Raw genomic sequence first — 68602 nt, forward strand, 5'->3', positions numbered from 1 at the left:
CACAGAAAGCAATCCTCGCTCCCTGGAAGAGTGTATTAAAGTTGACGAAGAGTCATAAGGTTAGCTCCAACGATCAAAGACAAGACAAATTGCTCGACAAAGTCTACCCCGCTAAGTAGCCGACCTACATAGTCGCCAGTGTGTTTAACTAAGTTACGAAGGACTTACTTGCTCCGCTCACAGCTAAGTTTAGGTTGTCTACGCATGCCCCTCACAGAGAAGAATGTTAGAAATAGATAAATTAGCGCACAGAACATGCGCAAGCAACGAGAGACGGAAAACGCATCTCTCTTGTCAACGGTTCATCAAGTTGCCTAATTAATGTAGATAATAGGGTTGTTTTAAACCAAAACAAAGAAAAGTTCAATTAAATTAAAAAGAGTGCTTCAAACCTGAGAAGGAAATTATTTTCAATAAGTTTCTGTTAAAGCAATAAAAAATAGTAGATTAGTCAATAGCATTCTTGTATACGATATCATAGCACTTTACTGCATACTGGAAGTAGAAAAGCATTATTATCTTTATTTCAATTAACTTTAAGCCAACTCTCCTTGACTTTAAGCTAATTTACTTTTGACAATTTCAGTTAATTTTGGCCAACTTGAGCTAGCTTTCGCTAATTTCAGTTGACTTTAGTTAACTTCCTTTAATTAGAATATCGACCTTCAGCATATGTTTACCACTAGGATCTGTAGAGAGCTTCATTTAATTCTTCCTACTCGCAAAGAAGCGTTAGATTACTACAAGTCAGTAGAATAGCCAAGTCAGAAGGACAGTTGTTCATCTATCAATAAAAATCTATTTATTCAATTAATTAAGAACCAAAACCAAATTAGTTCCATTTATCATATTTTTGTTCATTAACTTTACTACGATGAGCTGTTTTTTAAAAGTTCAAAACCCTCACATTTAATTGTAAAAATCAGCTGTTTGCCTTGCGGTATAAGAGTTAGCAAAGATTAAGCTCCTGTTCCCAAAATAGATGTTTCACTATCTCATTGGGAAAGTATTGCCCAAGTAGACCAGGAAATTAACTTGTTCAATTCTAGGCCGACTATCAAAGCCAAAGTAGAGGTGCTACCAAAAGCCTCAGCATTTGGTTGCATGCTCTATTTCACTTCCATAGGGTTTAATTGCACATTTTCTTTCATAGTACTTTGGCATATTCGTGTTCTTTACTGAATTAGCCTAACCTTTACTAAGGTCAACTGTTGTTAGCTAAAATTCACCTAATACTCGATTACCAAGATTACTTCCTAGTATAAAAGATCATGACTAGTTTCTACAGGTTTGTATATTTCACTTTGGTTTCTCAACCTAACACAGGGAACTTGAAGCCAAATAGAGAGATAAAAAAATTGTTACAAAAATTGCTTATCAATATACAAGACTTTTTTTAAACTAAGACTTCGGTGTACTAGCTTATAACGAGATAGAAAGCTTCACTTAGAGACAAAGTCAATAAGTCATTCAAGGGAGTAGCAAAGGTTCAAATTTAAGCACTCTTGTCCCCTAGGCGGCTTATGCTTAAGAATGGAATCAAACCACTGACGTTACTGTGAAGGAGTCAACTACTTAAGCAATTTTATAATAAAATTCCACTCTAGTAGAACGAAAAATAAACAAATCTAATTAATCCTTTAAACGCCTCGGTCCCAGTTATGCAGGTTTTTTGACTCTAGGATGGACAGAATGGGGTCACCCGGTAGGCCTAACAGCTTAAATAGTATTTAATCTTACTTAACTAGCTTTGGGTTTAAAGATTATAGTTTTAGAGTAAAATCTACTAAAGCTTCAAACTTAAAGTGGTTGGTTCAATTCCAATTAATCTTGAAATGAAACTAATTAAAACGAACAACAAGGATTGTTCTTCAACGGGTTATTATTGGATTAGCTGTTCCTGCCAATCAAGTTACTCTGGAGATCTCGGTTCTTCCTTGGCCTTATGCTTGGGGGTCCAGCTAACAACTGGTGTATTTTAGCAGAAAGTTATGTAGTAGACATAGAACTCGCTTTTAGTACTATCGATCATATTGTGAGAGATGTCTTTTTTTTCGATACTGTTGAGCATTAGGAAATACTATTAATAAAACAAAAAATTAAAAAAAAAAAAAAAAAGACATAGGAATGAATCTGTTGAAAGATCTATTCAAACGCCTAAAAGCCATTAAGTACTTCTCAAAAAAAAAAAAAAATTAAAATACATTAAGTTATATAATTTTAATCCTTGCGAAATGAAATTTAGATCTCACGAAACCTTATAGTGTAGTAACCAAAAAATACGGAAAGTATAATTTCGATAGAACATTCTAGTGTAATGTATGCTTCGAAGAAAATTCAAAAGCAAAACAAGGAAACCCCCTTCGAGTACTTCCCAGAGTTTTATGGTAGTAACTCAACCCCTTGCATAGATCGCAAGGAAATGAATATTGCGTATAACGAAGTTGTCAGTGTAATTTTATGAGGACTACCCCTGTATTATATAAACTACGTCTTAATAGTTAGCTATTAAAAATTTACACCATTTTTTTATTTTACACAAGCTTGAGTTGTTAAAGCATATGCTCGCATTGCGCTTAAGCTTGGCGCATATAAATTTTAAAGTCGCCTTTATTAATGATAGATATACTAACGCTTCATTGCCATGAACTTTATGTGTAATTATAATACAATCGCTTTGCTTATTCGATGTATTATATTATAAAACTTTGCCGTATTCGTTAGTCGAATATAATGGAGAAAATGACTGCAGTTAGGAAATATTTTATAGATAATTTTAGTCAGTGGTAAAACAAAGTTTACCCTATTTACTTAAATATTTTTTAAAAGTTGGTCAAGTAATAAAACAAAGCAAAATTGAGAGAAAGAAAACAACTATAAAATACTGCATGGCTGTTGGATTTTTTTTAGTTCCTTGTTTAACTGTAGGCGAAAGAGTTTAGTAGTCGCACCTTCTCTTCCATATCTACCTCTTACCTATACTAAATCGTAATACTAAGCAATTAATTATTATAATTAAAGGTGTTCAGTTGCTTAAGTAGGGTTTATAACAATTATAGTTCACAACTCGCTATTATATAAGTAACGGTGCATTTCTTTTGTTTTATAGTAATTGTTTGCCGTTTACCTTTTTTATTTCGACTAAATATGTTTATTTTAACGCAGGTCTTTATGTAGGGCACTACTTTAGCACAAACTGATCTGTAGTTAATTAATTGCTTATAGATTTATAGCTTTATATCTTTAGTCATCTTATTATTACATACTATTTATCCTAAAAGATTACCTATAATTATAACCATTGGGGACCTAAAATTTTTTCTTAATTATGAAAAAGCTTTAAACAATGACGCTTTAATTAATAAATAAAGCAGTGGTTATCTATTTGTTAGCATTAGCCATCATGAAGTCCATAGCCTCCCCCCCCTGGCGTGTGTATAACAAGTCTATCTCGACTGTGGACTTCAAATGTTGCTCTGCCTCCTACATTTACTGGTTTCCTATTATATTTTTCCTGATACTATGCAACAAGCAAAGAGTGTACGGTTGCACAACACCAAAAGTATCAATATACGTACGAGTATATTCAGGCCTCGAGATCCTGGGTTAACAAATAAATCTAGGTAAACCATAAGCAAAAAAAAAGAACTGAAACCTGGACACCCCCCATTCATGCCGGAAGGGGCAAAAGAACGACGTTCACTGAGAATTGATACAGTTTGTTTCTTCCTAAATTCAATTTCTCGGATGACCCCGTCACCACTATATGCCCCAATTAATACCAAGTTGGTGACATAACAGAAAAGCGTTACTATACCCTTTGAACTTTCCTAAGCCTCCAGAACCCTTCCTCAATGAGAACTGCCTTAGAATAACCTATAATATAATTCCATTTAGTCTGTAGAACGTAATGTTCTTTGAGCTACACAAGTCTATACACACCGGGTAGCGGTTTTCTAGTACTTCTGGATCCGTTATACCTTGAAGTATAAAGTGTACAAGCGGTAGAATAAAAATATTAACAGAAGCCAATAACGCTTGTACGTGTATTGGTCATGTGCGTATGTACGCCGGCTGTCCCGTGCCAAGAGGGCCCTGCGCCTGCACCACCAGCTATAGTCTCGTAATAACCTGGAGTGCCCATAGTGCAAGTTATTACTGGGGAAGGAGGGATATGAGGTAACAGCTGCCACAGAATAACCGTATTGATTATCGCCAAAAGTTAAGTTATTCATACAGCCCTGCGAGTCGGCACATGCACCCAAGACCTTCAATATGACATCCGCCACGCGCTGGGAAGTCAATACATTCCCACCGACCACTGCAACATCTGGCCTGGAACAGGGAAGGAAGCAGCTAAACCAGACCCCCAAAGCAGGCAGTAGCTTACCCCGGATCAATTATGGAGTTTGGGGGGATCACAAACCTTACAGGAGTCAGGCAGCCCTGAGCACGTGTGCAAAAGATAAGACAATACGCACATCACATAGAAGACAAAAAAGGGCAATAACCTGGTTTAATGGAATTTCATAAGGGATCAAACACCGCAAGCAATATATAACTGCAGACAAAGTCACAGCCTTCGGCATGTTCCAGTTGCCAAGTACCTTCACTAATATGTCAGAAAATTCCAGGAAAGGAAAGCTTACAACAACACCTGGTGACCAGTGTTGGTGAAGTCAAAACTAGCGCTCCCATCCTTGAAAATCGTCAAGTGGACGCAGATGGGGCTACCGTCATCCATGCGATCCTCGGCATAAAGCACGACCTTTTCTTTTCCACGAAAAATAGACTTCGGGTAAAAATTGTCATTTGGTGAGTGGTCAGATGGGCTGGACAGGTCGCGGTGGACCCTTTCAAAAATTTCTTGAAGGCTTTTTCTAACGCGGTCTGATGCATTTTCCTTTATTGATTTTGTTAGTTTGTAGAAAAAATTCAAAATTTTGTCAATTCTACCTGAATATGATGCATATACGCCTGCACCACTTTTATGCCGTATTGCTCAATTAGTTCATTAACTAATCGTATACCTAGGTAGTGTATCAGAAAGACGATTGAAGACCACGTGAGTAGAATAAAAGCACCATGGTGGTTGGCAGCAATCTGTGCCTTCAAATCCGATATATTGTCACCTGGAGGCATAAATAGCAGCAACACTTAAACGCGTTGTTAAAATGAGCACAACTTATGCGTCGAGCTCCCGCCTTTTTTAGCAGTGCGACTAACTCATTTTCACGGAACTTACCGCCTCTGACAATGTAAAAAGACTTTACAGCTAGTCCCTCCTAATAAACGGAATAAGAAGGAAACCAAAGAAAGCAAATAGCAAAGGTTGTTCACTTGTTCCAGAAAGCGTGATGTTGGTGGCATGGAACCAGGTGTAATGCCGCCTACATCCGCGTGGTGTCCCCGCGCAGCCACAAAGAAAACGGGCGCACTGCTCTCTAAGGTACCAGGATTAAGGCACTCGGATTGAGGCTGTTTTTTGCGCATAATCTAAAACCTTCATAGAAAACGGGTGTTATGCACGTAATATCCGGAAGGTGTGACCCTCCGGCTTCAGGGTGGTTGGAAATTATCACGTCGCCCTTTTTCATGGCGTCATCCCCTTGAAATAGTTATTATTATAAAAGTGGTGGAGGAGAAAAACAGCGGGTTGCAAGAAACCTTTTAACAAAGTTATCTGGTACTTAACAGCTTCCTGCATTGCGCCGAGGTGGACAGGAATGTGCGGTGCATTAGCAACCAATCCGCCGTCCGGGCCTATTAGGTCACCTTTAGGGGCCACTAGCACTATATTAGTAGGAAACAAGTATTACCAAATAAGGCGCACGAAAAATCAAGCCTTTCTTTAATATTAGTAGATATAGAAGTTCCTGCAAACTCCAAATTAGATATTTACTAAGGTATCAAGCAAGTCTTACTCTGTAAAGTGCAACCCATTTGCTCTGCAACGCTCATAAAACGGTGGGACAAGATGGCCAATAGTACAGGATCTGATTCAAGCCCTAATGAAAACCCAAGTAACTGAAGGCAGGGGACGGTTTACCCTCATAGATACGATGTTACCAATGTTGTTAACTTTTTTGTCCTCCTTCCCCCCTACTCGAATGAATAAGGACTTTTGTTTGTAGGTGGCTGAACAACCAGGTTCGACCTTATAAAGTTGCAAAATAAGTTAAGGTTCATTAGAAAACAAAGCCCCATAAGAAGCACCAAAACGGTACTAGTGGAGTCCATAATGATGCAAGGACCAGAGTAGACAACAGCCTCGCTAGGAAAAAGATCAAATTTGGTAGCATACACCGGCGTTTCTTTAAATCCGCCTTTAAAGTAACACCGGGTGGTTGCTATTGGCTCGACTACTGGCCTTAAATCTTTTTCCGTTGTCTGGTCTCCGGGTTCGCACACTTCTTCTAGTGTACTTCCCGTGCCAATGCCTCTAACATGGATGTCATCAATGATAATATCTCTTGCAGGAATGGTAAAGCCAAACTCCCGTTCATACTGCGACAACTAATTATGTTTTGTTAAAAATATTATAAATAAGCAAAGACACATTTTGAAGAAAGTAATAGCCAAAGTCGTTAAACTCATCGCCTTCGATCATTAAGGAACAGTCGGTTTTGTCGTACCGCATGTTCAGCAGTTTTCGGATTTTTATATAACTTTTAGCAAATCCTTGCTCCTATTGTAGCGAGGTCCTTCAGTAAGAAAAAATTATTCATTAAAAATGGAAACCTCCAAGGCCTTCGTGGTTTTTTCTGAGAGCTCAAAGAAGTTGTATTTAATGTTCTTCACAACTTCTTCATCCTCGGGATCGTAGATTTTCGAGCAGGGGCGCTGGTTTTCCACAATGACATCAGCGAGCGCTATGCCATAAGCAGATAGAATACCAGAATATCTGAGTGGGTAGTAATTAATAATATGCCTCTCCATCAATATATAAGCACGACTTATTAATATAAATTTCTTTCATCCCCAACGACTTAGCGATGGCAACGGCATGTTGCCCTCCTGCGCCGCCAAAACTACATAAAGCATGGGAGGAAGTGTCGAAGCCCTACTGTCAGTTGTGGGCACAGATAACATAATTAGTCATTAGCATCAGCAAACTTTCGACTGGGTCAAAGAGCGGATAGACCGGCACATGGCCTCATTGGCCACCTCGAGAAAACCTGGCGAAGTAGGCAGAGGTCAGGCGTTACATACAAGTGAGTAGCGAGGGAAGAAGGCAGATACCATAGGCCACTTCTTCACAGGTCATGTCCACGTAGTTGGGAGAGTGCTAACGGGCATGTCAGAATGCTAGTTTTGATACCCAACAAACTTCTATATGAAAGCAGTACTTTTTTTTTGTAGGCGTTTATTTCCTTCGTCAGCTCTTTAAAAGCCCTTCTGGTCGCTTCAAGGTCCAAGCCCTCGTTCTCATCAGGCCCGAAAATTTTAGGAAAGTTGTCAGGGTAGATTCTTCCTGAGCAAACGTATAAAGTATTGTTATGCACAACACAGCGAACTTAACAATACCTAGTAGTAGATTTGCGTCTGTGATGGCCAAGTGGCCGCCTTTCCTGTAGCAAACAGGGCCAGGATTAGCGCCAACGCTCTCTGGCCCCACAATAAAAATGCCTTCTTGAAAATATAGTCTACTTCCGCCTCCTGAGGTAGAGCACAGGGACACCAAATGTTCAAGTTGCAAAAAAAATTGCATGGTAAGAAAAAGGAAACCAGCCGCAATAGTATGAACGTCCAGCTGAGGTGCTTGAATAGTGATGCCGGCGGTTTCTGTTTCAAAAACGTGTTCCTTAGAATAAAAAGCTATTAGGGACCAAAAAAGGACGTTTTTCAGGATTATTTAAACCAACTTCCCAGAAAAGCGCGAAACATCCGTGGAAGTGCCGCCCATGTCAAAGCCTTGATATTACCAGAAAATCGGTGTTGAAAAAATTTAAGATCACCACATAACAAGTAGTAAACCAATCAGAGGTGAATTTGTTAGACGTCGATAAGTCGTTTTACTGTAACCAACCACACCCCCTGCAGGGCCGGAGAGGATTGCTCGAAAGCCTGATGCGACGGCAAGAGGCAGACATGGCAGAGCAGGTAGCACGTGCAGATTACCATTGAAATCCTGCACGGAAGCAAGTCCGCCATCAGACTGCATAAAGCTTATGCTCACTTTGGTGATGCCATTATCAAACCCTACAAACAGCGCTGTTAAGTGCGAAGATAGGATCCTTTGCAAATGTCAAACCTTGCTGAAAGCTGTGAACATACTCGGTGATGACTGGAGTCAGGTAGGCGTCCGCGCACGTAGTATAACCCCGAGACACAATTTTAATCATGGGCATGACCTGCCAAGGACAATCAGTGAAGTGCCTTAAAAGCAAAAACAGAAGTACTTGTGAAGAAAGAGAAATGTGGCGGAAGCCGACTTCTTCTGCTAAACGAGCCACTTTTTTTTCGTGCTTATCATTTAAATATGAGTGCATAAACACAACCGCTAAGCAACTAAAGCGGGGAATACACTAAAAATATGTTAAAATTAATGACAAAAAAAAAGAACTGACTTAATGCCGGAGTTGTAAATATCCCTTAGCTCTGACAGAACAGTTTTTTCATTTAATTCCTGTCCAATTAAATAAACTTTTTTGCTGTTCAAATCGAGACACAACCAGAGAAATAACCTTTTCAACTATAATTTCCTGCCCAGTCAAGCTTGAGATGGTCGGTCCATAATCGTTATCAACATACTTCTCTTGTTTTTTTAAAACAAATCTGACAAAAACATAATAAGCATGACTTTTTCTGAATGTCCACCCGACAAAAGCTAAAAAACCTTTCGTCAATCTCCACAACGCGTTTATAGAGCACCTCCTATAATAAAGAAGATTTAACATATGTTACAATGTTGTGTTACTATATTAAAAAAGCTGCTATATCAATAGAAGTAATGTAACACGAATAAATAATTAATATGTTATTATTTATAACGAAAAGACTGTGTTCCAAAGACTACAACAAATATATATATAAGAACCAATTTTTCAATTTTTAAATCAAATATTTTGGGCCTCGCCTGAGTCCCAATGACGAGAAGGTCAGCAAAACCTACAAGATTAGTTAAAAGAGCTAAAAATTTATACGTAACTTTTTTAAAATATTATTAAAAACCCTTTGTAGTTAACAAAGCAACATCAGAACCCTTCCTCTCTAGAAGAGCATTAGTAGCGACTGTAGTCCCCAACCGAATGCTTTCAATAAGTTGGGTCTCAACTATAAATATTACGAAATATACACACTACCCGCTTATAACAAAAATTGGTACCTGGTTTGGCTTTAGGGAAGCTCTTGCCAGTAACTTCTTCTAAAATACGGCGTATACCTTAAAAAAAGTTTTGCCTAAGTTAGAAATAAAAATAGATAATGGGTCACCTTCCCTTGCAGGGTCAGAATAATTAGATGGGTCCTCAGATAACAACTTTATTACCTTTAATTTTACAAAGGTTAAGAAGGGTTTTCAGCTATATAGTTTTAAAAAAAAATATACTTTAGGACCAGAGGGAGTATCACTGTATACGTCTGTGAATGTTCCTCCTCGATCAATGGCAAAACTAAATTTTTTATTACCCATATTTCTCTTACCCTTTCTTAAGACAAAAGTTCCTTATGATCTATGGTCATTCACTGTGCTAACTATTATCGTACTGCATAAACTTTTTTTTAAGTAATGGAAAGTTACCTATTATATATAATTTCTGTTTTCGGTCTTTAACTTTACCACCCACCAGTTGTATTCGCATAGCTCCCAGTGGCTAATAATTACTACCCCTGTCAGTTATGGTTTTTTAACTAGTGCCATGCCAGTTTTAGACTCACAGCGCTTGCATTGTAGGTGGCTAAAAATCTGGTATATTTTTTGAAAGGAAAGTACCACTGGATGCCTATTTGCCAGCTATTTATATATTTATTTTTTAGTGATTAGTTAACTTTTTCTGTTACTGGGTGAACATAATTAATGTGATTTTAAAAACTTCACTTTAAACTTGTCATATAAAATTAACGTTTCATTTAAATCTGTATCTTCAATCAGAGTAATGGATATTGGGTTTTTTTTAAAATTTATGTAAAAAATGCATGAAGTAAAAATCTACTTCCAAATACCACTTTAATTAGGGTAAGCCAAAGTTCTAGTTATTTAATTCATTCTACATTCCTTGCCTAAGTAAGAAGACGACTGATCCAATTTAAATAACTTTATACCTTGTTCTCCACGGTTTACGGATATTACGTTAAAGAAAGAATGATAACAATGAAGGAAACTAAAAGAGCCAAAAGTTAAGGTTATTTTACTATATCACGGCGCAATGATGTAAATAGATATTTTAGAAACCAAAGCTGTAAGTATTTCCCCAAGCTGGGTGCAGCATGTTAGCATATTTGTTTGATAATAAAAAAGAGTGAACATTCAAAGGACAATTTGAATTGTTTGAAGAGATATATTATTATAACTTATAACACCCAAGGCCTCAAGCATCTTTATGAAAGAAGAAGATAAGATATAAAAATAATCTTTTTAAAGTAAAAACACTCTAGATTCAAGAAAACTACAGAATATTCAACTAACCAGCTACTTACGCGTGATTCGCATATATTGACGTGGACTATCACTCATATTTAAGATCGTGCAATAACCTAACTTAGAAAGGCGCTGACGCCTCCTTATAGACGCTTAAAAGATATGTAGCGTAAAGTCAAGGTTTCACTGAAAAGAGTCACACCGATGTAATATTGTTTTTTTAAACAATTAAAGTCGCTAAGGTGTTGCTATAACCTTTTCTTTGGAGGACCGTTGTATAATAGTGCGTCGACTCGAGTTACCATGAAGACTGGCTAGCTAGCTACACAACCAAAGCGTGCCTTTAAAAATTCTCCCATGGGAAGTTCAATAATGCCTGGCTCCGTATTCTTGTTACGACTCAAAAGTCGTGAGTGTTCTATGAAGATAATAAAGCGCGCCAAAATTACAAGTGAAAAAAATAAAAGAATAATAAAAGTATTAAATAGGTTATTAAGTACAGTATATAAAAAACGAAATAATAACATATAAAAAAAGAGAAGGAATTAGCCAATAAAACTGAGAAAGAAACTTAGAAAATAAGGTTAAAACCAGAATCAAGATCATAAAAAAGGGACGCAAAACGCTCTTCACTTCGTTGAATATAACAAGCATTAACAAACTCTCTCGAGCGCAAGCCCTTTACCTAAGAGTAGACCTCAGGGTACAAAAAATTAGGTGTTCGAGGTAATAACATGAGCTCAGTCGTAACAATTCTACTTATTTTTTTTCATTTTGGATTCATACTTGGTTATTAGATTCGAAATGAAGTAACTATGTATTACTTAAAAAGGAGGACTAGTTCACTGGTATTTAAATTCATGTTTTTGAGTAACTCGTTACTTGGGACGAGCATTCACGTCAATCAACTGATAGACATTTATATACCCATAGGAAAGTTAAAAATGGTATGCACATAATAATTTACAAAAGTAAACTAAAAATAATATAATTATTTTCAAAAAAAAGTACATATACCTTAAATAATTTTTGGCCTTACTTTATTAAAAAGTCAATTTAAAAGCTAGGGTTAAGCGTTTTGACACCGTTATTTATGTAGGTTAAGTGTCACTTAAGTGGCTATAAAATAAAAACTTAAATTTAAAAAGATGCTAGTACTCTACTTTCTGGCTGCTGGACTATAGTTAAAATAACAATTGCTTGGTAACTTACAAGTAAGACGGCTTCATAAAAAGTTTTATAGCGCAGATAGAACAAAAATTCAAATGTACTGGATTACCTCACTATCTTAATATCCTATTCTCTTCTTGGACACTGCAGAGTCTTATCTAAACTGGATATCAAGCAAGCATTATATAATCATAGAGGGTTACTAAACACCACAAATGTCTTATCAAATGTACACCAAATACACCTGGATACTACTGAGCTAAAGTGCTTTTTAATGTTTAGCATAATTACTTTTAATTTATGTACATTCTTCCATTACTACAGACACTAAAAGGTTAATAAGCTCTTTTAATATAGTTGCTTTACCAAATTTTTACCGTAACATATTAACTCATTAAGTGATCACCCTTAACATATGGTTTAATATACGTCTTACAATATCGCGGATAAGCACAAATATTTAGAATCTTAAAATAGTCTCTTTATATCGTATGAATAATTACTAAGTTCAAAAATTAAAGGTAGTATCCTCTAACAGCATTGAGTTAAAGCAAATATTCTTTACAGTATTTTATTAAAAAATAAATTTATTCTCATATTTCTCGAACTAAAATTGTTTGCGGGCACTGAATATTTTTAATAAGTAGTATCTTCTACTCTAAATACTCTTGCGTTTTCTTATTTATTTTTTTTTTTGGTACATTTATCTCTTTGTTTTACATATAAAAACATTTTAATCTTAGAGTTCAGTATTGAGGTCTAGAGTGAAGCAATAATAGATCTAGACATTAACTAAAGTTTGCCTCATTGTAGGGGTTCAAATATAAAGTTAGAATGCAAAGAAGTGTTATAGCCTTAAGTGTTGTAAGTACAAAAATACCTTAATTGTATTATTTAAAACACGGAGGCCCGCGAGAATAAATCGTGCAAGTGGTGGTTGCTTGCTTCGGCTCTTCATATATAAAGAAGACCTTTACTCGTACTCGGTTGTTTCCTATTATTCTCAAAACTTAGATGAGCCATGTTCGGAGTAATAGTACCCGGCCTTCCGGTTATCCTTACTTTATGAGATCTTTTTCGTAAAGTTATGAAGTTTTTAGTTAACTTTGCTTAATATTCGGAGCAGGTCCTAGTTAACGGAATGGTTATTGATGCAAACAAAATATTGTTTAACCTTCCAGATCTTTTTACTGGGAAAAAAAGTAGCCATCTCGTTGTCTTTTTAACAGGAGCGCAGTCTCTCTTTGAAAGTTTAGGTAGTTTTTTAGTTTATAAAGTTTTTTTATAAAGATTTTGTTATTTTTAAAGGAGCTGCGATATATTTGTGTACCGACAAGGATAATTGGCAATACTTGGGCTATATCTCCAACAATAAACCTTCGGCTATATTCAAAATTTCTGCCAATTCAATAAATGTATTATTTTTTTTTGTAGATATTTCGTACTTTATCCTTTTATATATTTCTTACACACTTAATTTAAGACTTTTTACTGCGATTAAAAGGCTCTGTTATTTTAACATGTAGACTATGCGCCATTCCGAAAACACCTTTGGTTCTTCGTCTGAAAGTTTTCAGTTGGCGCTCAAGTCTAACGAAATTTTGGGTTTTCAATACTTTTTACTTATCACGTTAAATATGAAAATCTTTTTTACTTTACCGGATAACAGGTATTTCAGTTGAGCCTTTAGAGACTATTGAGCAACTTACTGTTTCCCTTCCTGAAACCTCTAATCCAACTACTTTAATCGCTTTTTGCCATAAGATGTTGGAAAATTTTTATAACTACGCCTCTTCTTTTGCACAATCATATAATCAGGTTTTTTTTAAAAAAATAAATACTTTTAAACTTTACTTTACTCACGAATTTATTCAAGATAGGAGACTTAAACACAGAGGTCATCCCCATAAAAGTTCTTCAGCTTTGGTTTGATTCCATTCAAAAAAAAATTACAACAGACATTAATTTTTGGAAGTAACACTACATTTGTTTGTACTTTAAAATATATTAATAAAGTATAATCCATTTTTTAATATTTTAAATAAACAAATTCTACGCAACAATTATTTATTTTTTCTGTAATTTGTTTTCTGTGTGTTGAAATTTTAAACTTACCATTACTTTGAAGGGTTTTTAAGGATCTTTATACCTCAATTAATCGCCTGTAATAAAGTAATATGCTCGTCATATATATATATATACTAGTAGATAACGCTATCCTAATTCTATCCTTTACCAGTATTGCACTACAGCGCTACTATACATGAGAAGAGAGCGCTAATTAGCTAGTTACACAAATAACAAATTCTAACAATTTCGCTAGAAACCTTCTCACTGTAGTACTAATGCGTATTATATAAGCTTGTAAAGGGGCAATTGTGCGCAATGTGACCGTAATTTTGTGACGAAGCAGTTTTTTAAAAAGTAATTAACTTTTTTTGAATTATTATTTTTTGGCTCGTGTTACTAAGAAGCCCACTATGAATAGTAATTTAAATAGTTTTAAACGTCTTACTTGAAAAGTTATTTCTATTTTACTAAAATGCTGCACAATAAAGAAGTTGTTTAGTAAGTTTTATAACAGACAGACAATAGATATAATCCCACGGAACTTAAAAAATATTACATGGCAAGGTTATTTACCTTTTATTAATTTCTTTCTTTAAAAAAGTTCCTACTTATTAACCTCTAAAAATTAGCGTCAAAAATTAAAAGTAAAATACTCTTCATTGTAAACGTAATTAAAATTCTTTATTAACCAACTATAAAAAAGGCACCTTTTTAAAGGTGTACAAACTTTAATTTTAACGTGTCTCCCCACTAATGTCGATTACTTGTAAAATGACTTAAGACTCTTTTGAAAAGAATTCTCCATTATATCCCTTCCTTGCGGAGATAAGTAAGGGTTTTCGAGTAAACTAAAAAGTCGTGTAAAAGGATCCAGCAATATTAGTATTTGTTTCATTTTAGCTGAAAAATACTTTTCATTTACAAAAGTGGTACTTAACAATACACCTTTTTATATACACCATGGTCAATATGTATAAATCCATAATACGTGCACTTTAGGTTAAGTTTAAACCTCTCACTTTTTGTAATTTCGCTCGCAAAACCTGGAAAATTAAAAACTTGTAAATTTTAGATAAGAGTATAAAATATGTACAGATAAAAACTGGGGTCAGACGGCTGAAAACATTTAAAGACTAGTAGTGCAACGGTAAGCACTAAGTGCGTGCCAAGACATAAATTCGAGCTAAGCTATTTGTACTTTTACTTTTAGGTTTACCCCCCCCCCCCAAGGGCACCTTTTCGCCTCTTAGAAGAAGGACTTATAAGGCGACTTGTGGACTTCAAAGGAGCTAACTTATCTACACCCATAAATCTCATGCAGACTACTTTTAGTAATGATGACCATAAGAACAACCGCGCATATTTTTTCCCTTGCTGTTTAGTATGGACTCCACTACCTTTTATAAGGTTCCGTTGCACTAATTTAAATTTTACTGCCTTTACTTAGAAGCTTATTTGTAGTTATATACTTCCTTTCATAAACCATATGGGAGTAGTTGATAGCATTGGTACTATTAGAGATTTCGCCGGCTCCTACGAAGTCAACGTGTGCATATATGGTTTAAAAAAATTTAACCATACGACAAATGCTTGTTAGTGTTTTTAGGAGGGAAAGTTGGCTTTTGGAAGAGTCACTCGTTATTATCAGCTCGACTGCGCACTTAGTCAATCCAAATATTATTCTTTCGACGATGCAATAATTTATGCCTCAAAAGAATACTGCAAACGAGAGGTTTTACTAAATAATAAATATTAGTATTACTGCACAAAAGAGTTATCAAAAGAAGCACAGGATTTGGAAGGACAACTGTCACTCTTACGTTGCTTACTGCTTAAATTTGATGGAGTACTGCGGGAAAACTGACTGGAACATGCTAACCTTAGCTTCCCTAATGTTTTTTAAAGGGCGCTATTACGGGTATACCTTGAACGCTAAAGAATATTTATAATACTTATCTATTTCTTTATCACAGAAAAAAAGGCTTTTTATACACGTGGGGGCCATTTTCTCTAATACTTTGCATACTTTTTTACTTTCTGCTGTTATAATAAAGTATGACTCTTAACCACTTGTTAGCTCATATACTCTGAAGTGTACTCGAATGAATAAACTGCAGATCGTTTACTATAGACCGGCAAAACTTGGACCTTTAAGGGTTAAAGAAAAAAAGTTGCAATAACTACTTATATGTTTTATGCATCTAAGCGCCTTAATAAGTTAGTGGCTTTATTTTAAATTAAACTCATAAGCATACTTTCTAACTCTCCTTTTCCGTAATAGCATTAGAAAAATTTATACATTAAGTTTACAGTGAGATAACGTCTAAAATTTTACACAAAGCACAGCTGACAATAAAGATTATTACGTAAAAAGTTATATTTAACTTGATACAACCCACTTTATAAAATACATTATGTTATCTTATTTTGCCTCTTCTTTTTTTCCTCTAATTTTTCGTCTATAATTTTTTGCATGCCTTCTTTGTCAAAAGGAATTTTCTTTAAAAAAAAGCGTTAGAAACGTTTTATAGTGCATAATAAATATGTAGCTTATACGTAAGTGTTTTCTGTAGAAAGAACTTCCTGAAATAAAAGTATGTTAGAATAAAAGTTGAAATAACGTTAAAAATTTATCAAAATATATAACCTTTGCCCACAATTTCGCTTTATTTGCAAAGCTTGGCGAGCCAGCATAGTATAAACTAAATATCGGAAATGCACAGAGAAGAGCAAACTTAAGGTAACGGTAATATCATTAGAAGGTAATTAATAGCATATCATAGTATGCAACCTTAAAAAGCTCAAGGTTGATTCTTTTATAAAAGTTCATTGCTTAAGGGACAAAGTACCACTACGGTACTTAGCAATAACCCTCATCAAAATTTGAATTCCACTGTCGCATATCCTTCTTTAGCTAAACCTTTTTTGGGCAAAGCTACAAGAATTTTTTAGCGATGATTACGTAAAACTACCTTCATTATACAATTCACTTGCTTCATCTTAACTTTTCCTTGATTATTTTTTTTTAATCAATTTTATTATTTGCCAACTAATAAATATTTTTCACTTCAAGGGTTAAAATTTATATTTTATCTGTATTAGGGTAGGGTGGAGTACGACTTATTCTAGTTTTCTTATATATACATGAGCTATTTTTTTAATATGGCACATAAACATATAGTGAAATTTAAACGGTTTTTGCAACTTGACTGTATGCTTTTAGAGACTTTATTATTGAAAATTCTGCAATTAGAGCATTAGAAATAGTAAATTTAGTAAGTTACAGCAACACTTTAAATTTTTGGGTGCAGTGGAAGTATTAAACTTAATTAAATGGAAATATTTATTTATAATGATAGTGTTTGAGGAACGTACCGCTCATATATAGTATATACCAGTAACAATACTCTTCTAACAGTACTACTACCAAACCACTACCGCTAGCACATCCTACCATCCTAGCAATAAGTACTATAGCCAACTTTCACCAACCACAGAGTTCCTACTACTAGTATATAGAGCAGCACTAGCAGCCTAAAAAATACAACCGCACTACATATTGACTAGAAGAACCTTCTTTAGTCAACTTAAATCAATTTTTGTTAATCAAAGAGCACTTCTAATTTATACATAGTACAATTCGATCATACTAGTACAGAAGTAGTATTGTTACTACTATATACTTTGTACGGAAGTACACACTACTTCAATGTCATGGTCCTTAATCTTTTAACTTTTCTGTAGCAGGTATCTATGAAACGATGCAAAGAGTATTACCTAATAATACTCAAACTAGCAACTCTCAAAATGGTTTCACCCACATCGCTTCGTAACATTAGGTGTCAAGTTTAATTATAGAGCCAAACTTTATTCAAACATTCACAATCTACGTCAGATGCTTTCGTCCACAACTAATCGCTTAGGAACGCAGGTATTACTAGTACTTAACCTTCAATTTGTCAGATCGAAGACTCAACCCACCTTAAGTAGAAAAGCGCATGAAGCAATAGGTAGACAGTACAGCTAGTATAGCAACGCCGTGTGCTTTTACTTGACTACCAAAAATCTAACTATCAGCTCAGGTGTCGAACTTTAACTTTATCTCTAGCTAGCATGATTGTACAAGCTACTGAACAGCTCACAGGGTATAAAGTACCTGCCAAAGATCTTTTGTGGTTCAAATGTTTCACCAATTTTAAAAACAAATCTTTCCATTCGCAGGTCTTACTTAGCGCTCTTCTTGGTCAAGTTGTGTTCTTGTTACTATTTTCCCTAGCTAGGCAACCATATTCCGAAGTGAATAGATCATTAATCCAGAGCGAATACCTTAGGTTTACTTTGTATAATTTCAACTAAAGTCAATTAATCCATCAAATCCCAGAAGATTACTAAACATAACAAGGACATTTCGTAACTACATCATACACTAAATTTAACCTAAGGGTGGATTTGCTAAGTGAACCTAGATTATGTTCGAAATTTTAATAGAGCACCAATCTTTTTGGACGCTTTACGGATTATCCTGGGGACTTACCATGAATTCTTACTTAATCAAGAGCGTACAGCATTGCCGGAAAGCTGCAAAATATAGCTAACAGTCAGGTCTCTCACTACGAGCCTAGCTACCAATGTTTAAGTACTACGATAATTACCTAACTTCAAATCATGACCGCATAATAGCATAGATCGCAATAACCGCACAGGCAATGGAGGTTTTCGCGAAAGAAACCGCGAGGCGGTTTAGCATCTCCTATACGAGTTTTTGTGGAGCTTAATACTTCATAAATGTCAAAAAATATGTAGAAAGAGTATTAATAGCCAGTTAAAGTTAGTACTTTTCTGTGGCTTTTTCTTCTGGCTCGCAGCACTACCGAGAAATTAACGGAGGAATATTTGCCTAAAACCTCAACATTATGTGACCTTCTGGAAAAATAGAGCTCCAAAGCACTAATCCTTAGAAGCTAATTACTATAGTATAATCATGCAAAGGAACAAGTCGATCGTGATTACGGTACTCAGTCATTGCAGCCGTACCCTTAACAGTCAAACTCAAATTCAAATTAGATTAGTAAGTTTTTTCGGTACGTTTTCAAGATGTCTGGTTCGAGTTTATAAGGAATAATACCCTTTCAGTAGTTTTCGGTTGTTCTCTACTCCCCTAGATAAATGTATAAGTTATCACTAAAAAGACAAGGTTAGTGATGCACTTTGAGTTCGTGCCAAAGTATTTTCTCGTATCACTCATGATTTGAATAGAGGTTAACCGGAGCTTACATTCGCAACTTTACTGAAGCCAACTTGTTTTCGTCTTAGCCCTCTCAAAGTGAAAATGTAACCTTACATCCAGCCTGTGAAGTCAATAGGATTATAACAACTTAGCAATAGATTTCACCAAGTACGATTGATAAGATTAATAAATGATGGCTCCTGATTAAGTTGACTAGTTGCTGCTGAAGACATACAGGTAAGCATTAAAAATAAGATTGATACAACGATTCCATGTACTGAGTGGTCCCAAGATAATACTATTATAATTCTACACCAATTTTACCATAGAATGTGAGGTAAGCGCTATTTTATTAGTCAATTCAGGAATAATTAGCAAGTTAGCCAACTGAATGGTACACAACCAAAGTTGTTCAAGTATACAAGTATAGAACATAAACCGTTCCCAACTAGGTTAAACGAAGTCACATCTAGGTAATAATTGATGTTTTGCGAAGCTTAATTATTAAAAAAAGAACCCCTTTAGAGGTGTAAACACTGTTATCTTACCAGTAACCTTGATTATTTATAGTGTGGTTACCCAGTTATCAGAATCATAATTCTTTCGTTTTAGTTTTGCTTCAGTAGTGAAAATTCACCCGATTTGTTAATTATTTAGGCCGAGAAAATTAGACCGTGCTAATGGTGTCTCTGTGGTTATTACTCCGTGCCCTTGAGAATATAATAAAAGTTCAGTCAATTAGACAAACTTTAGTACAATGTACGCCAGAACCCCAGAGCCAAAGAACTATTATTTAGATGCTATATTTATCTCGTGCTAAGACACCTCTTATTTATAAGTTGGACACAATAAAGGCAAAACCCAAGCTCAGCCATACAAGTGTTCAGACATTTTTTTTAGCTGGAAAGCGAAAGGTAAGGTGAACAAGTAAAAGTATTGTTTGTTTATGTTGCTTTACTTTTTGTGTAATTTATACGTAGAACTTAACTTCTTAGTCTAGCAAGCTTCTTGTACAGGTGGTTTAGTTGCTCTTTTTATTGCATTCCAAGCCTTTCTCCAGATTCAGGCTTATCTTTGGTTACCAAGTATTTTTCACTACTTTCTTCATTACATCATTTTCTAAGCTATGTTAAATTTGACGGAGTAGGTTAGAAGACCAGTAGTTTTCCAGCTACAAGTACTAATGACAGGTGGGCCCCTTTGCTCGTTCACCTCATTGGTTAGTTAATTTACCAAGCTTTCTCGGGTAACCTCATAACAAGCTAAACCAGTGCAAAGTACTTACTCAAGCCCGGTTTAAAATAATTCATCAAGTTTCCTAAGGCTTTTACTAAGGCTATGAAATAATGTCGGTCTTTGTAAAAGCAGGAAACCTAAGTCCTCGATATAAAAATTCAAGAGTAGGCCCCTATTACAAAAATGCGTGTAGGGTTAGTAAAGTTAATTCCCGAATCCACGTTAAAAACCCAAAAAGAACCTCAGGCTTGACAAGGATGTATAACTGCTTACGCACGGTCCAATAATAAACCCTTTTCTGTAGCTAGTAAGATTAATTGTTTACCTAGGATTATGCATAACTTTGTTACCGTAGACAATACCGGTGATAAATCACTACCCGATAAGGTGTTAAATTTTTCATTCTTAAGCTAAATTTAAGAGATAACTCAGTCTCATGCTTCTTTTTTCAACCTTTGTTACCTTTTTAGATAGAAACGTAGTACTCAAGGCGCTCAACTTAGATAATTCATTGTTAGTGAAAAGAGTTGTTCACTAATTTAAGGTTTTATTTAGGTTACATGGTTGGTTCTGCTAAACTAGAATTGTTGATAAATCAAAACTTAGGTCGGACTTTGGTCAGTTATCTATTTGACTGGGTTAAAGTATTTGGATTTAAAGTTAGTTTGTAACCTTCCTATCGCTATGTACTAAAAAATCAAGCGGGATTCAATGCTAGACCTCGATCTCTCTGTTTATATTGTAAAGGCAGATGATGCTATTCCAGCCCTACCATTTGTGAAATCGTAAGAGACCGAGAACGGGAAAGTTTCTATCTCAAGGCTAAAAGTTCTACTTTGGTAGAACAAAACAAACACTCTAGGATTGCTAAGTAGCTTGTTCTACCATAATGGAACGAAAGGTTTTTTTTTACAGTAAAGCTCGCCTTTGTTTATTACATTGAAAATTAAAGGAATGGACTAAAATTTTGTTTTGTTTTTGCTCCTAATCTTATAATAACCACATACACTTTACATACAGATCCTAATAAAGAGATTCGAGGTGCTATTAGTGTTGATTTTAGTGCACTGATGCTATCTACTCTAGTGACCGAAGTATAATGTAGATTTTTCAGTACAAAAATTTGTACAAAAATTATACGTAATGTTAATCTCACTATCCCAGCGACGCTACTCAACGCGCAACCACGCGATAGAAGAAAAAGATTTCTTTTTACCGCGCCACTGACTAGCTTATATATATAATTTTACAGCATAGCCCTCACTAAGTTATATACCCTTACTAACTACCGAAAAAATTAAATCGAGTATTGCCAGACACCTCTCCTCTCGAGTCCTTAACTACTAGTAACTGCAACTTTGCCCGGACATTGCCACCGCTAACTTGGTGAGACGTGCATGCCTCTCCATGTATTCTTAAAGGCTCAGTAAACCAGTGATGACGCCCTCGTAAAGTTCCAATTTAGATTCCAGCAATGACGTTAAACGGCCAGCTTAGTCTTAGTTCGTCCAATGAACATTCAAGGTCTCAACTTCATAACAATAACTGGGGGGCGCCTCCTGAGTGTTTCTTAGACTTTAATATTCGGCATACCTGCTTAACAGGCTGCACTTCTAGCCGCCCGCGTGACTTTGAAGACAAACAGGTCATACCGGAACGGTCACGCGCTACCGCTATCTCATCACCACCCTTTTCTTGCATGCAAGTTGCACTATTACTAGACCATATACATTGGCGACTGCAGCTTTATCCCAATGCGCTTACTGACTAACGCCATCAGCAGTACCTACTATCAAGTTGGCTATTTTAATTCTTTAAAACCAACGTGCTACCACCGTCATTGCCTATTAACTACGAGGAAATGCTGATGTACCTAGGAGTTATCGATTTTAAGCTGTCGAGTGGCCGTCCGCGATTTACGTGGTGGCGGAAAGGTTGAGTATCATTTTATTCATGGTTTGGGCGTATGAATTCGTTGTTGCTAGTAATGATACGAGCGGAACGACGCTTTGCACTGCTACCTCGGGAAAGAACCGCTGTTAACTTTCTTTAAATGCAAAGTTATTTTCTTCACTAGCAAGTCATGAGTACGAGAATTGTCTTTTAGGAGAGGACCTAATTTATGGGCGATATGAGCCGTGGAGCAGCGTGTGATACTGCGTCTGTAAGACGCTTTGCGTGCGATCGTTGTTCATTCACTGCACGTCTGCAATTCTAGTTTAAGGGTGGTGATTATCGGGGGGTGGGGCAGAAAGCAAGAATTCTAAATAATTACTTGTAAGCGGCTAATCAAAAGGGAGTTAACAACCGTACAAGAGATTAAGACACCCAGACTTCAAAAATACTATAGTATGCAAAATAAGCGTGGAGGGTAAAAAGTGGCATCGAGATCAACAAAAATAAATAGCAATTCAGAGAAAACTAAGATAATTAAACAACCATGTCCTAAAAAACCGTGTAAGCAAAAATTTACCTTAATTAAAGTTGGTTTTATACCGACCTATTTTCTTTCAAAGCCAAAATCCTAGTGCAAACCCCTAGAACAAGTTTTATATCCGTTTGTTGCTAGTATTTCAAATCGCTTGGTGAGGAACTAATTAACTAGTTAATATACCATTTAGTTAAAGCTTCTAAACTTTGATTTAGTACTAGTAAAGAACTTAACTAGAACTCCTGAAAGAACGCATATATTAAGTGTTTTTAAAGAAGAGAGGGTCCATTGAAAGTTTTTAATTGTCTGTAGCTATAGGTGACAAATCAGGTGGTAGGACTTATCCGATAGCACTTATAGTTCCAAACCTTTTCCACTTTCATAAATAAATCTATAGGAGGTAGTGCTATCCAAGTACAACTTACAAAGTATATTATAAAACAGACTATTCCTTTTTTAAAAAAACTAATATAGAACAAGGAGCAGCATACAAAAACGATTGTGATAATGTAAATGAATAAAAAGTAAAATTTTTGTAAAAAAAAAAGATCAACTCCTCCATGGACTAAAAGCTAGGCCTCAGTTAGGACTCTATAAACCGTAGCATCCGCAAAAGTGAATTATTTAAATGCTAGAGCAGGTATTTAATTTTTTTTGCAACCGTGCTATCTACGTATAATGAAATTGTTATAATTGTAAAAACTTTACAGAAAAAAGGTACGGCTTAAGTGGAGTGTATGCGTGTCCAAAGCAATAGAACTCACCAAATACAAATTACGTCCACTCACTGGGCTTGTAGAATACGGTTAACAAGTGCTTTTAAATTGATAATAGGTTTTATGTATTAAAGCTACCAAAAAACTCATGTTGCACTAGACGTAGATTTAATAAGATTTTTATTAATAATATTCAATTCTTACTTATTCTTGTAAAGTTGTTAAATAAGTTTCTTACAAATTTTTTTTTTTTAGATAATTAACAGCAGTATTACCTTATTAACTAAAATTCCGTGTTTATTACATATCTACCCAGCAGAAGACTTTTTTACTATTAATAAAACGGTTCAAACAGTCTTTTCTGTCCGTAAATGTTCGATAAACAGTTCCTAAAGTTTTCAGGTTAGATTTAATCGCTTCAGCGTACATATTTTTAAAACTAACATAGTAACTTAACATAAACTCAAAGATTTCTAGCGTCTATTATATAAATATTTTCCTAAATTCAACTCGATCTTAACTTCAAAAAATAATCAATTTACTTACCGCCAATAAACAAGCCCCCAAAAGTGCAGAACCCTACAATAATAAAGGGTTATTAAACACGATTTCATTTCCTTTAGCCTACACACGAAGGGACAATCCATCTGTGGATGGCACCGTAGTAAAAATTCTCTGTATGCTAGGTACCAGAAGACATCGAGAATAATCAACGCAGCAGTCGCTTACGGAAAATCAGTCCGTCAGTCAAGACAAGCAATTATACTCAATTTTCGTACGTTCTTTGTTGATAAAGTCTAAAGGCATAAACTCACTTTCTATAAATAAATTCAAAAAGAACTTAAATATACCGATATCTATATAGACAATTAAATTTTGAGTATGTTAAAGTTTAATTAAATATAATATTTTACTCTAAAGACGGTCCCCACGAGTTGTGCTTAGATAAAAACCTAGTTCTTTAGACAAGTAAAACACCTAGAGTAAAACAAAAAATTAGGAAATAATATAAACAATAATAATATATTAACAACAAATTTATTATTAAATAGGCTTCATTTTAGAGTATAATCAATTCAAGCAAAGAATATATACAAAAAGTGAACACCACTAATTATATTATTTAACTTGAATCATACAAATGCCTCGTTACTTAAATCACAAGCCAACATTACAAATATGCATCTACCGACAAACGAACAAAATAGATACCATAAACAAAAGCGGAGTAGAACAAATTTAACACGCAAGCATAGATCCGAAAAAAATTGAAGTTGCGTATAAAAAAACTTAGAAAACACGTGCGCGTTAAACTTCACATGTTACAACTTTAGTTTATAACGCACAGAATCACGGAGGGGCCCACGTTCAGCCAAGAATACCAGCCAGTGCTTAGAGTTCCGGCACCTTTTTTTTTAACGTGACACGCCAAGAGGAACTTTTATAATGAGGCTACACCTTTGCATAGCAGCTAAGGAATAGGTTTTTAGAAAAGTTTAGTATTATAGGTGAAGGGGTCGAACAGCCATAGTTTATCAAATTTTTTGGTCTTAGTGGGAAGTGTTATAGTGGAGAGCGCCATAATAATATAAACGTCTAAGGAATAGGCTATTTAGTATTGCTTTAAAAAAGCTTTTTTAGTTAAACAATTAAGTGCTTTTAGCTGTCAATCTTAAATATTGTGAACAACGTAGGTATATAGTAAACTCTAACTTAATATGAGCGCTTAACTTTCGTTACGTCCTAGGAGGGGAGTGTAGCTGTTACATTTTATAAAGGTTTGGAAGGCTTATTAGATAAAAAGCTGGTAATTAGGAACTTGACAACTTTTTTTAAATTATTTAGGAAGGGAACATGGCGACCCTAGTTAAGTTCTTAATCATATATGTAACTGTTTGTCCGCAAGGTTAAAACTGTTTTTAAAAATAATTTTTCTGCGTCTTTTTCTGCTTTGCGAAGAATAATATTGTGTTAATATTTATTAATATTTTCAAGTTATAATTTGTCTAGATGCAAGTATGACCAGTTTAGTGGTTTTATAGAGTTAGTATCTAAATTTTATAAACTCTAAACAAGTAATATTTACGATTATTGATCAAATTAATTATCTTTTGTATATATTTTATACTAATATAATACTTTAAAGCGGGGTAAAATAACAAAGCCCTATAAGCAGGAAACCTCTTTTATATGTTACATACACTAAACTTTTGTTAAACTTACTCGATCTGTAAAATATTTAAGTTGGTATTCATGCTGTCAAAGAGCTACAAAACCATGGCTAATGATAAAATTGAAAAAAACCTTCAATCCCCAATCTTATGATTTTGTTACATAAGGGTTAACGCACTTTTTAAGGCAGTCGGGATAGAGCTATTTAAACTCGGTGGCTTACTGGAGGAAATTTCTCCCCTTTTACTGGGCCTTCACTTTTCTAGCAAGAATTGACTAAGACTAACAGAAATTACGCCTTAACCTTCACACTCAAAAGGTCTTATATTTAACTGAAATCAGTGTTGTCTTTTTACTTGCTATTAGCGAGAATGAACCAATTAAGAAAAATTTTTAAACCCAAGGGATTTTCACGGACATACATTAAAGGCGCAGCAAGTGCAATAGGTGGTGAAGGAAGAAATAAATAAAAGTTTTAGTATATAAACTTTGCGAAGTATATGCATAATCCATGACACAGTCCCGTCGTTAAACCTTATCGACAAAAATAATTTAAAGGGCCTTTCACTAAGAGCGGCCGAGCGTAAAAAGTTAAAAAGCTTAGAGACTGTTTTAAAGTCTTAAAAAAAAAGTTAAAAGAAATAAAATGGAAACAAAAAAAACCTTTTATTGTAATACAGATAACTTTTGCTATAATTAAATTTCTTAATATTTACTTAGTAAAAATTATCTTTAATCCTTCTAATATAACCTATAAATAAAATCTCAACAACTAAGATCTAGAAATGTTACTTATACCATCGTTCTACAGTAAAATAAAATCAAAGGTGCCCCCTGATAACTGCGCTCATATACTCCCAACTAAAAACTGTATAAAAATTTTGAGTGAACACTTTATTAACTTAAAAGTTTATAAAAACGCTTCACAGCAGTTTTAAAGCTACACAATCACAGATAAAAAACATGTAACCAAATGTTAAAGATAACTAAGCGCAGAGCGCACCTTCAGCTTGAAGGAGTGTACCAGATTTTTCAATCCTCGTGGAGATAAGAGGGGTATATGGTCATATGAAAATTTCGCATGGCAAATGTCAATGTGTGGTTTGGGCCTGTGCTTATGCCCAGCGGCTGTTGCTTCGTCTTGGTTTAAGTTTTATTTAGATGAAAAGCTGGAAGCCGAAAGTCACTTAAATTTTAAAAACAGGGGTCTTCTATAATTTATTATATGTTTTAAATAAAGGCTTAACGCTTTACGTTATTAATAGGACCGGATTACTACTCTGTAAAAACAGTAGAGTTGACTCAGCAAAATTTGTCCCTTTTATTACAAAGTAGTGTTTTAAATCTTCGAGGCAACTTGACCTATCAGCCTACAAGTGATGAGAGAGGAGGTTTTTTATTGTGGAATGGAGAAGTTTTCGACGGTTTGGAGGTAAGTATGCCAGATATTTATTTTTAAAACTTTTGCCTTTCATATGAATACTAGATCTTAAACGAAAATGATACTTCAATTATTTCAAGAAATCTTGCGGCTTGTACTGATATCCAAGAAATCTTGAATGTTTTGGCCTCTATAAGAGGCCCTTGGGCCTTTATATATTATTCTAAAATTCTTAATACTATATATTTTGGGAGAGACGTTTTAGGTAGACGTAGCCTTCTTTGGCATATCCCTAAAAGCGGTATTTATAACTCTATATTGCATTATTTTTTATGATATTTAATTCTACTTACAAAGAAACGGATGCCTTTGTTTTAACATCCGTTACAGAGAAGCCTGTTGTTTTTAACGAGACTTGTGTATGGCAGGAAGTTCCGGCGAATGGAGTGTATTATATAAATTTTACAAACGTTACTTGGGATCCTGGTTAAATTTTTATAAGACTAAACTAAGTCGTCACTATTTAATTTAAGTATTACCAGTGCAGACCATATTTAAATACCCTCTTAACCTGGTAAAATGGCAAAAACCAGGAAAAGTATCTTTTGAAATCATGTCTTTCCTCCCCTCTTGGCACGCCCTTCAACACCCAAGTGGACTTTTGCTTTACACCAAAGCCTATTTCCGACTTTCACGATTGTCAAATCGCGATTGTTAATAATTCTCAAATGGAACCTTTTGAAAATTTAGTTGAAAGTTTTCTTCGTTATCTTTCCCAGTCTGGTTGCCGTTTGCGTTTCTAGCTTGTTTAATTACTTCCATATATCTTTGCTATCCTTTAGTTAAACGGAGAGTGTTTCCGTTACCTGCGAAATTTTCCCGAGTTGCCATCCTTTTTTCTGGTGGCGTTGACTCCATGATGATAGCAGCCCACGCAACGGCCCACATCCCCTCCAACGAGCCCATTGACTTAATAAACGTGGCTTTTACGTTAGACTCAGAAAGTTTTCATTATATAAACATTTATTGCTCCGGTGTAATACTTTTATTAGTAGATATAAATAACTCCAACGTTCCGGATCGGGTTACTGGGCGAAAGGGAGTTCAGGAGCTGGCTGCTTTGTACCCTGAGCGCACTTGGAATTTTATAGAAGTAGACGTTACCTTAACGGAGCTTTATCTTCATAAGGAGCACATAAAAACTTTGTGTACGCCGCTCTCCTCTGTTATGGATTTAAGTATAGGTAGTAGAGTAAAGTGTTTAAGTAAGTTGTCCTAGAAGTTTTCTCCAAGCAAGCGCGCTCTGGTTCGCGTCTCGGGGTATTGGCAAACTCCGTCGATACACCAGTGACATACTCTCTACAAGCGAAAATTACGAGACGCCCGCTCGCATTCTTCTGGTAGGAATCGGTATCTTTTATGAGTACATCTATAAAAAAAGGATACTATTTCATCCTAACAGGCGCCGACGAACAGCTCGGAGGTTATAGAAAACACAGGATGGTCTTCCATAAGGGGGGATGGGAAGCCCTTGCGGAAGAGCTTCAACGTGGCATCCAGGCCATCTCCTACAGAAACCTCGGGCGGGACGACCGAGTGATCGGAGACCACGGAAGAGAAGCGCGCTTTCCTTTTTTAGACGAGGACCTTGTCAATTTCCTTTCTTCCGTGCCTGTGTGGCTCAAGGCGGATTTGCGCTACCCCCGCGGGCTAGGTCAAAAAGCAATACACACACGACTATACTTTACTAGGAACGTCTTTTTGTAAAGGGGAAAAGTACTTGCTTCGGAAGGCTGCTTGGAAAGTTGGTATGAAAAACTCTGCTTTTATGGAAAAAAGGGCTATTCAATTTGGCTCGCGGGTTGCGCATTTAGAGAAGTTTATGGGAAAAAAGCTCAAAAATTTACTCTAATACTATGCACCACTTTTACTTGCAAAAAACATACGCAATAAAAAGTGTAACGTGATTTTATTCGCACTAAAGCGCACTTAATAAATATGCTATTAACAAGTAAATCCTTAAGTAGTCTGTAACAGTAAGTCGACTCTTTACTGTTGCTTGCACTCGGTTGACTAAAAAGTTAGTTTAGTCATTATTGTATTTCATATTGAAGATTAAAAAAAATACAGATTTTTCTGAATTATTTTCATGGCCGTCGGTTTCATAGTTCTCCTCTTCCTCCTCCTCCTCCTCTTCCTCTTCCTCTTCCTCTCCTTCCTCATCTTCATAGTCGTCATCATCATCGTCATCATCCTCTTCGGAACTAACGTCTTCACACTGCAAAATAAAACTTAGATAAAATGTTTCAATATAACCCTTTTAACAAACTAAGTCATGCCTCTGAATTTTCTCCAGTAAAAAAAGTAATGGAGTAAGGGATTATTTTATCTTTTAGTAGTAGGCCAACTTCATAGTCGTACGAGAGCATTTCTAAAAAATATTTGTCAATTGCGTTGACACTGCTGCTGCTGGAGACTACGAAATAATTATAATAATAATAATAATAATATAAGATTGTATACTTTGAAAAAATTCAAAGAAGGATGGGAGAGTCTCCTTCACCAGTCGGCCCTGTTTCAAGGCAACGGATCTGTTCTTAACTATAGTCCCCGAGCTTTTTACCGGAATTCGAACATTCTTTCCAGGTTTCCAGTTAATTTTGCAACTGAATTCAGAAAAAATCTAAAAATTAATAAAAATATAAACTTATTAAACTTGCCCTTCAGTGGAATCGTAAAGGGGCTCGCCCGTCTCATGAAATCCATCTGCCCAGAAATATGTTTTCACCAAAACCGTGTTCGTAAAGAAATTATTTTCATTAAAATAAAACTCAATCACAAATCCTTTATTCAAAACAGAAATATTAGAATTTTTCTAAAGAGGTCAGGGTCAAGTAAAATTTTACGCTACAACACTATGCAATCTATGCAAAAATATAAATTAATTAAGCAAGACCACGTCCTTCAACCAAAAGTTTACACCGAATATCGTAGCATTCCCCCAAAATTGGTTCGTCGTACGTCTCAATAAGAAACGCATTAGAATTTTTAAGAACTGTTAACCAGTAATTCGGGATCCCCTTGATTACATTACCATCTTGAAGTGGAAAATGCAAATTTTTTAATAAATATTAATAATTAATTATTATAAATAAGTTAATTAAAACCAAAGCCAAAACTTGAAAATTTTGTAAGTAAATCAGCGTGCTCGCCTTTAACTACGTTATTCGGACTCTCTTCTTTATTATTATTACCAGAATCGTTCAACACAACTTCAGCACCTTGAGGTTCATATTTTCCTGTAACAATGTCTGAAATCTTGATTTTATACTGATATTATCTATAAACTTATAACACACGAATATAAAAATCACTTTATCCCAAAAAGGCTGATAAAGTTCGTAATACTTAGCAGCAATAGACATGGTCTCTTTAAAAAACTGTTTCCGAAGCTTACTAGTCTCATGCTAAAATTAGGAGAGTAGTATTTAAGAGCAAACTTATTTTAATAAAAACTATAAAAAAATTACGTTTAACTTTTTTAAAGCTGCTATCCTTCTTTGAATATCAAGATATGTATTCTGGCCACTATTTAACTCTCCATTAGATGTTTGATGCATACTTTACTTTATTCTAAAAAAACAATTAAGATAAATACTAAATAGTGAAATAGTAGCACCGACTAAAAACTTCTAGTGTTGATAAATAATTCAGATAAAATTAAAAAAAACCAATATTAATAATAGTGCAAGTTAAATTAAGACTAATTTCATTTTTGTTTAACTAAAACTAAATACATTAAAATTCATAAATTTGTAATTATAAAAATATTTCTTCATATACTTACTTTAAAGTATTAAGAAATGGGCAATAATAAAATAGAAAACAGTTCTAAAATCACCCACCTTGCAACCAACCACTTGTAAAAACTTTAAACAGCACGTGCTCAATGAGGCACGTGCATTCAGTGAACTGCACTTTTTTCACCACATTTTTTTTAAAAAGCAATTCAACCCGTTCGATCTGAAAGGCAAATCTCTAGGTACTTGCTTGTACTATGGCGGGTAACCCTGAGGCTAACTACGTACTTCCTCCAGGAAACGGGACAGTGGTGCCCCTCCTGGAGATGTACAGACTAATCGGTCTGCGCTCGGCTTACTGAGCATCCGCGAAAGTTAAAAAAATAGTTGTTGGGATGTGGCCTGGGCACTTTTACTTTTACTAGGATTTGCTATAAATTTTCGTTTATTCGCATAGTTATCAATACCTCTACTTTTTACCAAGGGACTGCTATATATACTAGTTATTTATTTTTAAAACTCTGGCCAACAGAAGCAGAACATCTCTAGGACAGATTCCTTAAATCGGAACTTTTTGTAACCGGGACGTGCACCTCCGAGTTTGTGAAAAAACTAATTACCTCGGTCGAGGAATTAAAGAAACAACTTAAAAGTTCACAAACAAAAATAGATAGGCTTTTCAGGAAATAGACACCTATGAAAGTTTTTAGTTAATACTTTTGGGAGAAGAAAAACCATTAAATCTCCCAATAAGCCGGTACGCTAGTACTTGCCTACGATTACCCATGAAATACTGGAAGACGGCGTAAATATGGGCTGCAATACCATGAGACCAATGTTAACAGGTACCAATAGTGACCGAAAAAATAGCACGTATAATAAGAAAAACACAAGCACTGACGACAGTAATATTAGTTATTATAATAACATCAATAACATTGTTAATAATCAGTTTTATAACTCCGAAACATTCTTAGAATTTGCAGATTTTTTATCCGTACTTAAAAAAATTCCAAGGGGATGCCGGGCCCGAAACCACTGGTTTAGAGTAACTACTTACTTTTTTTTTACTCTCTTAATAAAAAAAAGAAACAAAGCGCACAAAGGTGGGTTCGAAGTTTAATTAACAAAAGTGTGAATTTATTTGGCATAATAGGCTATTATTAATAACAAGTGTCAGACGATACTGAACAGAACACGTTGGTGTTATGAGTCATAAGCATGTCATAGGGAAAAAAACATTTATAATCACGAATGAAAAGATCTTAACTCCTTTTGTGGGAATTTCTGCAAAATTCATGAATAAAATAATAAAAGATTACAACTTTATTTTCAATACCCCAAAGTGCGGAGCTTGTTTGCCTTTTCTATAACTTCATCTTTGTTAGAAATTTGCAGCTAAGACTTACCTTAAAAGAGACCCACATATATAAATGATAGACTCAAGCTACATTTTATACATTCTATGGATATTGTGACACTATTTAAAAACCAAGTCTGTATTAGTTTTAATCAATAGATACTTTTGTCAAATCTGGGCTAAAGATTTGGTAAGAGCGGCAACAGGCGAGATACCAGAACTACCAGAAACCATCTGTAAAATGCAAAAACCCATAGAAGTGATAAGGGGTGTAAACTCTGTATTTTTTTGTACTAAAATGAAGAAATTTAATAAGGATTATACTGTTAAGATCATGCATTTACAATAGACCGCCATTAAAGTAATGGGATGGCGGAAGCTGCTATTTAAACCATAGAAAAAGCCTTAGCAAAAAGGATGCTTTGAAGGGCACATCGAATGGGATAAAATATTAGATAATTATGTCTACTGTTACAACAGATTGCCCATCGTTTGGGAGCCTCGCTCACTTTTGGGCTCTTTAATACTTCATTTGACTACTCCAGTTTTACCAGAGATAGTAGTACTTATACAAAGAGCAGTACTAAAAGCACCATTTTGAATAAAATACTGGCTCGTGATATTAACTACGGCGCTACGATAGTTAGAGGGTATGCGAACTAAGAATGAAAGAGCACTATGATAGGTAGTGAAGGCTTTATTATTCATAAAGGTAGGTGATGTAATTTATTTTATAAATAAATTTAAAGGCTGAAGAGAAAATTGGCTAAACACCGGCTCCTCGTTTAGGGAGTTCTAAAAACTGATGGGCTTGAGTTAAAATTTACGGTAACTTAATAAAGCCGCATCAAGCTCATCTAATGAGAGCAACAATCAGCAAATACAGTTCGTTAAATAAGAACTTAGGGAAATAGGGTAATAAAATTTATTTGAGCTAATTATTTCGCATATCAGATATTACTTTTTTGACAAAGAAAGTGTGTTTCAACAAATATTGGTAAGCATGGACGATTATGGCTAGATAGGGTAGTAGTATGCCTCAATTGATTGGCGGTTAAAATTCAAAAGGACTTTAGGCTCAAATCCTTATGAACTGCCTACTGATAATGAACTGTTAGAACATCAAATGTTTTTAAAGAACCACCCTAAAACTTTTAAACTATAAAATCTAATATACTATCCATATGTAAACTTTAAGTAACCATGCTTATCGGAAACAGATACTTTTTAAATTTAGCAGGATTTTTGTTACAAGATATAAGTTCTCGAGGACTCCGGGCCTGTAAAATCAGCAAAAGAGAGACGAAGATAAAAGTACTGTTAACTAGTAAGTACTACTATAAAGACGGTTCCCCCTCTAAGTCAAAGAGTGACAGTTTCTATCAGGTCAGTGGGTTCTTAAATTTTCAACAATACTAACCAAAAAAAATTATTTATTGAGTATACTTCTACGATTTTCAAACAGTACACAAAAAGAGAGTCCCGCTTCAAGAGACCTAAATATTTTCTAGCTCTCCTTTTTCTAATACGGACTTTTAGTGTAAGAGGGGTAAGCTAATGACTGTGACTATTTAAATACATAATTTTACTTACTTGTTCTACTCATAGCCACTGCCTACGAGGGTGCCACATTAGAGATAACATTGCCAAAAAGTTAACGCCCTTCTTCTGGGGAGCAAATATCGTTATTTAAGGCACTGAGTTCTATGCTTTGTACCCATAAAGGTTTATGCGGGACAAAGGCATATACTAAGTGTAACACGTGTCTTTTTCTGGCGGTTTGTTAAGCGATAATAAAAATTGCGTACATCTGCCTTTACCTTCTCTGCTTGGCGGCATTATTGCGACCGAGCTTAAACTTTTTGTCAAGTAGCTCGCTTCCCTCTGTGTAATAAGAACTTCGAGAGTTCATCATAAAAACTTTTTATGCTAGTACTACCATTTATTTATGTAAACTGCTGCAAGGCTTTTTTTAACAGCTGAAACTTAACTAATAAAAATATCAAATATTTTTTGCTGCTTTAACTTTACCTTTTTTAATGTGTCTTTGTAAAAAAAAATTTACTACGAATGTCTCATAAAATTTCTAAGAAAACAGGAGCTATTAAAAGATATTACATTTTTTATTGGAGAAAAAATATTTTGAAAACACATCTTACACAATAGATTTACATAACAAAGAAAGTAGCTTGCTTTATATAAATGCCATTTTTAAACTTTATTATAAGTAAACTTTAATTTAACTCGGGGTTGATTTAGCAGCTGCATCGTCAAGTATTCTTTCTTGTGATTCGAGTTCCCTAATATGACTGAGCATGGTCATCGCGCCCAAGTCTAGATAAAAAAATTCTATAAGAAACTCAATCAAGAAGAAGACTTGGCCTAAACAGCGTACAGAGGTTAACACCATACACACACACATATATATATATATATATAACTTATAAAAAAAGTAGTCACATACACTCGTATTGCCTGCCGAGGGAATTAAGCGATACAGACAAGAGCTCATATATTAGCGGATCCTACAATATTATATATAAAAGTAGCACGCGCCGGTGGCTTCTGGGGAATTAGTCACGTGCCAATGGAGTGTACGCTTCCAAGCTCCCGGCGATATAAATAACGTCTTCATGCAGACGCAGTTGGTACAAAGCCAGTGCCAACTATCGAGTTGCATTTATTATTGCTATTATTGTTATCACTTTAGTCGGTTAAATCTACATGTCTAAGCAGCCAGGGATGCCCAGGATACTCTTGCAAGTGCTCTATGCAACTATATTATTGGGCTTAAAAGTTTATTTAATTTTTCTTAATAAATTAGAATAACCGATTCCTCACTTTTTCAATGGTTAACGTCGAGAACTCTTCAGAAAGTTGAGAAAGAGACGGCCCCCTTTTAACTGGAAAGCACAAGGAAACTATATAACACGCACTTACAAACGCCATTACTTACGTGCAAGCACTGTATTGGCGTTTTGCTTGACAAGGGCGGAATACTTTGAGCAATATTTGATAATAAAAAAAGTATCATAGGAAAAGCACTAAAGTTGCCTTCTCGTGCACCGGCGACGACATAAAAAACTCTTCACCAAAGAAATCTTCTGCAATTTTCCAGCGGCACGATTGGCGGAAGTAATGCTTAGACTAGAAAAGTGAAAACCGGCTTTTAGACAAAAAAGAACCAAGAAAGAAACAAGAATAGTTCCTTTTCAAAGTCGCCTTTGTTGAGACTATACACAGCAAGTCCACGATACAAATCCTTTTTAATATTTTAAAAATATCAGTAAAAGATAACAGGCAGAATTAGACGTGCTTTGCTTACGCTTTTTCCTGATTCTCTTTTGTTTCTTATTACTAGGCAGTGGTTCAGCCCTTCCTTAAAAAGCACACGTGCTTCCTCGGAGCGGTTGAGATGCATAAGCGCCACACTTACATGTGCAAAAGCCAATGATAGGATGCAAAGACTAGGAAAAAAAGGCCAGATACCCCCAGTTATAATAAACGCTAGAGAGAGGAAAGATCTCAACGGAGCGTTTAAAGTACTTAAGAGCCTCCTAAATAAGCGCGTGGCATCAGTTAAGGTGTGCTAATGGCTACAATATGTAGTTCAATAGGACCTGCATCCCTTCATAGTCATCAAGGCTCTGTGCCTTTTTAAATAACTCGTTACCAAAATTAAAGTTGGCTGCAAAACAAACAAACTATTCAATAGTAAGAAAACCGCAACAGATAATAATGAAACCCAAAGCGTTAGTGGGGAGCGTCTGAACAGTCGAGTTCCAAAGATCGATTTCTATTCGTTTACATTATCAGCAAGTTAACGAAAATATTGAAAAAACTCCACCAACAAACCGCTCTTCCAATCATTGTTCCGAACAACCGTCCGCGCGGCAAAAAGCAAAAAGATTGTCGCAACCACGAATTTGTAGAAAAAGTTGGAAGCATTCGGAGCAATTGAGTGTGCATTTCCCTTATTTCGGGGGAGAATTCCGTAAAAGGAAACAAGCATGTGCGCAGAGATATAAGAAAAGCCAATCGAGGGGAGGTACATTATCCGCTCTGTCATAATGATATTACAATTTTATTATAGTATAACATATAAATACTAAAAAATTTATATAACGAACCAGCAATTTCATAGCCGTTCCAAAAAAAAAGATTAGAACATAACGAAAAAGGAACTAGCATCTTTGTTTCAAAAGATATAGATATAAAAAAAATTTTTGAGACAGTATGCACAAGTACAACTTACGATAAAAAGAGAAAAAATAATCCCAACAAAATGTTTGGCTGGTTGATAGCGAGCGTAGAGAGGAATAAGTATAAAAAAGGTAGCATATAAAGCTATAGCTCGTAAGTTTCGAATATCACTCCATCGCGCCACCAGCGGAAACTGTGCGTTGATATTCATATTAACCAATAATACTAGAAGAACCTTGTAAAAAGTTTATACGGAGTTATAACTTCCGCTGCAAACAAGAGTTTTCGGGTATACCAACGAGAAAAAGTGAATTGTATGGAAATAAGGGATGGACAAGGCTGGCAATAATATTTAAATTAATTATAATTATAATTATTAATATTTATTAATAACATTCACCTCTCGTTAGTCTGCTCTCATTCTTTGATATATAATTGTTGTAAAAGTGCGTCTATAATTTTTTTATTTAATAATACATAAAAATAACAATATAAACAATGAACATTCTGGTCCAAACTTCTTCCTGCCAACAGATAGCGTGCATACATAACAGAACAAAATATTGCAAAATTAAGCGACTGATAAGAATAAAATTTGATAATTAAATGAACATGAGAACGAGCAAAGGAAGACCTGGCGAGTCAAAAATGATTTGAAAACCGTCAATTTCGGAATATGAAGGACAACAGAAAGAGAGCCTTTATAACTTCCTATCTTCCTAAACAAATATAAATTTTTTTTTGGCAAACTAACACAATATAATATAAAGTAAAAAGGCTTTAAGATTAAAATCATTAAAATTTCAAAAAAAGTTAAAAGAAACTTTTTTAAAGCGGCCTCCGAAGTAGCAAAAAGGCACGCTAACTCATAAAGGCCAAAAAGAACACAAGATGTGTAGGCGGGTTCCTTTGATAATAGACCACCGATGCTTAACGCCACAGAAATAACTATAAAAGAAAAAAGTAAAAAAGGCGCGTAAAAATGTTGGGTACAAAAAATAGTGAAATAAATGTATAAAAATACCAAACAGTGACCACTGCGTTTTCGCTTTACAATACAATTCAAAACGACCTAAATTTTTGATTTACTTGCTGTAGACTGCTTACGACTAAATTTAGGAAGATACCGACAGCTTTTATAAAGGAAAGTAAAGCCAAGCAGAAAAAGATGCAACCGAGAATCTCTGCTCGACCAACCACGCTAATAAAAAAAAAACTATGAAGTATTCCTTTCTCTATATAAATTTATATTAAAACACCTCGCTACGGCATCACAATGAATTGGATGTGAGGCAAAAATAAGTCCAGAGATTAATGCTATTTCCTGTTGAAAATTATATTTATAATCTCTAATTCCACACTTCAATATTAACTAACTTTTTAAAGTTTATTAAAAAAAATTTACAAGAAAGCAAATATACTCGTTTCTTGAACAATTAATAAGTCTGACTACTCAAGGAAAAAACTTCGAACTAAAATAAACTGTTTTTGTTGGTACTAAGTAAAATTCCAACGCAAGAAAACTTTAAAATGTCATGGCAACTGTAACTTTATTATTAAAAAGTTTCCAACACAAGTGAGCAACAAGGACCGACGAAATCGGGTGAAGAAGAACGTTACCTAAGTAAAAAGGTATATATTTAGAAAATTAAAATAAAAACTCTACATATGCAAACCCATATGAAAACCAGGAGCCCAAACTCCAAATATTAAAACATTCACCCAGTAAGTAAGAATGACTAAAGGCCTATAAGACCTGCCAAAATTTTATAGATTCTCGTTTCACTTATTATTTAAATATACGTACTTATTAGAGTTGAAGTAGTATAAAGGGCGACCCCAAAAATCGTCACTAAAAATTTTTTTTAAAGAAAAGGACTTAAGATCTTGGTTATTGACAACGGCAGCCTAAAATAAAAAAAAATACCTTAATCAATGTTAACTAATATTTTTGTTATATATAAAAAATATTTAAGGTTTAAAATAATAATTAATTGTAGGAATACCACATCGTCGAAAGTAAATTCGTGGAAGGAAGTATTTATAAAGCAGAGAAGGGCAACCAAAAATATGAATATATACTTCTTCCAAAGCCCTTCTAAAACAGTAAAGTTTAAACTAAAAATGAGAAAAAGATTATTTTAACAATTACCAAGTACTTTTATCGATTTGCGGGAACAACAGCTCTTTGTCTTTAATCATATGTAAGAAAATAAAAAAAAGGGAATCACATCGTAAAAACTTACTTTCTTACCAACGGAAAGTTTCAAAGTTTTATTAGCAGTCATGGCCAACAAAAAACCTTGTGTCACTCAGTTTAAGTTTAAACTTGTACTAGCTACGTGCGTGGTGCTTTCTAGGGTACGTCAAAATTATTTTTTACCATCGAGAAACACCATTGGTTGTGAGATGGGAAAAAAAAATTATAAAAAATTTAAAAGCTTGTTGGCCGATTACTACAATTATACTAAATGTTCCCCTACTGCTATCTCTCCGTTATAAACAATTTTTTTTTCAAATTAATTAGATAAAATTATAAGCTTATGGTCTACAGGTGTCATAGTGCCAGTAAAGTAAAATGAAAATAAAGAAAACCAAGACGAGATCCTAAATAAACAGAATCAATAGTTGTCAGAATTAACATATCTAGTTCCTATAGATTATTAATTATAAAAAGATAATTACTAATAAACTGCTATAAAGCTAAAATAAGAAAAAAATAATAATTAAAACCCATTCAATTATTGTAGCCATTTGCTTTTGATTTTTAAACCATGTGGTAAATGGGCTCGTACAGCAGAATAATTTTTTATACTCCTCTCCCTGCTAATACCGTCCAAGTTGTTCGCTAACCCCTTATAGGTTGCTGGTTACTATGTTTACCACGTGTCGTCTACGTTCACTTTGTAAGAGTAGGTTTATGAAAATTGACCCTAAACGACAGGCTCGGTGTCTGAAACAATCCCTGGTAAGTTTGATGCCCTAACGAATTAGGCAGCAACCAACAAAACATTAAAAAGTGGTAAAGAATTTAGTTATCAGTGACGTTAAGTTGAGCATTAGTTGCGCTATCTTTTATGGACAAAAAAGTCCTCCTTCTGGATGTAATAAGTTTATTTTTGGTTAAATGGGTAAGTAGGCACTTGTTTTACTGTTTTGTTTTTAAATATTAATTGAAATTTTTAGAATGAAATTTTGAAAACAAATATTGGACATAAAAGTATAGTTTCAACATAGGAAGTGGTTTCGCAGGAAAAAACAAATTTATTTTAAACTCCAGTTTTGCCAGTTACAGGGTTAAATAAGGACGAAATAAAGCGTTAAAATAACCACCAAATGGTGTCTCGTTAGTCAAGAAAAACTACACTCCCCCTATACTAGTGTATTCTTTAATTGCGTGAGTATAAGCCCAACGGCATTATTAATAAGAAACTGGTAGTTTAACACAAAACTATCATGAAAGAAAATAACCCAACAATTGAATGAAAATTATTATTGTCGATACTCTTTATTATTATCCTCGCTTTATGTAGTAATATACAAACAGGGCTCTGAACAGCTCTGTCAAACCGTTATATATCCACCGTAGGTAGCTTCCCTTTAAAGTTTACATGTAGCATTTAGATAAAATAAATTCTTCAATGAGATCGCCCTACCAACAAACGATTGAATGGGTTATTCGGTATCTTAGTATGCACAAGCATTACAGTAAAAATCATTAAATTGGTATTAATAATTTGGAAGGATAGTGTTGTCAACTGTATTATAGTGGCTAGTAGAAGCAAAGGCTATTATTCAAAAACTTTGTATGGGCCTATGTAACCTAAAATGAATAATTGACTTTATAAATTCCTTCGAATTCTGTTTTAGTGTTGAGCAATTAAATAATTTTTTCTCATTTAAGGGCTCGGTTACACTTTCCCAGGTTGACTTGTTAAATTTTATTTTAATTTGTGAGTTTAAATACCGTTGACGCTTACAGGGTGTCTACGACTATACATTAGCCTTATCTGTTTATAGTGAGTTCGCAAGTAATTATTTTATCTTCTTTTGCCGGTGGATAAGTTAAACTCCTGCTCGGACAAAACAAATTTTGCTATAGTTTTTATAGTATAGTGCTAACGTTGCTTATTTTAAGTTTTGCAGTTCTCAATTATTATTCTAGCTCTTAAGTTCCTTGTTTCCGTCTCCATCTCTACGATCTAGGTCTACATTGGTTTTTACTTTGCTTTAGCTATAATCTTTCTATTTCGTTATCCCAGTTCACACATTTTTTCGCGCTTTCCAATTTCACATAACATTTTAGTCGACTAGGTTATAACATATTGTGTTGCCTTTTAAGGATATAATATCTATAGTATAATGAACTAAACAGAAGTGGTTTTTCAATTAAAAAAAAATTGAGAATCTATAAGAAAGTGAGAATTACATCTTTTTTATTTAAAAAGGATATAGTAATAGATAAGTTCCTCCCCTCAGATTGAGCGTTTGCTTTTATAGTGATGAAAAATCTCACAGGCTGAAATTCCACCGCACCCGGTTCTAATCCGCCACCCTTTAAAAGTAGTTACCTCTTTAAATTAGTAATAATAAATTATAAAATAAATATAATATAATATAGTTAATTTATATAAGGGGTGCCTTAGGGATTGATACCTTAATGGATAATACCTACGCACCCCTTTCTTCTCCCCTTATAATGGGCGTTCACAAAAGTTATGTGAAAAAGTTAAAAAGAGCACCGAAAAAAAAAGGATTGCTTCACAGAATTTTCTAAGTAATTAAAGTTTTTTTAAAGATGAGAAAAAATAAAAGGATATACAAACCATCTAGATTGTGAAAGATCCGGAAAGGCCCAACTCCAAAGGCCTTCTTCTTGCAGATGATTTTTAAAGGTAAGCTGTAGCCCTTTTCCTTACAAAAATAGTCTATACGTGGGTATCAGGTCAAAACGACGCTTTTTCAATCCTATGAAAACGGGCATAAAAACACGCTAAGAGCTCTCTTTCTTCATTTTTTACGATTATGGCTTAGTTAAGCATAAACTATTATTTTATTAACGTAACACTTTTCTTTTCATGAAAAAAGCAGGAGGTGGCAACTCCTCTAGCATTAACAATGAAGAAGGCGAATACAAAAGGACAAGGGTTAATTTATTATAAGTATTTTAGCTGTTTATATAACATTGCAAAAAAGAACAAAGCATTTTCATTTATGTGTATTTGTTTAGATTATGTTATATTTTCCGCTAAACATATTCAATAATTACCATATTTGTAGGAAGTAACCTAACCCCTGCCGAACTTTTTAAGATTGCGTTTAATTAAAAAATATTAGTTTATGATATTTTAAAATGTTAATCATCTAATTAATATTTTTGTGTTGTTAATGTTATCTAGTTGCAATTTTTAATACACTTTTATGAAAATAGTAAGAATACAAGATAAGATAAGTTTAGAGAATTGTTATTCACATATTTATATGAAGTAATGTAGACACAATGGTCAAGCCTCACTATCTTTCCTCGGTGTGCATGCTTGCTACTAAGAGGAGTTCATAAAGTAATGTACTTGCAATGTTCATTAAGTCATGCGTTAGCCTTGCAGCCGGTACGTAAAGAACACTTTTAGGTAAAACAGAAACTTGGCAATCTTTACTGTAGTTTTTACTTTTATATTGGGGCGCGTATTTTAGAGCAGATTTCCCTAACCTTTTCAAACCTGCGGTAAGGCGAAATCAGAAACATAGTTTGTGAACCGGTGCCAGCCAAAAATAAAAAGCAAAATTTAAAACAATTTTTTTTTTATCTTAAAGTTAATAAAATAAAATTTTAATGGGACATCTGACTGTTACTCCTTGAAAGCAGCGTTGTTTCTGAGGGAGGATGGACTACAGTGAAATCCATTTCAGTACTCTGCTTAATATTTAGTAAAGACAGCAAAATAAGTCTTCTCACACATAAAAGAAGTCGAAACACAACCACTATATAAAGCTTTATGTTCCCTATTAAATATTGACCAAAAAAGTAGATAAGATTGCAGTTTATCTCTAAACACCAAAGTGACATCAAAAACAACCCAATGTTGTATATAATTTGAAATTAATAATAGCATGAATTAAAATTTTTATAAAGCGTAAGTATTCCTGTGTCTTTCTCTAGTACGCAATTATGCCCAAGAGCTCGCTTCTTTTTTAATGGCAAATATTTTATTTCTTATAGTAAAAATGTAGGCACAAGACCCCGGAAAAAAAATAAGTCCGTTTAGAAGGTTAAATGTGCCCGCCCCATATACGCAAGCTTAGCCAACCATTCCTCAATTTACAAAGGCTCTACTAGGTCAGATTTTTCATTCGCAAGAATAATAAATTACTTATTTCCTCTGTTCAAACAGGCGTGAAAGAACTCTTCTTCTCAATAACCCTCACCTCTGTGCATGGAGCAGGAAAAGTTATAAGTTTTAGTCCATACTGTGGAGTGAATCATTTTAAGTTTATAGCTTAACTATGAATTTCGTTATTAATCAACACTGGGTCTTCATCACAAAACTCAGTTCAGGAAAGAGCATCCTGGTAGCTAGACTCTTCTAGTTGATCATACAGCGTGTATACAAAACTTCTTGGCGAGCAGCTTCCTTTAATTTCGCAACTACTACTAAGCGTCGACCAGTCATGCTCACAACCCCACCCGTGTACGCCCACGCATTTACCCCATTCTAAGAATAAGCTCTGTGCTTGATAATAGTTCTCAAGAGTATTAAAAATATTAGAATTGTGGCCTTCAAAATAATTGAAGGTAACATAGAAGTTCTTCACCTAAGTCTTCATCTTCACTCTACCTCAAGAGCAAAATAAAAAAGTATTGTTGCTCACATTAGTTGATTTTCAAGTTTAATTGCAAAACATAATTTTTTTTTTTCCTTTACAACTTACCTTTCATATAGATGGCAATGTCAACAATTCTCTAAACAATGTCGGAAACCGGTATAGCCTCTAGTACTTTAGTAGGGACTTCTAAGATGTAAGGCTCTACTAACTCCCAAACAAGACTAAACGGTTTTATCTTTTTAGCTATTCGAAGCAGCTAAATAAGACGCTTGTAGCAGCGACTTGTAACTAGTTGTCGTTGTTATCAATTGACTTGGTTGTATTCTCTACTAGTCACGTAATCTTTATAAAAGATTTTAGTGGTTTATCAGTAAGAACTATACTACCTCGCATGCAAGCAAAGAGCTAGTCTGGACAATTTCATAGCGTTTTATAAGATCGGTATATATTACAAATAGAGGCGTGGCAATAGTTCACTGCCAGTCACTAGTACAAAACCCAGTTTTAAAAAACCCTTGTGTAACCTAAGTTTTTAATCCTCTTTTTGGTTTGTATTACACCGAAGTATTAAGATATTTCATTTTTTTGTTTATTCTAGACTTGGGGAGAAAGTACTTGACATAAGTGCGGTATATTTTCTTAGAAGTTTTTCATGCCTCTGCTAAAATAGGTTAAAAGGCTTTGCAACTTAATCTTTTTCTTTTCACCTAGTAGTTTTAAATGTTACGGAAAAAATGTTGTTTTCCTTAAATCTGCAACGTATTAATAAAAACAATTCGCAAGAGCGCGTTACTATAAGAGCTCTTGCAAAATCCTAACATGATCATGATCCTCATCCAATATACTGGCGCATGCAGCGTACTTTGCCCCCCTCCTCTCCCATGCTCGCACCTAAATAGCACGTGTAATGGTACAGTCTGATAAAAGCATGGTGAAAGTTGAAAACAGTGTGGGGTCTCCTGAAGAGAAAAGTAAATAGTTTTAGATCGTGAGTTAATTTGTTATTTGCAAACTCTTTAATCTTATGCTGCAAGCTTAGGAAACACATATTATCGAAATAAAACTCTTTAAATGGCGCATACGGTTAATTTTCTACCGTTTATAAACACTTTTAAAAACCCTCCATGTACGTTATAGGAAAAAGACGGCTATTTTTTTAATTTTTTAAGCTGGTAGAACTATAGAATTAAATCAGTTTTTCTAGTTTTACGTTTTTTACATGCCACACGCAAGGGATAACAAAGATACCGCCTCCCACTGTAACAAAAGTTACTGCAACTATTTATTCGTATACTAACTTAAAACCCTTTCAGTAAAGTCATGCGCTCAGCAAAAAAAAAGAGATTAGAATGTAAATATTTCTTCGTAACGAGGTTTAAGCAAAAAAAATAACATATTTATAGCGCTCTTGTAAAACGTATAGAACAATTCCATATGAAGTCAAAAACTTTTGTTACTATACTTTTTTAATTTAACAGAAAACTTAGTTTCTTGTAAAATGATACAAATTCGAGCCTCTAGGCTTCTCTGCTAAAAAAACTTTAGACTACTTGAAGCAATTCGGTGAAGCTAATTGATAACTCGAAAATTAAAAATAAGCCGTTTATCAGTCTAATAAAGACTTTTGATGGAAAATGCAGATTTTTAAAGAAAATATTAAATAAAAAAGATGTTTATTTCACTTTATAAAATTTAAAATTTCATTAAGTGGGGATGCTGGCCATTCTTCAAGGTAAACGAGGACCGTAAATATCTTTCCAAGTACATAGTTTTTAGTATAAGCGGCATAATAGCAAGATCCACAGCATTTTGATCCTGCTTACTTACCAGACTAACTTTTTGTTTATTCTTCTTTTTTCCTTTAAAAAAATGTTCTATACAAATATTATCTTATAAATTACTAAATTAAAAAAAAAATAATGGCACCTTCAGACTTCTCTTTTTTAATTTTTCGAGGTGCCGCAAAATAACTATCGCAAAACTTTTCTAAATTAACAGAAGAGATGTCAACACGTGTGGAAGTCGCAATGACATAAGCGGGATTGATGCGCCGTAAAGGAATGCCGTTGAGTTGGAACGGGCCAGTCACGAGTAACAGCCCCGAAGGCAAAGTTTTAAGGAGAATGGCTCGCTTAATAAAGAATAATAAAATATAATAAAAACATAAAAAAATCACAAAAATATTAATATACTTTAGACTTATGTCGGCCGGAGAGTATTATAACAACCGTCCCGGGCTTTAAGGAAGCGCGAAATTTAGGTGGTCTCGCTTTTTTGCGATTTTTTAAGGGACGCTTAATATCTTCAGAAGGGTAAAAGCGACACTTCTTTTGTGCAGAAATGACACGTAGGCCTCCACTTTTTTCACTGCCCAGAGGCTTAAATCTCGGCTTTCTCGAGCACCTTCAACAGCGCAATTGAATATATATATATAAATTTTCAAAAGAAATAAAACCTTTTTAATCAGAGCAGTTTTAGGCTTCTGTTTTTTGTATAATGCCCGCTTCCTGTACATAGCAGAGCGCCCAAAGCGAGAAACTAAACCTAAGGGCCTATTCCTGGAAGTGTGTGGCTTACTCATTTCGGTTCACTAAAAGTTCTAAAGCAAATACTGAAGCAAGTTAAATAATTATTAAGGTATATAACCTAAAAAAGGGAATGAAGCCCTAGAACAAAAAATATAACAACGCTAAATAAGTACAAATTAGAGCTAAGTTACAAAGAACAAACCCAAGGAGTACACCAGGAAGGAGTCAAGGAGGCCATCAAAGAGGAAGCGGTAGGACAAAAAAAAATTATATATACAATTTTTTCATTCAGGTGGAAAGCCTGAGGTTCGCCCTACGAGGGGTTTTTTTTTTACCTGTTCCAAACATGTATGACTTTGCGGACCATTTTTAGTCTTTGTATTATAATGTCATGACTACATTTTCCAATTTATATTTTTTAACTCACTAAATTAAATTTAAAACTATCATATAAACATAACCGAAAAAATAGTAGGGCTTTATTATTAATTTGTAAAAATGAGTGCCTCTCTTTGGTTTACATAAAAATCTTAGATAGTAGCCTAAGCATAGCATTATATTATAATCAATTATGTACTTAACACGAAAAGTTGTTAAACAAAAGAAATAAAAAAAAGTTCCTTTTTTTATAATAAATCGTTTTAAATTTTTTTAAACTTTCTAAATTTACAAAAAGGAAGAGCAACACCCATTGGGAGACACGTGCCTCCGCATTGTGACTTGTAGCTTTTAACAAATAAATTCATCTTCGGCTTGAGCGTTTCTCAGCAATTTTTTATAATAATTTTTTATCACTTCGTCTGGATTATAAGATTTTTGTATTAACATTACCTTATTTCGTGCTCGAGTTATACAATTTTTCTGATTTTGAGTTGCTATTATAGTCCATGCCAAAGATAGTTTCTAAAAGCATAATTTGTACCGGTGAGCTTGAATCTTATGAAAAGCCTTTATACCTTTATTATTGCTTGTGCGGAGCTCTAGTATTAGCTTTAGGTATGACTCCTTTTAATAATTATTTTGATATTTAGAGTTTATTATAAAAAGTTAGATACGTTAGTGAGTAAGCTTCCTGTTAGAAAATTTGACCGAGCCGCTGTTTGTGATACCACTCTTCATTTTAATAAATTTACTTGTGATAGAAGTAATAAAATACTAAAGATTCGCAGGTATTTTTTAAACTGTTTTATAGTATGAACATTTACTATTCTACTCTCAGAAATAACGCTCACGAACATAGATATTTGCTAATTTGCAAAAATTGTCAGCTTCCTTTATTTTATAGACCAATTTTAGTAATATTTATAAAATATTAATTTTTACAAGGATTTTGAGGTTTATTTTATAATTTTAAGAAAAAGGACTCTTTAGGAAACTTAACATACATAATTTTTAACGCTGTACATCTCGATAGTGAAAAACATATAAAAAGTTTAGCTTCAGCTTTGAGCGACACAAAAGTTTTTTACGTCTTCTACCCTATTCTTTAAAGTCTACTTAATAACTTTGAAATAGACTAAAATAGATTCAGTGAATCACGGTAAGTCTGGTGTGACCACTATTAGCACTCTTGAAGAAGAAGAAGCGGAGCTGGAGGCTCAAGATGCTGGAGACAGGTTAACGTAAAACATAATTTTTACTATAGACTATTTTATAACTATTTTTTTTAACAAGTTTTACCGAGAACGCAAAGATAATTGAACAAAGACTTGGAGGCTCCAAACGTAAACCTGAAACCAGCAGAAGTGATCTTGGTTACAAGCGATCTACTTTAGGAACTTTGATGAAATGAAGTTGTTGAAGTTATTGGTGGATTATTAGTTATTATGTCTATGAGTTTTTTAATAAAGGAAACCTCAATTACTTTTTTAATCTCGAAAGCGTATGCTTTTAATATTTCTTCTTTAAATTTATAAATCAACTTTAGGTATTGATTTATTGATATTATTTTTGCTTCTCACCGGAATTCTTTTTAAAAAAATTGGAATAGATTTCATAAATATATATAAGCATCAAAAAGTGTTTTATTCTAAGAGAAAAGGCTCGCCGATGGCCAACTCTGACTCTTTCCAAAGTAGTTCGCATTGTTTCTCATCTATGATTGCTTTCCCTGGAGATATTCTTGTGAGGGGCCCTGACAAGTTTAAATCAGTAGATTTTTTTTCTTAAGCTTTGACCTGCACCGTCGTACCCCACCAGGCAAACGGAGACCAACCAGGACCATAGAAATCGCCCGACTGGATCTTCTCGCCATTGCCGCAAATGCAATGGAGAAGCCCTAACATAAAAAGCAGAAGAAAAAAATTTAATGTTAAAAATAATTGCGGCCATTGGTAAATTTAAACTACAAGGGCGGATGATGTTATTTTTTACTCAATCCCGAGAATGAAACAAGTTTGCGATTTTAAATGGAAGTTATTTTTATTGTTAGTTGTTGTTTATTTGTAACGTTAGTGTTAGAACAATTACTCGGTTACTAACATTAGATTATTATACATCTATTGTTAAAGGAAAGCCTATTCTCGACATTTAAAATGTCTCGCCCATCTCAAGTTAATGAAATTATTATAATGAAAAAATTAAAAAGCTGCCCGCCTTATAAAAAAATCTAGTAGTAAATTTTGAATAAACTTTTTTAGAAAAGCCCCACGATGCTGCTATAATCCAGTACCTATTGATCCGTCTTCTAAGGATTGCCCAAAGTACTTTACCATAAAGCTGGAAAAGTTAAAACTGTAGCCCTATATATGTTTATTATTATTATTATTATTATTATTATTATTATTATAGTTATTATATAAGGCACTACAGATTTTGCATGGTTAGATTGAAGACTAGTTGAGGCGACACCCGGATGGCAGAGTAGCGCTTTAACATTGACATTTTTAATTCTACCATTAATAAAAATTAATTTCAAACTTACGGTAATATCAACAATGAGAAAAAATACATTTAAAATTTTGGATTATAGTAATATTAGTCACATACCTTTCTTTTAACGCATACGTAAATAAAGCGTTTGCTAATTTGGACTGGTGATATCTTTCCCAGCGGCCGAGGTATTCCAGCGGAAAACTAGAAGCTGATTAGATTATACTCACCTTCTTTTTTTTAAAAAAAAAGCGCAATAATAAAGAAAAGTACAGTTTTCTTCGCAATTTTGTTTTTGTAGATATTTTGGATTTAGGGATGTTCCAAATCTTGCTACGCTGGTGTGATTAATGATTCTGCTTTCTCCTTTAATAAATCATTGTCTTTTTTCGTTTTTAATAAGAGCTGTTTATGTATATAATGAACCGGCTGATTTTGCAGTTTTAACAAGTAACGGGTATAAAAGTTTTGTTAATAAAAAGTGGGAGAGATAATTAGTTTGCATTTGAATATCAAAGCCATCTTCAGTTAAAATATTTCCTTGCGCCATGACTGCAGCATTATTGGCTAAAACATCTAACCTCGAAAAACTTAAGACTGTAAATTAGTAAAAATCAACAACAACAAAAGTATATTGGTCCCAAAATTTATGAAATATATTAGGGATAAACTAAAAGATTATGGTAGAAAAATATAACAAAGATGCATCTTTAAAAACAAAACTAATATTCACTTTTCTAAAATGTAAGCGGCCGCCTTCTTCACACTTTCGAAACTTTTTAAGTCACAGTCAATCGACTGGAAGTTTCCTTGAGGAACGGATGCTTTTAAACTTTCATATGAAGATATAGACCTTAGTAAAAATATTGAGTTAGAAGTTTGGAATTTATACATGAACTCATAATTACCTGGAAGATGGCCTGTTTAGTAAAATTACAGTTGCTCCTAATTCCGCAGCATTTTTTGCCGAAAATAATCCAAGTCCAGTGGTAGTACCAGTAATAGCTATTACTTTATCTGTTATTATTATTATAGTTTTACTCTTCAATTGTGGTGTCAGCTATATCTCACCCTCCTGGCTAGAAAGTGTCTTTTTAAATTCGGTAAACCATTTAACGGGTTTTAAGGATATGCTATCAATAGTAGAAACGCTGCTTTCCATAGCTAATCGGGCTGTTATATTTGCATGACCGCCATTTATTTTATTTATTTATTTGTATATGCACTTCCCCGGCGCTTAATCGAGTCAATTTCGAATACTTCGAGCCTTCTCTCAGAGGTAATAATTTGCATTTTTTTATTTATGATTAAGAGGGGGAGAGCACAGTACTAGTATACTAGCCAAATTATTGGCTATACAATTTCTCAGCGTGGACAGGTGAAGAGCCCTCTCCCGGCTGCGACTCCCCCCCCTCTCAACTCCTGCCTTGAATAATAGCTTATATATATATACTTGATTTATAGCCCCTACAACTTTGGCGCTTTGTTGAGTGGAAACTCAGAACCTCAATTCTAAAAAGCAAGGGCGTCGTTTTTTTTTTCATTGAAAATGTCTTTAACCGCGTATGGTGCGAAGGCTTCCTACACTAACCATGCACATCAAGTATACCGTTGGCTCTCTACAGCATATTTCCGTCGTTTCTATGCGGACGCATCTTTTCGAGCGAGATTTGTGGCTTCGCTGTCGTCATACTGCCGACAGACAGCAGTTATTCCGCAAGGCTCCCTGCTCTCACTCCTGCTCATCGCGCTGTATATGCGAAAAAGTCCCTTCTACGACTTCTCACACCCGAGATGCACTTTAGGCTACCTAAAAGAATCCCTCATTATTACGGCTGCTAACTGTTACAAGCAGTGGGCAGTAAGCATTTACGGAAGGAAGAGCAAAGTAATCCTCATTTCGAGATGCATTACACTACCCCTGTCTCTAATCCTCAGTGTTATGATCCCAAGGTACTCTTAAACCAAATACTTGGGAGTCGTAATCGACACGTATTCGTTACGATTAAGTTCAAAGCAGCAATTTCAAGCACTTTATACCCGCTGCCGTGTGCAAAAAGCGCAATGTCCCTGTGCAATTAACTACGCCCTGTACAGACCTACGCATCTGATGCTTGGGTATATAAAAAATCGTCGACAAAAATGCACTCCTTCAGACGCAGCAAAACAAGCTCCTGCGACTAATAACCGGCGCCCCTTATTTCTTGCGGAAAGACCCGTTGCACGACGACCTGGGTTCGAAACAATTTAAAATTTTTTCGTAATGCAACTACCTTTTCTTTAAAACGTGTTAGTAGGCAAGTAACATACGAATCCCGGTAAGGCGCACGCTTCGGAAAGCCCCACGATGCGCTTTAACCCCTTATTGGTTACTGGTTACTATGTTTACCACGTGTCGCCTACGTTCATTTTGTAGAGTAGGTTTATGGAAATTGACCCTAAACGACAGGCTCGGTGTCTGAAACAATCCCTGGTAAGTTTGAGTACCATGCCCTAACGAATTAGGCAGTAACCAACAAAACATTAAAAAAGTGGAAAAAATTTAGTTATCAGTGACGTTAAGTTGAGCATGCGTTGCGCTATCTTTTATGGACAAAAAAGTCCTCCTTCTGGATGTAAGAAGTTTATTTTTGGTTAAATAGGTAAGTAAGCACTTGTTTTACTGTTTTATTTTTAAATATTAATTGAAATATTTAGAATCAAATTTTGAAAACAAATATTGGACATTAAAGTATAGTTTCAACATAGGAAGTGATATCGCACGAAAAAAGAAATCTATTTTAAGCCCCAGGGTTTTGCCCGTTATAAGGTTAAGCGCACAGCTACAGGTTTGTCATACTCCATATACACATAGGTAAGAAGTTGTTATGAGCCGAAACTAAATATGTTCTGGACTAAGCCTATTATTATTGTTTGCGAAATTAAGCAGTCTCGTTGTTACCGAGCACCGCACAAATTAATAAAAAAAAAAATTATCCCTGCCCTTTCCCCTCGAGATCGCAACAGGTCCTATGGGGTCGTCAAGCGAGAGGGGCAACTTTTTTCTTTCAAGTGGCGTCATTGATTGCAGTATTGATTCATGACTTTTTCTGGAAAGAAATATATTGATATTATAGATGCAGCTTACTCATCTTATTTTCTTGTCTGTCTGCCTCTCTGAAGATTTCTTTCTTTTATCGAAAAGTATAAGACCGTGCGTTTGAAAAGTAATTTCGTAAAAAAAATTTAATTTGATCTAACTTCTTAATTTGTGTCCAAAATTAATTATGCACACCATAATTCATTAGTACTTTTGAATGCCTTATAGCTCGCTTTTTATAATAATTTTGTTTTTAATTATTTATATAGAATTTTGAAGGTATTGTTTACTTTTTACCTTCGGGACTGATTGTTTTTTCACTTATTAAAATCTGAAAAAAAAGTTTTTGATTTCAAAAAACACTCACGACTTGAGTTACATTCTTTTTTTTTTTTCTGAGCACTTATCAAAATATTATCACTTTAGTGGCCTAGGTTTAAATTATTGACTTTGTTAAAAAAAAATGTATGTATAGTATTCTACTATGCTTAAAAGTAATGGAACTAAAACACTGAACCCTATAAGGAACAAGTGGTAAATTGTGTACGAAAGATTTGCCACTTTTATTTTAATGAAATATTCAAAATGAAAATTATTTTTCATTTTGAATATAAATTTATCTTCTTTAGGATAATTTTTAATTTTTATCCGTTTGTTAATGGTATTGACTCTGAAACTTTGTAGTTAATATTATGCAGGCAGTTCACGTTCTACTCCCTACTTTTCGCGTGGGTTGCCTAGAATTCTAAAAACCTGTCAAAATTCTAAAACTGGGGTCTATTACACGTATTAAGCCTCAGAAACTCTTCTAACATATTGTTTAAAGTGTTTTTTTTTATTTTTAGCGTAATAGGTAAATTGAGTTTGTGTAGACCCTAGGAGATAAGTTGAATATTTATGATTATAAGTGATGTTTGTCATCACGCATAAATTTCTGCTTCAACACAACACTTCAAGCTCACAAGGCATTTACCACTTCCAGTCTACTATTATTGTAATTTTAAAAAAAAATTTCGTAGCTTAGTAAATATCTAAACTTAAAAGATTTATTTTACCCTTGTACTTAGTTCTACGGTTTTGCAAGAAGGCAACCAAGAATATTTTCTATTTTTAAATTTTTGTAGTTGAAAAAAAAAGGAATATAAAGTATTAAAGTAAATTTTAACAAATTATTGTAAAAAAATAAACAATCAATGACCTGCTGTTCGAGACGGTGATTATTTAAGAACACACAATTATATACTCATACAAAGTTTTTTTTTTTTAATAAAAGTTGCTTTGTCCGTATCCTTATTAGTAGCACTTCAGTGCTCTAAAAAGATTAACCGCTTAAGCTGCATTCCTCTCTAAAGAGATTCTAAAGAGCTGATAAAGAAAGAGCTACATCGTAGTTGGGCCCCCGCCTTCGGAGTAATTGTTGGGTCTTGGCCCGTAAACTAGAAAACAAGTGACATAAAATTATGATAAGAATTATAGAAAATAAGTATACATTATACATTTTTTATTTATAAATGACAGTTCTTCTTGCTCGCTCGAGTCAAAAAACTTCGAATACTCGAGCTCCCAATCAGGGATGATGGCAGACTCTTTACGATGTAACTTTTCGATCGATAAGGTGTCATTACTCTCTTGATACGCGACACGTGGGCTTCGATAAGCGTGCCCAGTCCATAACTCGTAAATATATTTTCCCGCCTGCAAGCGATTAGTGTGCCTGGTTAGCCTGTCGTAAAGGGCATTGGCATTACGCTGGAAGACGTCGTCTAAAGGGTTCAGCTGAAGGTCCCGTTGAAGAGGTTCATTTCGCACAAACCACGACGCGTTTGTCATCACGCAAAACAACTTGTTCTGTCACACTTGAAGTGCCCCAACGCTATTGCAGTGGAGTCGTAGGTGCAAGCAGCAGACGCGTATACAATTGCCGTTTGTTTTGCAAAGGAAGCTTGCTCTTGCCGCATAGTAAGGGTAAAGCGACTCAGCACCACTAGATAGCCCAAGTGCTGCTGCCAGGAAACTTTGTTAACAATGATGACTCCCAAGTATTTCACTAGAGAACAGCACGAAATCTTCAAGCCATCGAAAGTTAAGAGCGCCAACAAGGGACGCGTTCTTTGTAATTAAAAGCGCTTTGCTCTTCATAGCATTTATGAAACTTTTTAATTACGGCACCAGTCAGCAAGGGCGTCAAAATAGGTTTTAGATGCATGGATAGCAAGGCGGGGGACTTCGACGATGGATAAATGGCAACATCATTAGCGTAGAGGGCGATTCGCGTGTGTGGATTTGATAGCGAAGGCACGTCGCCCATATAAATTACTAATAAGAGACGAAAGAAGTGATCCTTGAGGGATCCCTGCTACAGAGGTTGCAGTGGCCACTGTGTATCTCCCATGCGCATGCTGAAGACGCGGTCATTTTGGTATGGATTCAGCACATTGTAAAGACCGTGAGAAATGGATAACGAGCGATGTTTATGCAGCAGACCTTCATGGCAAACTTGATTAAATGTCCTTTCAACGTCAAAGAAGACGGCGCCTGTTGTCTTTAAGTTAAACGCACGAGTGTTCCATTCAGTTAAGCGGAGGGCTCGGTCGTAGAGTGCCCTTGCCGAAATCCGACCTTTTTTAGACGGCGCAGTATGGCTTCACCTACTCTGCCAACCGCTTACAGGAGACTGATGGGTCAATACTTGCTATCTGCTGATTCCAGTTTAAATGTCTTTGGCAGCATCACAACGGTCGCCATCTTCCCTCGGATCAGAAAGGCGCTAAGTACCATCGCAAATTTTTCTAAGGGGTACAGATATCATGCATTCTTGTTAATGGCAATTTCTTCAGCATCTCATTAGTGACGCCTCGGGGCAAGGCTGTAGCACTTCGACAATCTCTTGAATCTCGGCAACATTAACTAACTCAAGTGGTTCGTGGACAACGAGAAGAAGGATGCTCAGCTGTTAGAGCGCATTACTGGAAGTTAAGTGAGCAGCTGGCACTTTTCAAGAAGCAAGGAGATTAACGAAAAATAGCTTTGTCTTCATCTCTCTCGGTCACAATATTTCCTTCACGATGGGGCGGTAGTGGTGCAAGCCCCCGATATTTGATCTTTTTAAATAATTCTAAAAGGGGGGGGGGGGCTGCTGTGGCATGAGCTGGAAATACGGTGCAGCTTGGCCTCCCTCTTATTGTTAAAAAGGTTCATTATCTACTTTCTTATGCGCCTATGCAGTCGATTAAGCGCAAGTTTATCTTCGGATAAGATTTCGACTTCGGCAGATAAGTGCTTTTACACTTTTAGGCAACCGATTTGAGGTGGTACGTTATTTCACGAGTTGTCGTGGCAGTAGCGCGAGCTATGTTCAGTGCGCTTTCGAATAAGGCGGCAGGATCACCCATCATGGCGGATGTAGACGGTAGTGACGAACACGGCGGGAGAGTGACCTTTAAAAAGTCAGCATATTTGTCCCAGTTGGTAAAAAAGAGGGTGATAGCCTTTGGTGTTTCCTCGTTTTTGGGAGGGCAGCTCGTGGAGCGCTTCAGTTGCCGTTGTGAGACGTATATCTTTAGTACGGCGATATCCAACGTCCATTGTGCCTGTAGTCGCAAGTGTGTTGGTCGCTAGGGTATGCACAGCCCTTGCTCATCAGCATAGGACTCAAGGAGATGGCCATTCAAATTATCGGCTCGGCTCTTCCATGAGGGATGCTTGCGATTGGGATCCCCAACAAAACGGCAGAGGGGTCACTCGCAAAGATGGCGTCCAAATTGGAGGGAGGTAGTAGCTTCCAAAAGGATTTGTAGAAGAGCGACACAGGTTCCTGTACGGCTCTACATAGGGAACGCTGCCTGGAAGCTTTGTAGAGCTGGCAGAGATATCGAGAAATGTTATAGGCTCCGTTTTACCAAGACAGTTACACCCCCGCCGAGTGCATCGATCCAGTCTTAGCGATAAGTAACAAAGTTGCACAGGTTAAATGCGGCGTTAGGAAGGAGGTACATCTCGTTGATGGCGCATACATCAACTTACACGTTGTAAAAGCTCCTGGAACTCATTTTCTTACTCTAAACACCGTTCGCATTCCAGAATAATAGTCGAATATAACCGCGCGTCTTTGGTTTAGAAACAATTGCAAACAGATTCTAGTCCTTACACAGTTTCAAGTATTCTAGATGAATTCGTCGTTAAAATTGCTAACATCAATCATGCCGGCTGGGGTTGTTGCTGTTGCTGATAGGTTTTCGTAGTAGAAACGTGGCCAAAAGCTTTAGAAACTAACGGAATAGAGGTGAATCTTGATGAGGTTTCGTCCTCAAAGTAGAATCTCGGCTGATGACAGAGCTGTTATATTTCTGTCGCCTAGACTCTAAAACAATTGGGCACCCATTTATTAATGTAAGGATTCTACTTCTACCTTTTATAACGTGTCCAGTTTCATAGCTTGCGTCGGAAGAATTTAATTTTTATTACCTAAACTACAATAATTCAGCACTTGTAGATCTGAACTACATTATCTTTTTTATTAATTTAGAATTTAATCATCAAATTTAGAAGCCTTACATCAACAAAATTAGTTAGATACTGGTAAGCAACTAATTAAAGAGGGTTTAAGCAATATTTTCTTTTGGTGTAATGCAGGCATAAAACTGCATTAAGAATCCGGAGTTCCAATGTCAGCTTTCTATATTTAATATAAACTGGCCAAATAATACTTCATTCTTTTGCTTAGGAACTAACTTCGCCTTCTTTCTCGGGTTTACTTGGCCCCCTTTCCCTCTTATCAGAAAAAAAATTAGCAACCTCGTTTTTAAATAATCTACTTAATTGCAACCAATACTTAACATAAAATAATCAAGAAAAAAAATAAACTTTCACCAGGGTAAATGGGATTTCAATAGTCACAGCTCCGTTTTCAAATTAACATGATCAGTCGCCAAGAAACTTCATCTGTTAGTAAACAACCAAACTTCGTTTCAATAAGAGCGACTGGCTTTATCCCTTTTACGTGCAGTCTTCATTATAAGTCTGCACCGCCTTCAGTTGAGGAGGTAGGGGGTAAGACAGAAATTGAACCGCTTGATCTTACAGATTTAAAGCTTCAAAAACCAATATATATTTTAAACAACAAAGTGGAGAAATTTAACCAAGTAATTTATTACGTAGTTAAAGCTTGAAAGCACTGTATTAATTTATTATTTGTTAGCTTTTAAACCGCCTGAGTAAATCGATGCGCACACTGTCTTTTAACGGAAGTTCATAATAAATGCTGTAACCATATACGATTAACTTCAACTACAGGCTTAAATACGTAAATCCATCATATTGTCGTCGTAGCTCAATAGTTGAGGTAAATCTAATGTCGGAAAACGATACCCATCGACAGATATACATTTCCTTTAATGCTTACGTAGGAAATCTCGTGTTTATAAATTTTAATAAACTAAAACTATAATTACTTCGAGTTTATAACCTTTTGTTTTAACCGTGCAAAATTGCCATAAAAGATGAGGGAACCCTTAAAAAGCGCTAATTAATTGTAATTACCAAACTGCTAAGTTGCCGTTGATGCGTCAAATTCCTGGCGGCATCAGTCAGAGCGGTACTCTACGTGCTCTACCGGTGCCAAATACGGAATTAAACTGGCCCTATATAATACGTGCGCGCGCCTTATTACGGCCAACGAATTGTTGCTGGGACATACGAAAAACCATCAACGGGCGAACTTATGCAGGCGTAATAAAACAGGTTCTTACAACCAAAACAGCTTAATTTGTGCGTAATGACAGGTACCTGGCTTAGAACGATTTGAAACTTTTGCAAATTTAATCATTGCGTCTGTAGATCTTGGTAATAGGTATCCAAACCGTCAATGGGCCTAAAACCTATGTGCGAACACACTTTTTGATGGTCTCACCTTGGGCTAAAAGCTCCCACTCTTTTTGTTTGTATACATCTGCATATATTTAAATATAAGCGGTGAGAAGACTCGCGGAAACAGAATAAGAAATAGGCCAAATAATTTAAGTTGAATAAAACAAAGCCATTCTGCGCTTAACTTTATCAATCACCCGCTAATCGTTTTACAAGAAAACCAATAAACAATTGAAATGGAGGGTCGGGAGCCCTGGCAAGCAGCAATGCGAGGCCGAGACCTTAAAAGGGCTTCGGTTCTAGTGTTTGGAGGGAACTTCCCCCTGATAATGGTATTCTTTCCTCTGTTTACTTTCCTTTGTGAGATCTACGAGCGCTTATGTGCTGCCACTCGAATTTACGTGCGTCTGCAAAAGTTTACAATAGTAAAGAGGGCTCGGTTTTACGGTATCGCTAAGGCGGTACTAAAAAATATTAGCGGTGATAAACATATTTTGCCTTGTCAACTCAACGAAGGCTGTAAGCACCCCTTTTATGCGATGGAAGACGCAAGTATTTTTGTTGCGAAGGAATGGCGAACAGCTCCTCTGTCAGACGAATACCTACTTACAGCCCCTAGATAGCACTTAAAGCGCCCCAATTTGCTTCTTGAAAGCGGCCGTTGATGCTCGCGATGCTTGTTAGCGTTTTAGTAGGTTTCGCCTAGCGCGCACCTCGTGACAGTTTTAAGACCCTTGTTTTCAAGTTCAGAAGGGTACAAGGGCCTCTATCTCAAATTTAAACAAGCATTAGGTCGAGTTTGGCATAGAATTTGTTCCACTAGCTTGAATATTATACTAGACAGTTTTATCCACTTCCTCAACCTGCGTGAGCTTAACAGAGAATACGCAAGGAGCTCTAATGAGGGAGGGCTGCCTAGCTACTTACCCCTCGCCATCCTTTATACACATTCGTTCACTTAAAAATCTTATGCGCAGGTATTACGGTATTTGTTTAAGCCATGTAATAAAAGAAAAGGCTATTGTAGTTACACCTCAAAGTCGAGAAAAGTAGCTATGAGGTACCCATTTTTAAAATTAAGTTACCTCAGGCTGCACGTGATTTCCTTCTTTAGTTTATACTTATGGAAGTGTTTGTATATAATGCCTACATTTTGTTATTTCTTCTTTAGCATTATACATTTTAAATACTTGTGTTGTCAAAATACTCGTTACCATAAAGTCCTTTTGTAAAATGTTAAGGAGGAAGTCTTGACCTTTCCAATAATATCAAATTTATGAAACTACTTTAACAGCTGGGCAGCAGTAAGAAAAGACAGCAAGTATGATTTAGCTACTATAAAAGTGATAACCTAATAAATCCAAAAAAACTAAAGTGGCTTCGCAAGGCTACCACTTAGCTTTCTGTGAGCCAAACACTTAGTGAATAAAAGGTGAAAAATATGATTATTTCAACATTTAGTTTATAACAAAATTTAATTAAGGTTATAAAGCTTGTTTAATCGTATATATTCCAAAACTTTAGGGTCAGTCATCTCCTTTAAAAAAATAATATTTCCCTCTTTAGCCGCTTGTCGAAACTGTGTGGAGGAATAGTCTTTTAAATAAGGGATTTTACAGGCCACCACGCAACCTTTTTTAGGGGGGAAAATGTCTTCTTTAAAGTCAGTTTTCTTCTCAATAAAAGGTATATTCAGGGGTAAATTGCCAAAACCTTGGCGGTGCACTAATATAATGCCGACTGACTTCTGTAACAGATTTCCATTGCTCCAATTTCCGTTTAGTAAATCAAAATAAATATCAGCGCCCATTATCAATGAGTAATTGTTTTCGGGAAATGAATTTTTAAGGTAATTAACAATTTCAAAAGTTCCCACTGTAATTTTATCCACGTCTTCATTATTTTTCTTAGCTTTCGTGATAGTATCTTCAATTACAATTTTTTCAAAGTCGACTACCTGGTTTAAATTAATAGATAAAGGTAGTAAAAAGGTATCAAATAAACACTGTGCATAGAAAGTAAAAAAATTACCTTAGCTTTATTTTTGTAGTTTATATTTGGGTTTTCTTCAAAAGCTATTTGGCAAAGGCGGAAGCGATGGTGCCAGTCAATTAATTGACATTGTTTGCTTGAGTAAGAATGCTTATACACAGGCAGGACCCAGAGTTCGTCAACACAATCAAATTGGGTGAAAAACTTGACGTAACCTTGATGCCCTCCACAATTAAGCGGTGGGTGACCGGATGTCCCATACAAAAATATTTCTCTTTTTTTCGTCATACGAAAAATTTTAGACAACTTTAAATAAGAAATTATTTTTGTTTTAATTATCAAATAATATATATAGAAGATTCAAGCTTGCCTCAGAAATTAAAAACAAAGATTTTAAAGGGACAAAGAGTGCAACGATTCTACTTAAGCCCTATACCTAAACGCTACACCCTCTTGCAAAAGCTATCAGGCGTGAAAGGCAAATAATATTTGAATTTTATTGGTGGACATTGGCTTTTGTAACATTATCTGATTTGTTGCACGTTGTAAAGAACGCATTTTACAATACATAATGCAGGGCACACTATGTATAATAACGGGATATAGAACATTAGAAATCCCTTAAATTATATAAGTTATGAATTTAATTATAAAGTACATAATTATTTAGTTTGAAGCTCAATTCAAGAGTGAGTTAGTATTTAAAAGCTTCTTAAGTCGCTACAGAAAGTGAGATGCTTAGAACAGCATGTTTAAATTAACTTTATTAAGTCTCAAGCTCCTGTAGAAAATTTAATTATTTAGCTAATTTTTATTTTTAAAAAACGAAAGATATCAGTATACCAGTATATTAACTTTTAAAAAAATTTATTAAATCTAAAAATTTTAGGAATTAGTTATTACATCCTCAACTTAAATTAAGAAACCACACAACGATTAGTATAAATTCCTTTTAAACTTTGAACTCATTTTCTTCCACTACATGTCTCTTTTTTACTAGAAGGTTACACTCGACGGTGTTTAGAGTTTAGAGTTTATATATTTATTTACTAGTGAATGGAAACCCTAGGTTTACTTTCCCGCTTCTAGGTATCTAATGTGTTAATCTCTGCTTGTCAATTAATACCCAGTTTTCATATAACAAATATTATATTCCGAAAATTTATACAAATCGTTTAAAGTTTAGTCCTAGTTTCTTTGAGGAACCAAAGAAGAAATTACAAAAAACCTTAATCTCCTCTGTAAGCTAAGCTGAGACTACGCTACCCATTATAGTCAAACGGGTAATGGGTTTATTAACGCAGTGCTTTTTAGATTTAATAAATTTAATGAATAATAAGGTTTTTCTTTATTAAGTGAGCTAAACTACTAAAGGTTGTTCTTTTTAAAAATTAGTAGATGAATGTTCTTTAAAGGAGTTTGTATAATTTCAAAAGTAGACAGTCTACATTTTATTAGCCTTGATTTGGCGTAATAAAAAGAGTTTAAGACTCGTTAACTGCAAGAGAGCTATTTGATAAGAATGTTAAAGCAATGGGTAATTTAAGTGGGTTTTATTAATCTTTACGGCTATAACCATTGTTTTATATAGATTGTAAATTAATGTGTTTCAATGGTCTTGGGAAGTCAGTGCAAGAAGTGCTAACGAAAAACTTAAAAGAAAGAAAAAAAGTATAATCGCATTAATTGTTATTTGCCTTTTTACAAATATTATACAATTGCAATAATCTTATTACGCACCATATATGGCAACCTCTTTTGAACTCTTTTTTTTTTAATTTTAATATTGAAAGTTGCATCAACTTTAAAAAAAAATTATTAGATGTATCGTACTAACTCATTTTACTTAAACTAAATATAAGTTAAAGATCTTTTTAAAATCCTTTCAAAACCCGGTTTATCTAGACCGATCCTTCTCAAAGCTAAATTTATCTTTTAAAATGAAAAGTGGTGGCTTTGCAGCTATTAAACTGTACAGTTTAGGCTAGTGAGTTAGAATTATGTTGTTGACGTGGTTGTTTAAGTGGTATTTTACAAAGTTAATTAGATGCCCGAAAAAAAAAATTACTTTTTATTACAGTCATTTTACGAAAAAGAAGAACCGAGCCGCTCAATCTAAATTTAAGTCCAAGAGTGCACTTAATTAGCGATGCCTACGTGTAAATAAGAAATATACAGTTAAAAATTAAAGGTTAAAGCACCACAAGTATACAGAAACGGCCCTTTCCCAAATTTACAAAACGAAGAGAGCCGTGTTGTGTAGAGTAGCAAAAATGTTTGTTCGTAAGTCCATCTGTCTGGGTTAACTCCTTATTTAAAATGACTACTTTAAATTGTACGTGAAGGTTACTTAGATATAACGGTGGAATTTTACTAAAAATGTCATCTATTCAAAATTTAAATAGTTAACTTTTATTGTTTAGCACCTGATATAAAGGTTGGCTTCTTAATTTAGTTCTTCGTGTCACTATATGTAGTACATGGATCATTTTGAGTTTAGACAAGTATAAAAAATATGCTAATAACAACAATTATAGTTATTTGGGTCAATGAATTTATTATTCTCACATTCTATATACTAATTTACACTCTCGAGTCACTAATAAAACAAAGGTCACGCTCTCAAGGTAGCTTAAAAGTACGTTTTTCCTTCACGTTTACTGTATCGACGGGCGTGTATAGAGCAGTCCAAGCATAAATTTTTTTATTATTTTTGACTCCAGAAGTCGTTATCCTCGAGCCAGCTGCTTACTTACAACAACAATAATTTGTATGAGCAAACCCTGTGTCCCCGTTGCCAAAATATTTTGCCTATAATTACTTTACTACTCGCCTCTTAGAGTCAGTAAATAATAAACTAAAAGAAAGAGCTGTAATGTACAAGGCCATAGTAATTCTTTAGGTAACCCTCCTTGCATACATCAAGTACGTCGATGTAACAAACTGTAAACTTATGTGTTACGACTGAGCACACGTTATCACCTAGACCACACATTTTTCATGAACCCTGGAGCCAACTCTTAAATAAAAGGCTTGCGCCCGGTAGAGAGCCTTAATTTTTGTTATATTCTCTCTAGTGAAGCGCGTCTTGCGTCTCTTTTATATGATCTTGGTTACGGCTTTAACTTTTTTACTTCTAGATGTCTTTCTCAGTTTTATTGGCTAATTCCTTCTATTTTTCATATATTATTTTTTCGTTTATAATAAATTATACTTAATAACCTATTACATACTTTTATTATCCTTTTATTTTTTCAATTGTAATATTGGCGAGAAACTTAACGACTTTTGAGTAGAAACATTAAATGTTTAACACAAAAGTTTTTCTCCTACATTATATGACAACCCTTTTTGACCATCTTTTTTTTTTTAAGAATCACGCAAACTATTAATTTATTAACCTGCTAGGGGCTTTGTCACTAACTCATCAGATTTGTAGTGCTTATTGAATTTCAGAATTTCTATTTTAAAGCCTAAACTCTTTTTTTACATGTCAATAACTCTGATTACTAAGCGTTCCACCTATTCACTTAAATAAGAACTTTGCAAAGTTGCATTTGTGGCATTAAACTTCTATTTTTCCTGACAAGGTTACAGTCTTATAAAATGCTCCCTCTCGTCTCACTGGCGGGTGAACAATTGTTAACGCATACCAAGGTATCCACAATGCCTAAGGTGATATTTATTCCCTTAGGATAATAAAAAGGGGCATTTACTCAACTAGTTTACTGTCTAACTCAATAAACGCGTTGCTAGGATTTCTTTCTCGCTGGTAGGATAGACCTCTATAGTTAGAGTGCTAAAGCTTTTATAGGGTAATATATTAATAAGCTGATTACTTAATACCTTTTCCCTTCTGAGACTTTAATATTATAAAGTGTTATTATTCTTGAGGATTATTAGATTTCGTACACACCCTTTTTTTTTTGTTTCGCTACTATAGCAATTTAGTTAATGTTAACATGTAATTTTAGGACAAAAAAATCCGTTTACAGAGTTGCTTTACACCCACACCGAGAACTTTGCCAAGTTAAACGGACACTTACCAACATTAGTAACTTAAAAATAAGCGGTGCTTTTACTCTAGTAGTGCTTAGGTTTTTAAATCGAAGTCACCATTAACTTAGAGTATTTAGAGCACTAATTTAAACTGTGATCTAGAGCTAATCAGCATGAACTTTTAAAATTAAGCTTTTAGTAAATATTTAAACAAATTTGGACAAGTTATACTAATTTAGTAATTTTCTGCTTACAAAATGAGACGCCAGTCACTTTCCGTCGATCTAGTTTGTTGTTAGAAGCAATTTGGGTGGCAACAGCTTTGTTGCGGTTTTACAAAATTTCTACGGCCTAAGTGACTAAAGAGAGTTCGACTAGTACTTAATTTTGTTGTATCGTTGTTTATATTAGCAGAGGAAGGAAGTATAAAAATACTATTGGTTATCAATTGAATTAAAGAAAGTAATACATAATAAATAAAGTTTCACCTATCGGTAAGCAACCTTGTTCATATAGTGCTTTCAAGTTGGCTTCCCAGGTTTATTGAAAAAGAAGATCTATTATACAAAAATAGAATGGAAAACAAGTTTTCTTTATTTTCTCATCTCTTTATTCAATAATCTTAATTAGTTTCAACAATAATATAACTCTTCTTGAATAGTGTTAGCGAAAAAACTTACTTTGAGACTCAGGCCAAAAAAGACGACAATCTTGTAAACTTGTGGTTAGAAATCGGTATAAGTTAATTTTTTAATTTTAATGTTTTGCGTATTCTTACTTTATATTTTACTTATTCTTCATGTTATATAAAAAAAGCAAGGTTAGGGGATAGTCACAAAGAAATGCTCCTCAAAGCCGAAAAGTTAGTTGGTAATTACGAAATTTGTAAATACTCATTTCATAGGCTTCCTGACCTAAGTTAATATTTTTTTTCCAATATTTCTATTTTTTCTATTTCAGTTCAAGGAATTCCAAATGTCTTACGAAGTTTATTATGGGTAAAGCTAGCAGGGATAAGTGACTCCCATTTACAGTCTTGGTAAAAATTAATAAACTGGAGCGCTTTTACAGATTATTTAAAAATTCTTACCTATGAATGGTTTGTTTTAAGATTTTTAACTTTTAGCAGTCGCCGAAAGGGCAAAATTTCAAAATACTTAATTGCAGTAGTGACCATTCAATATTATATAAGTAAATATTGACAAACCTTAAAGATTTTAGTCTACATAATAACTTTAAAAATAAAAAAACAAAGAAAATACTTTAAAAATCAAGAATATATTATAAATAACGCTCTTTTTTACAAATATAAAATAAAATTAACTCCTAAAAATAATCTTAGTTTTATTAACTTATAACAAAAGATGAAAACTAGAAATTTCATTTTAAAATAACTAAGTACCTTCCCACTCGCGAATGAGGTTTAAATATAGTTAATAAGTTATCAATAGTTTTATTTTAAAGTTTTAATCCCAATTCTCTGCTTCTATGCCTTTAAAAAGTTCACAAATATTACTAAATTTATTTTTTTTACTTAAAAATAATGAGCTTATAATTTACCTTCACATTGTCGTAGTATTTAATAATAAGTATTATAAATATCAAACAGCTTACATTTTTTTAACCAACCAACGCCACCAATGTCTTCTCTATATACTTATTCTTTACATATAAAATATTATATACTTAAACTTAGACCTTAATTTAGAATTAATAACTTATTTAGGTACAGCACTACGCTTAAAAAATCTTCGCCACACGACAGCCAAATAAGAAGAGACGTCGCACGAACTTTCCCAAATCATTCATTTTTTAGTAAAAAGGGTGGTATGTCCCTTTTATAATTTTATAAAAAAATTAATTTATCAATTATTGCTTAAATCGTATTGTTTATACTAAAATCGCGTACTTATGTAAGCGAGTCTTTTTATAAGAAAATTTCATAATATTTCTCTTTAACAGAAATAGGACAAGAAACTTTGTATAAAGTAGTAAAGGCGTATTCTCTGTATGATCCAGAATTAGGCTATTGCCAAGGAATTGCTTTTGTCGTGGGAATTCTTTTACTACAGGTTTTTATTTTTAAAACGTAAAAATTATTTCTAGCTGAACTTCTTTTTTGTCTTAAATAAATTAACTTTGTATTCATTCAAATTACTTCTCAAATATTTAAGCTTCCTGAAGAAGATAGTTTTACTGTTTTAACAGTGTTAATGCAGAAAGTTTAAAATGAGGCAGCTTTACTTGAAAGGTATACAGTTAATTCTCCTTTATTTTATTATTAAAGTTAATAACAACTCTTCTAATTTTTAAATTTTTCATTGCTTACTGTTATTAATCGAAAAAAAAGTTAATAAATTATTTACTTCCACTGTAAGATCCAAGTAATTTTTTTTTAACTTGTTCTTTATATATTTTTTTAAATCATATTCTCTTAATTTAACAAATACACCATTTTTATTGAATAACTTTAACTAATTTCATACAGATATGCCTTTATTTAGCTTAACTATGTTTCAGTTGAGCAGTTTAGTAGAAGAAATATATCCTGATCTTTATGGTACAGAAATTTATTAAAAGTCACATTGATTTTAATTTTGTTGTTATCCACTTTGGATATATCATTATCTCCGTTTATAAATAGACAAGGATTTTATTAATAAAAATATTTTTTTCTATTTCTAAAAGTTTTATATGCGAGGAATTAGTAAATTAAATATAGAAAACTTTAGTGGGATATATTATTTTTAAAGTCAAGGCTTATTAGTGCATGATTGCTCCTTTTACCCATAACGTCTCATAAAAAGCAGTTTTTACTATTTCCACGTTTCTAGATTCCTTGCCTAAATAAAGACGTTTCAAATAAAGTTAATTTTCTTTTTAATACAAATAACGCTATATGGGGTTTAAAGTGATTTTTCTCTACCTATAGAAAAAAAGTAGCGTATAACAAAGAAAAACCTACCTCATAATAATGTATATGGTAATGTACTAGGAATATAAAAATAACAGTTCCGTATATGTGTAAAATTAATCTTTGCTTTTTTATATATAAAACGTCCAGCTCACCTCGAGAGAGAAGGCTGTGAAATCCAATCCCTGGTAGCCCCGTGGATTCTCACACTCTTTTCTAATACTCTGCCTTTCCCTGTTATCTTTCATTTAATGGTAGAACAATAAGGAAATTATTAATAAGAAAAAGATTAAAAATGGATTTCACTAAGTAAACAAGCGGAAAAAGGCTAAAATGTCGGTTCTCAACTTTGTAGTTTCTGCTAAGTGGCCTAACAACCATAGAGAACTACAGCAGATTTTATTAATATTTTAAGTTTGCTTAGAATGAAAAAGTTCCCTACTTCTAAATTATGGTTATAAAAAATAAATTTAAACAAAGAGTTAGTTTTAAATGTTAGCAATGTACAACTTTTTTGAAAACATGATAGCTTACCTATGCTTATTAAAATAAAATAAGAAATTTTTATTAGTAACTATGTAATAAACAGGATTATGTATTTGTGTTCGGGCACAAGTACAACGGAACTACTCCGGTAAGTATCTTACGTTATTTTTAGTTTATATATTTAAAAAGTAATTTTGTTAAAAGTACCCACTTTTATTACTAGATTTTTTTCATAAATGTAAAGTTATCACCTGCTTTCGCTACTTTTATATATATAAGTTTATTTTATATTTCACTTGCACATACTTTAGATTATGCTACAGCTCTCGTTGAGTATACTTGGAGATGTTAAAAATTATCTTCTTACTTGTTGCCACGATGATATTATGGTAGTTCGTCAGTTTAACTTAATCAATATAAAATCTTTTATTATAACTTCTTTAAACCATTATAAGTCTTTATTAAACTTTTTATGTTTTTATTTCCTTAGCACTATTTTCGTAATGATCTAAAGTGTTTATATTCCTGCAAACCAAGCGAACCCAACAGTCTTAACGACGCTACTATCGTCAGCACATCGCTGTTTGAAGTATGTAAAATATAAAAATGAAAAGGTCAACAAACAATTTAATAAAAAATATTATTAAGACAATGCAGGAGATAAAGATAAGCAGCAAACAACTGTCAAGTTTGCAGCGGATATACGAGGAAAAAAAAGCTTTAGAAATAAAGAGAAACGACAAGATATTTATCCTGACCCAGAAAGTTTCCCGCCTTGAGCTAAAAGTTGAGGAACTTTTGCGCGAAAAGAAAGCTTTAGAAGAATATATAAAAATTTTGAGGTTTACTCTATGGATTAACAATAAATTCGATTAGCACTAAAAAGTTTTTACAAGTGACATGAATTGCTCATATAAACATCCTAAAAGTTAATTTCTATTAAATAGTAAAGAATATTATTGTTAGTTTGTACACACTTTAAATCTACTTAAAAGTTTTAAATAAAGATCAACTTTTAGTTCAAAAAACTTAATTTTGTTAACTACTACAGCCCATAATTTTCTTCCTTAGAGTGTAATAATCTTTAGAGGAGACCTTGAAAAGCGAATTGACATTCTCGAAAATCAAGATATTATAATCGAAAGGCTAAGAAACGAAAATGCCAGGCTAACTCGCACTCTGCAGGAAATCTATATAAAAGAGCAATCCAACAAACTTAAGGTAATATAACGAAAGTAATATAGTTTATCAAACGATTATATTATGTAATCCTTTCTCATTTTTTTTCTTTTTTAGTGAAAAACATCAATTTAAAAAACCGTCGAATGCTTTAAAACCCAATTTTGTAACACTTCAATACTTTAGTTAATCTTAACTTTTTTAACTGATATTGTGAATACTTTTCTGATCTCTGCGTACAATAAATGCTATAATTTAATCAAATACATAGACTAGACGATCACGCGTTTTGGTACACTAACCAATAAAATTGTGGCTTTTATGGCATAATAATACCTGCCGACCATTTAAAGTGATGAAGGAAAGAGGACTTATTAAATGCTTAGCACTAAGCTGAATAGTAATCCACAACTCTAACCAAATCTCGCACCTCACTGATCTTTTTATTTTCTATTATTTTTGATATTTTTTTATTTACATTATTAGTTTAATATGTTTTTTAGAAACATTTACTTAAGA

General features: G+C 34.3%; 6 protein-coding genes and 9 long non-coding RNA genes across 18 annotated transcripts; 6 read left to right on the plus strand and 9 right to left on the minus strand.

The window, feature by feature from the left end:
• Positions 1–3394: 3394 nt before the first annotated feature.
• Positions 3395–9634, minus strand: LOC135120352 (5-oxoprolinase-like). Its single transcript, XM_064044657.1, has 39 exons — positions 9551–9634; positions 9436–9490; positions 9329–9385; positions 9175–9276; positions 9041–9111; positions 8840–8877; positions 8403–8511; positions 8255–8354; positions 8122–8202; positions 7978–8067; positions 7862–7914; positions 7729–7804; positions 7528–7659; positions 7350–7474; positions 7243–7288; positions 7117–7178; positions 6957–7063; positions 6742–6904; positions 6560–6688; positions 6217–6507; positions 6070–6157; positions 5925–5996; positions 5820–5876; positions 5654–5763; positions 5504–5588; positions 5274–5444; positions 5085–5156; positions 4957–5030; positions 4853–4903; positions 4658–4792; positions 4512–4607; positions 4391–4446; positions 4202–4335; positions 4045–4131; positions 3943–3980; positions 3818–3876; positions 3656–3762; positions 3579–3601; positions 3395–3514 (listed from the first exon to the last, which is right to left on the minus strand). Exons 1-39 carry the CDS (start codon positions 9632–9634, stop codon positions 3395–3397), a joined length of 3606 nt encoding a protein of 1201 aa, XP_063900727.1.
• Positions 9635–12710: 3076 nt separating this feature from the next.
• LOC135120333 (uncharacterized) lies at positions 12711–13686 on the plus strand. Its single transcript, XR_010278575.1, has 6 exons — positions 12711–12800; positions 12876–13005; positions 13058–13164; positions 13276–13354; positions 13419–13567; positions 13626–13686. It is a non-coding gene; the product is annotated as an uncharacterized LOC135120333 (long non-coding RNA).
• A 1736-nt stretch (positions 13687–15422) lies between these two features.
• LOC135120336 (uncharacterized) lies at positions 15423–15838 on the plus strand. The gene is made up of 3 exons (XR_010278578.1): positions 15423–15551; positions 15607–15737; positions 15793–15838. It is a non-coding gene; the product is annotated as an uncharacterized LOC135120336 (long non-coding RNA).
• A 410-nt stretch (positions 15839–16248) lies between these two features.
• Positions 16249–16650, minus strand: LOC135120341 (uncharacterized). Its single transcript, XR_010278580.1, has 4 exons — positions 16611–16650; positions 16467–16553; positions 16376–16402; positions 16249–16318 (listed from the first exon to the last, which is right to left on the minus strand). It is a non-coding gene; the product is annotated as an uncharacterized LOC135120341 (long non-coding RNA).
• A 5575-nt stretch (positions 16651–22225) lies between these two features.
• On the minus strand, positions 22226–23044 carry LOC135120334 (uncharacterized). The gene is made up of 4 exons (XR_010278577.1): positions 22948–23044; positions 22756–22883; positions 22558–22626; positions 22226–22496 (listed from the first exon to the last, which is right to left on the minus strand). It is a non-coding gene; the product is annotated as an uncharacterized LOC135120334 (long non-coding RNA).
• A 153-nt stretch (positions 23045–23197) lies between these two features.
• LOC135120355 (uncharacterized) lies at positions 23198–24402 on the minus strand. 2 transcript variants are annotated; one of them, XR_010278583.1, is made up of 6 exons: positions 24344–24402; positions 24159–24247; positions 23976–24104; positions 23705–23818; positions 23435–23500; positions 23198–23382 (listed from the first exon to the last, which is right to left on the minus strand). It is a non-coding gene; the product is annotated as an uncharacterized LOC135120355 (long non-coding RNA). The 2 variants fall into 2 exon arrangements; XR_010278582.1 differs by having other exon boundaries at positions 23976–24053; positions 24120–24247.
• Positions 24403–27830: 3428 nt separating this feature from the next.
• On the plus strand, positions 27831–28967 carry LOC135120340 (asparagine synthetase domain-containing protein 1-like). 2 transcript variants are annotated; one of them, XM_064044641.1, is made up of 5 exons: positions 27831–27986; positions 28035–28226; positions 28276–28392; positions 28445–28696; positions 28752–28967. In XM_064044641.1, the coding sequence occupies exons 1-5, from the start codon at positions 27899–27901 to the stop codon at positions 28892–28894; spliced, it is 792 nt and encodes a 263-aa protein (XP_063900711.1). In that variant the 5' UTR covers positions 27831–27898; the 3' UTR covers positions 28895–28967. The 2 variants fall into 2 exon arrangements, with proteins under 2 accessions (XP_063900711.1, XP_063900712.1); XM_064044642.1 differs by having other exon boundaries at positions 28038–28226.
• Positions 28935–30875, minus strand: LOC135120338 (nucleosome assembly protein 1-like 1-A). 2 transcript variants are annotated; one of them, XM_064044640.1, is made up of 10 exons: positions 30830–30875; positions 30513–30615; positions 30357–30449; positions 30150–30300; positions 29939–30079; positions 29703–29826; positions 29506–29648; positions 29322–29413; positions 29111–29260; positions 28935–29055 (listed from the first exon to the last, which is right to left on the minus strand). In XM_064044640.1, exons 2-10 carry the CDS (start codon positions 30600–30602, stop codon positions 29032–29034), a joined length of 1008 nt encoding a protein of 335 aa, XP_063900710.1. In that variant the 5' UTR covers positions 30603–30615; positions 30830–30875; the 3' UTR covers positions 28935–29031. The 2 variants fall into 2 exon arrangements, with proteins under 2 accessions (XP_063900710.1, XP_063900709.1); XM_064044639.1 differs by having other exon boundaries at positions 29322–29458.
• A 3497-nt stretch (positions 30876–34372) lies between these two features.
• Positions 34373–38674, minus strand: LOC135120343 (protein O-mannosyl-transferase TMTC2-like). The gene is made up of 28 exons (XM_064044646.1): positions 38592–38674; positions 38498–38537; positions 38352–38443; positions 38153–38253; positions 38022–38101; positions 37895–37965; positions 37605–37669; positions 37473–37546; positions 37370–37417; positions 37170–37293; positions 36980–37064; positions 36850–36924; positions 36746–36797; positions 36599–36684; positions 36398–36538; positions 36273–36333; positions 35998–36204; positions 35888–35938; positions 35763–35830; positions 35632–35699; positions 35468–35573; positions 35197–35404; positions 35099–35141; positions 34973–35045; positions 34867–34918; positions 34728–34808; positions 34607–34667; positions 34373–34476 (listed from the first exon to the last, which is right to left on the minus strand). Exons 1-22 carry the CDS (start codon positions 38631–38633, stop codon positions 35312–35314), a joined length of 1830 nt encoding a protein of 609 aa, XP_063900716.1. The 5' UTR covers positions 38634–38674; the 3' UTR covers positions 34373–34476; positions 34607–34667; positions 34728–34808; positions 34867–34918; positions 34973–35045; positions 35099–35141; positions 35197–35311.
• A 2157-nt stretch (positions 38675–40831) lies between these two features.
• LOC135120337 (uncharacterized) lies at positions 40832–41231 on the minus strand. The gene is made up of 3 exons (XR_010278579.1): positions 41172–41231; positions 41002–41118; positions 40832–40918 (listed from the first exon to the last, which is right to left on the minus strand). It is a non-coding gene; the product is annotated as an uncharacterized LOC135120337 (long non-coding RNA).
• A 4261-nt stretch (positions 41232–45492) lies between these two features.
• LOC135120345 (uncharacterized) lies at positions 45493–45928 on the minus strand. The gene is made up of 3 exons (XR_010278581.1): positions 45901–45928; positions 45626–45781; positions 45493–45573 (listed from the first exon to the last, which is right to left on the minus strand). It is a non-coding gene; the product is annotated as an uncharacterized LOC135120345 (long non-coding RNA).
• A 994-nt stretch (positions 45929–46922) lies between these two features.
• On the plus strand, positions 46923–47522 carry LOC135120330 (uncharacterized). Its single transcript, XR_010278573.1, has 4 exons — positions 46923–46993; positions 47054–47158; positions 47214–47314; positions 47373–47522. It is a non-coding gene; the product is annotated as an uncharacterized LOC135120330 (long non-coding RNA).
• A 200-nt stretch (positions 47523–47722) lies between these two features.
• Positions 47723–49731, minus strand: LOC135120353 (uncharacterized). The gene is made up of 10 exons (XM_064044658.1): positions 49641–49731; positions 49478–49586; positions 49303–49422; positions 48996–49159; positions 48843–48935; positions 48687–48780; positions 48508–48589; positions 48370–48439; positions 47890–47976; positions 47723–47832 (listed from the first exon to the last, which is right to left on the minus strand). The coding sequence occupies exons 1-10, from the start codon at positions 49729–49731 to the stop codon at positions 47723–47725; spliced, it is 1020 nt and encodes a 339-aa protein (XP_063900728.1).
• Positions 49732–64171: 14440 nt separating this feature from the next.
• On the plus strand, positions 64172–67044 carry LOC135120331 (EVI5-like protein). Its single transcript, XM_064044637.1, has 9 exons — positions 64172–64239; positions 64321–64374; positions 64465–64543; positions 65231–65331; positions 65467–65576; positions 65679–65755; positions 65993–66064; positions 66569–66672; positions 67008–67044. Exons 2-6 carry the CDS (start codon positions 64347–64349, stop codon positions 65730–65732), a joined length of 372 nt encoding a protein of 123 aa, XP_063900707.1. The 5' UTR covers positions 64172–64239; positions 64321–64346; the 3' UTR covers positions 65733–65755; positions 65993–66064; positions 66569–66672; positions 67008–67044.
• A 167-nt stretch (positions 67045–67211) lies between these two features.
• LOC135120332 (uncharacterized) lies at positions 67212–67740 on the plus strand. The gene is made up of 3 exons (XR_010278574.1): positions 67212–67293; positions 67395–67493; positions 67553–67740. It is a non-coding gene; the product is annotated as an uncharacterized LOC135120332 (long non-coding RNA).
• The last annotated feature ends 862 nt before the right edge of the window (positions 67741–68602 follow it).

This window comes from Zophobas morio, unplaced genomic scaffold, assembly GCF_036711695.1.
Source record: "Zophobas morio isolate AGI-343-1 ecotype UQ-CSIRO unplaced genomic scaffold, CSIRO_AGI_Zmor_V1 ptg000376l, whole genome shotgun sequence".
NCBI classification, from domain to species: Eukaryota; Metazoa; Arthropoda; class Insecta; order Coleoptera; family Tenebrionidae; genus Zophobas; species Zophobas morio.

Coding starts and splice junctions, on each gene's coding strand:
- LOC135120331 (XM_064044637.1), top strand. CDS start 64,347: ATGCTCCTCAAAGCCGAAAAGTTAGTTG. Junction 65,332..65,466: donor ATTTTTTAGTAAAAAGGGTG/GTATGTCCCTTT, acceptor TCTCTTTAACAG/AAATAGGACAAGAAACTTTG. Junction 65,577..65,678: donor TGGGAATTCTTTTACTACAG/GTTTTTATTTTT, acceptor CAAATATTTAAG/CTTCCTGAAGAAGATAGTTT.
- LOC135120352 (XM_064044657.1), bottom strand. CDS start 9,634: ATGGGTAATAAAAAATTTAGTTTTGCCATTGATCGAGGAGGAACATTC. Junction 8,068..8,121: donor TTCCGTGCAGGATTTCAATG/GTAATCTGCACG, acceptor CCGTCGCATCAG/GCTTTCGAGCAATCCTCTCC. Junction 5,877..5,924: donor AATGGGTTGCACTTTACAGA/GTAAGACTTGCT, acceptor TGGAGTTTGCAG/GAACTTCTATATCTACTAAT.
- LOC135120343 (XM_064044646.1), bottom strand. CDS start 38,633: ATGACTGCTAATAAAACTTTGAAACTTTCCGTTGGTAAGAAA. Junction 36,798..36,849: donor GAAGAAGTTTGGACCAGAAT/GTTCATTGTTTA, acceptor AAAAAATTATAG/ACGCACTTTTACAACAATTA. Junction 35,405..35,467: donor AAAGAGAATCAGGAAAAAGC/GTAAGCAAAGCA, acceptor AATATTAAAAAG/GATTTGTATCGTGGACTTGC.
- LOC135120340 (XM_064044641.1), top strand. CDS start 27,899: ATGATGATAGCAGCCCACGCAACGGCCCACATCCCCTCCAACGAGCCC. Junction 28,227..28,275: donor TGTTATGGATTTAAGTATAG/GTAGTAGAGTAA, acceptor GTTTTCTCCAAG/CAAGCGCGCTCTGGTTCGCG. Junction 28,697..28,751: donor GCGCTACCCCCGCGGGCTAG/GTCAAAAAGCAA, acceptor CTTTTTGTAAAG/GGGAAAAGTACTTGCTTCGG.
- LOC135120353 (XM_064044658.1), bottom strand. CDS start 49,731: ATGGAAAGCAGCGTTTCTACTATTGATAGCATATCCTTAAAACCCGTT. Junction 49,587..49,640: donor GACACTTTCTAGCCAGGAGG/GTGAGATATAGC, acceptor TAATAATAACAG/ATAAAGTAATAGCTATTACT. Junction 49,160..49,302: donor GCCGCTTACATTTTAGAAAA/GTGAATATTAGT, acceptor TACAGTCTTAAG/TTTTTCGAGGTTAGATGTTT.
- LOC135120338 (XM_064044639.1), bottom strand. CDS start 30,602: ATGCATCAAACATCTAATGGAGAGTTAAATAGTGGCCAGAATACATAT. Junction 29,459..29,505: donor CTTCTTTGAATTTTTTCAAA/GTATACAATCTT, acceptor ATTATTTCGTAG/TCTCCAGCAGCAGCAGTGTC. Junction 29,261..29,321: donor TTACTGGAGAAAATTCAGAG/GCATGACTTAGT, acceptor TTTATTTTGCAG/TGTGAAGACGTTAGTTCCGA.